The following is a 71,278-nucleotide window of genomic DNA, read 5'->3' as shown; positions in this document are numbered from 1 at the left end:
GCATTTGGGCCATAATCTTCTCAACAAATAATGGTTACATACAGATGCGCACTGGTCAAGGCATTTTGACATAGAGAGACCAAGAAATATTTTTTGAAGGGGATCGCAGGCCAGGAAAGAATTCGATCTGGATCCGAACCAGAATTTAAAAAAAAAAATACCACGACGCCTCTGCTAGATTTGCGGAAATTCAATAATAATCTGTTTCCAGACGACAAGCGCTCATAAAAAACTCTGACACCGGTTCTGGCCATTTCGTGGCATACTGGCATGATCTTCTCTCGGGCAGCTGTGTACTTGTCTGTGGTCTCCTCTGCACGATCAGCACCACGTGGAGCTGGAGTGCAGCTTGGATGGTTAATAATTTACGTCTCATGGCAGCAGATATTGTTCCGTGCTACCTATGAATGCCTAACCCATCAGAATCCTCTCACCGGAGAAATGTTCTGCTTCTGATCTCTGGTAGGTTTGTCTGACGAAACCATTAAACCAAGGCCCATGTTTGGAACTCAGGAATTCCTTTGGGGTTCATATCGAGATACGGAGAAGAAAGTGATTAGTTAATTTCTTGCTCGCGGAAAAAAGAAGTAACTAGTCGAGTTCTTCCTGGCGAAAAAGAAAGGGAAGTAATCAGTCGATTTCTGAACTATCACATCTCGATCTCATACAAGTGAATGGGGAGGATTCAGAAGTAAATTAGGACACTAAAACTCGTTAACTTGGAAAACTTTATAACATAAAACTATATTTATTTCTATAAAAGCACTTAGATTTATCTGTGTCTGTTTAAAAGGGTTTGTAATCTATAGTCACTCCTAACAAATTACTCTAAAAAGATAAATACGCAAAGGTAACTTGTAAGTATGTAAATGTGAAAATGTAAAAAAAGTAGATAGTACAAACTTGATATAAAGAATTTTTATTATATGGTATTGATAGCATAAACGTCAACCCTAATACACATTGAAGCAGCCACCTAGCCTATTGCTCTCAATCGGCACCCGCTCACGACCTTGAACCACCTAGACCTTAAATAGGTTGAGCCACCAAGTCACGGAGGCGAGACTCACCACAAGTCTCTATTCCAATCACTTGCCACTGTCTTCAATTCACAGTTTGAGCCACTAAGCCAAAAGTCTCAGTGTCCCTGTACAAGTTTCTTGCAGCTGCTCCACACAAAGCCAAATGGTCAACAAACTTGAGCCATAAAGGCTCACGGTGCTGATGTAGAGATCGGTGATAATCTTTGTGTTCATGTACAAGTTTCTTGCTGCTGCTCCACACAAAGCCTTAGCTCTGATACTAATTGTATGGATCGGTGACGTCCTAAAAGAGGGGTGAATCAGGACACTTAGAAATTATTCGACTCCAAAAACTACACAAGATAAACATATATCAAATAATATCTAAAAGTGCTCTAAGTTTATCTAGTGTGTCTACTCTACCGATTAAAAGAACTTGCAACATATCTAGGAAGGTAAATTACAAGTATGTAAATATGAAAACATAAATAAGATAGAGAGAGTAAACTTAGCACAAGAATTTTTATTCGTGGTTTCCATGATATGAATATCACCCCTAGTTCAAATTGGAGCTCCGCTAAAAATATGCTCTCGGTTGTCAAGACTCTTCTGGTCACGGCTCTTGAGCCACCAACTCGCAAAGACAAGGCTTCAACCTAGATTAGCCACCAAGCCACAAAGGCAAGGTCTCACCACTAGCCTCTCTCCCTGTCACTTGTTACTATCTTCACTTCAGAGCTTGAGCCAACAAGGCAAGGGTCTCCGCATCCGAGTACAAGCATCTGGCCGCCGCTCCACACCAAGTCTGAGGGTCAATAAGCTTGAGCAACTCCGACTCAAGGTGCCAACGAATCACCAAGACTATAAGGCGCCGGCTTACGACCTGGTACAAGCTAGGATCACTCATTGATCCACTCTCTATGCATCAATCACCTAACAACACTCTCTAGGCCTATAAATACTAATCACTCACTAATCTTATGCTTAATTTCCTTGGATGATCACTTTAAGCATTTTTGTGGCTCGGGTGTCTTCTCAAGTGTCTTTGTGTTTCTCTAGACTCTAGCACATTTAAATGGCCGAGTGAGTGGATATTTATAGTCTCAAACCTACCAACTAGTCATTGCCCCAACAGCTCAACTTTATTGTAAGCAACAGATGATCTGATAACAATAGTAATACTAACACTGGATCATTCGGATAGTACAACCTTAGAAACTAGCCGTTGGAACCCCACTCAAAACCTCTGTGAACGCCAAACTATCCGACGTAACCTTCAAATCATCACCGGACTATCTGGTGAGTTACCTTGAGCCAACCGAGTCACTTCATTCTTCTCTGCACAAAAAACTCTAGTGTGATCCTCCAATAATCACGGGACCATCCAGTGAGTTGATCTTCGTGTTTCAACACCTGAAACCTTCTCTGTAAGAAATGCTATAGTGAGTACAACTAGTACGCCGGATCATCAGGTGAGTTCATCTTCCTTTGTCTTCTTCTGGAAATGCTTCGATGTGTACTGCTTCCTTGAGCACTAGATCATCTGGTGAGACTACCCTCACCCTCTGTTAGGAATGCTGTGGTGTATTCACTGGTTCATCACTGGACCTTCCGATGCGTTTAACTTTCTTAAACTCCACTGATAGAAATACACCGGTGTGCACTCAAGCCTAACACGGACTATACAGTGAGGCTAACAACATCTGGACATAATGCTCCGGTGAGTGCAAACTCATCTGCACTTGACCATCTGGTGAGAACAAATCTCCTGAGACTTCTCTAATTCAATCAATTTTTTTCCCAGCTACGATGACTTCTTCATATATTGCATCCATGAGACCTGCTAAAGCATATACTTGACAAACATGTTAGTCCTAATGACTATGTTGTCATTAATCACCAAAATCATACTCATAGTGATGAGCCCATGACTCCTTCGGATACGATCAATACCGCCAATAATCCTCAAATCATACAAGGTCCAATTACAAGAGCACGTGCACGACAATTAGACCACCAGGTGAACTCGTTTCTCGATGTTTATACTTCCTTGGATGGATTCCTACAAAATTCTTGTGATGTTTTATTGCTTAGAAGCGTGGGAGAAGCACCACAACCTTACCCGAACATCACCTCTCGAAGACCAAGTCTACTCGAATTCGAGGCTGAGCTCTAGTTGTGGTCGTGGTCGAAGTTATGGTCATGGTCGAGTTGCAGGACAGCACATCAGTAAAACGGGTATAACTCTCTCATACAAAGTCCGTTTTAGGCAATCTTGGATATTCTGAAAAGCTTACGATGAGCCCTTTCCAATGGACATGAGCTTGACTAAATATTACTTATAGTTTAGTCAGAGTCAAATATATAAAGTATTGCGCCACCATTTTGGACCTAATTGGGTCTCAGGGTTGGAGTCCAGGTTGTGTACACCTCTTTCCATAGCTGCACAACGCTAGATTGACCTCCTCACATCCCCCTATATATAAACAGTAGCCGTCGTAGTTTAGGCTCAGATTTTGCTTAGATTATTATGTTTTATACAGTTTTGCCGCTTGTTCAGTTTGTAGAACCCCAACTCGAGCACTTCATTGGTAATTAGTAATATTCAGATTGCATCTACCTGTTCTTGCTTGTGTTCTCGATTCGCTTAAAAGGAAAAGTCTTCTTGGCGAGGTCAGTCGTGTCTTGGCACGGTTGATAACCACGGAGTAGTGGTGTAGTGGTTGCGAGGGTTCTCGATCTGTTCTGTTCAAAGCCTTTGGATTATCAATATCGAAACTCCACCGATCAACTTATCATATTACCTTCAGAAGATCGGGCAAACGTGCATCACATAGACTAATAGGGTCATTTTCGCTACAATCTCCACATTTTTTGTAATTGATGACAACACTACGAAAGCAAGTGGAAAATAATAATGGTACTAATTGTAGAGAGCACAAAGACTTACCACATTGCTTAGATGCATATTCTTACCGCATTACGTGCTTTCATTGGGAGATTTGTGGTGGTTTACTTTGATGACATCTTGATTTACAGCAACTCATATGAACTACACTTTGATCACTTACGTGCTATTTTTAACGCTTTGAGATGCACGTTTGTTTGGTAACCTCGAAAAGTGCACATTTTGTATGGATCGAGTCTCTTTTTTTTTGGCTATGTTGTTAATCCATAGGACGGCTGGCCTGGCCTCGGGACTCAGGGACCCCCGGTTCCTGATACACCGACAGCTATAAAGAGTTGACCAACTCCTAAGACTGTTACACAAGTGAGAAGCTTTCATAGTCTTGCGTGTTTGGGATTTCAGCATTATTGTTGCTCCATTAAACAAGTTGACAAAGGAAAGAGTAGTTTTAAAATGGGAACCTGCACAAGAACAAGCATTCAAGTTGTTGAAAGAGAAGCTCACTCATGCTCCATTGCTCCAACTCCCTGATTTTGATAAGACCTTTGAACTGGAATGTAATTCTAGTGGGATTAGAATTGGAGGTGTGCTAATTCAAGAAGGTAAACATGTTGCTTATTTCAGCGAGAAATTAAGTGAGCTAAGTCTGAATTATTCCACTTATGATAAAGAATTGTATGCTTTAGTTCATGTGCTTGAAACTTGGCAACATTATATATGGTCTAAAGAATTTGTTATACATTCTGATCATGAATCGCTAAAATATATTAGAAGTCAAGTTAAACTGAATAAAGGACATGCTAAATGGGTAGAATTTATTGAGTCTTTTCCATATGTCATAAAACATAAGAAAGGAAAGGATAATATGATTACTGATGCGTTTTCTAGGCGTTATACCATGTTATCTCAACTTGATCATAAGATTTTTGGTTTAGAGACCATTAAGGACTTGTATATTGCTGATTTAGACTTTAAAGAAGTGATTGAACAATGTAAAGAAGGGAAAATATGGAATAAATATGTGTTGAATGATGGATTGCTCTATCGTGCTAACAAGCTATGTATTCCAGCTAGCTCCGTTCATCTTTTGTTGTTGCAGGAGGCGCATGGAGGAGGATTGATGGTACATTTTAGAGCAAAGAAGACTGAATGGGTGCTGACCACTCATTTCTTTTGGCCAAATATGAGATATGATGTCGAGCGCTACATGTCATGTTGCACCTCGTGCAATAAAGCTAAATCTCGCTTAAATCCACATAATCTTTACATGCCTATTTCTATTCCTAGTGCACCTTGGAAGGATATTCGACTACATGGAGTGCTTAATACTATCGTCTCGGATCATGACACAAAGTTTTTGAGTCACTTTTGGAGATCACTTTGGAATAAATTGGGGATAAAGCTGTTGTTTTCTACTACATATCATCCCCAAACCGATGGTCAAACAGAGGTTGTATTTGAACCAGGTGATTTAGTTTTGTTGCATTTGAGGAAGGATAGGTTTCCAGAACTAAGAAAGTCAAAATTGATGTCTAGAGCTGATGGACCATTTAAGATAATTGAGAAAATCTATAACAATGCATACAAATTGGATCTACCTGTATATTTTGGGGTTAGTCCTACATTTAACATTTCAGATCTGAAGCTCTACTTGGGAGAAGAAGAGCTTGAGTTGAGGACAACTACAAATCAAGAGGGGGTGGATGATGAGCCCATGGCTCCTTCGGATACGATTAATATCGCTAATAATCCTCAAATCATACAAAGTCCAATTACAAAGCACATGCACGACAATTTGACCACTAGGTGAACTCATTTCTCGATGTTCATACTTTCTTGGATGGATTCCTACTAAATTCTTGTGATGTTTTATTGCTTATGAACGTGGGAGAAGCGCCACAACCTTACCCGGACGTCACCCCTCAAATGCCAAGTCTACTTGGACTCGATGTTGAGCTCTAGTCGTGGTCGTGGTCGAAGTCGTGGTCATGGTTGAGTCGCAGGATATCACGTTAGTAAAACGGGAATAACTCTCTCATACGAAGTCCGTTTTAGGCAATCTTGAACATTCTGGTAAGCTTGCGACGAGCCCTTTCCAATGAATATGAGCTCAACCAAATATTGCTTATAGTTTATTCAGAGTCAAAGAAATAAGATGTTACACCAGCATTTTGGACCTAGTTGGGTCTTGTAATCGTGTCGGGGTAGGAGTCCAGCTTTGCATCTACCTGTTCTTGCTTGTGTTCTCGATTCGCTTGCAGGAAAAGCCTTCTTGGTAAGGACAACCGCGTCTTGGAACGGTTGATAACCACGAAGTAGTGGTGTAGTGGTTGCGACGGTTCTCGATTAGTTCTGTTCGGTGCCTTTGGATCATCAATGTCGAAACTCCACCAATCGACTTATCATATTACCTTCAGAAGATCAGGCAAACGCGCATCACATAGCCTAATAGGATCATTTTCGCTACAATCTCCATATTTTTGGTGATTGATGACAACACTACCAAAGCAAGTGGCAAATAATAAATGATAGTAATTGTAGAGAGCACAAAGACTTACCACATTGCTTAGATGCATGTTCTTACCACTTTATCCCTATTTTGTTGTGGCTTTCTTTCTCTATTTCCACTATCTCCCTTGATCGACCCATACAAAAGCTTCTCCATTGCATGCTTTTCATACCAAACGTAGATGTGTCCCCTTTGTTAACCTTGGTATCTTGCTTGTTCTCCACTAGGAATGCCTCTTGCTAGTCATCAAATTTCTCCCTTTTTATCAATAATATCAAAAAGGGCTACAAACACATATTGAACACGAGAAAGGAGAGCTTCATAGATCATGATCCAATGAAACGATACTAATTGAAAAGATATACCAATTGTAAGGATATGATGCATTGATATCAATTGAAAAAGATAAATAAAGATCATAATTCATGAAATTCATATGATATATTCTAAACTCCCCATATATGTGTGCATACATATAATGAGACCTACTTGTGAATACTACTTGTAAGAATATAGCAATATATGCACAACTAGATATAAGTAGAGGTAGGAAGTTTAAACTATATTATGCATGAAGATAGTTTAAATGTAGAAACAGATTGACAATGATACCAATTGAAGCCTTTAAGCATTGCATAACTCTAGGGACTTGTTTATCACTACATGAGACTACAAAAATATTACTTGTGAGAGATATGCACTTGTGTGAGGATCGGTGACGGCCTAAGAGAGGATGAATTATGACACTTAAAAATCTAAACCAAATTGGCTCCAAAAACTTCACAAGATAAACTTATCTCAATTTTTATCTAAATATGCTCTAGGTTTATCTAATGTGTCTACTCTACTGCTCAAGAGGGTTGTTACCAACTCTAGCAAGGTAAATTGCAAGAATGTAAATGCGAAAACGTAAATAAGGTAGAGAGACAAACTCAGCACAAGAGATTTTTATCTCGTGGTATCGATGACATGAATGTCACCCCTAGTCTATATTGGAACTCCACCAAGGATCTGCTCTCGGTCATGACTCTTGAGTCACCAAGCCATCAAGGCAAGATCTCAAGCCGGATGAGCCATCAAGCTACTAAGGTAAGGTCTCACCACTGACCTATCTTTCGGTCACTTACAGCCATGATCACTTCGGAGCTTGAGCCACCAAGGCAAGAGAATCCGTGTCCCTGTACATGTCTCTTTCCGCCACTCCACACCAAGTTGGAGGGTCAACAAGCTTGAGCAATTCTGGCTCAAGTTGTCAATGAGTCACCAAGACTACAAGATACCGACGTACCACTTGGTACAAGCTCAGATCACTCTATGATCCGTTCTTCAAGCTGCAGCACCTAGCTATAACACAATCTAGACCTATAAGCACTAAACAACCTCTAATCTTGTGCTTAATTACCTTGGATTATCACTTTAAGTACTTTGGTGGCTTGGATGTCTTCTCAAGTGTCTATAGTCCTCTCTAGATTCCAGCAGCATGCCACACCTTCAAATGACCGAGTGGAGGGGTATTTATCACCTCAAACTCATGCACTAGGCATTTTCCAAATGATTCAAAAAAACTATTAGCATTGGATGATTAAGTAAGAACAGTAGTACTAACATCGGATCATCCGGTGAGTAAAAGCTCAGAAACTAGCCATTGTAACTCCACTCAATGCCTCTGTGAACACCGGATACTCCGGTGAGATCTTAAACTCCATCACTAGACCTTCTGGTGGGTTAACTTGAGCCAGACCGTGCCCCTTCTTTTCTGCAAGAAATGCTCCTGTACATTGATCTTCAAAGCACCGGACCTTCCGGTGGGTTGTCCTTCATTCTTCAACACTTACAGTCACCTCTACAAGAAATGCTCTGGTGTTATAATCCGGTGTGTACAAACCAAGTATCAAACCATCCGATGGATTGATCTTTAGTCTTCCGCACTTACATTCTTTTCTGCAGGAAATATTCCAGTGTTACCCAGTGAAGATCATCGGACTATCTGATGAGATCCTTAGCCTTCTCCCCCTTTGTCAAAAATATTCCGGTGGCCTCATGTTTTATTCACAGGACTATCCGGTGAGGCTATCAGCCTCTGGACACAATGCTCCGGTGAGTGCAAACTCTTCTGCATCAGACCATCTGGTGAGACAAATTTTTCTGAGACTTTTCCAATTCAATAAAACTTTGTCTCGGCTATGGTGGCTTCTTGATGTATTGCTTCTATGAAACCTACTAACATATATTCTTGACAAACATATTAGTCTCAATGGCTATGTTGTTATTAATCACCAAAATCACAATCTTGATTTTAATAGGATAATTTTCGCTACAATCTCCCCCTTGGTGATTGATGACAACACAACTAAAACAAGTGGCAAATAATAAATGATATCAATTATAAATAGCACAAAGTCTTACCATATTATTTGGATGTACATTCTTACCATTTAGTCCCCCTATTATTGTGGCTCCCTTTTTCTCCATTGCCACTATCTCCCTTGATCGACCCATGCAAGAACTTCTCCCTCTTTGTCAACCTAGGTGCCTCATGTTACTTTTTCTATCTTCTTCTTCTCCCCCTTTGTCAACTTCGGCGCTCCTAAATATCTTGTATCTTGCTTCTTTCTCTGGTCATCAAACTTCTCCCCCTTTGTCAACAATCTCAAAAAGGGCTACAAACACATGTTGAGCTCGAGAAAAAGCGTTAGAGCACATGAAAGAGAGCTTCATAAATCATGATCTAATGAAATAATATCAATTAAGAAGATATACCAATTGTAAGGATCTGAAGCATTGACATCAATTGAAAAAGACAAACAAGGAATTGATGAAACTCACATAATATTATTTAAACTCCCCTATATGTGTGCATATATATGATGAGAAAGAAACATATGCACAACTAGACAATATGAGAGGTAGGAAGTTTACACCATATTATACATGGAAGTAGCTTAAATGAACAAATGAATTGATAATGATACCAATTGAAGCATTTAAGCATTGCATACCTCCGGGAAAGTGCTAATTTCTCCATGAGACTACAAAAGATACGTCTAGCAACACATGTTAGTCTCAAAATCACAACCTATAAGATATGCTCCCCCTAAATATGTGCATACAAATGTTGAATACTTGTGAGATTTATGCACTTGTTATTGATAACAATAAGGATTTATCCTATAGATTGGATCATAACACATGAAAGATACCAATCGTAAAACTAGTAAATCAAGTATGTTGCTCATAAGAAAAGAGAGAAACACAAGCAACATACCATATGAAAACCTACACTAGGCATTGCAATAAATTAAAATATGCACATGTAATCCTAGACAAGGCAAATAAGCTACAACAATTGAAAGATTTTGCATGTAGCTCTATATGTTTATCATGATCTTCATCAAAGCTTCCAATCTTATATACTTGACTTCTTTGCTTGAACATTCACTTTATTTTGTGAGCTAAGTCTCCAAACCCCCATAGCCGCCTCGGGCTTCAAATCTTCTTTGGAACCTAAATCAATTGGGCCCCTTCATGTTGGTGATGACTTCCTTTGGCACCCAAATGGGTTGGTTCCACCCTCGGTCCTTTCTCCTAACCATATGTGCAACCACATTACTATTTTCCTTCTTTTTGAGCTTGTAGTGGTTGCTCATGATCTTGTTCTTATAGTTGGGCTTAGTATAGATGTTAGAGGTCTTATTAGAGAGGTTGATGATCTTCTTCTTCTCCTTGATCTTCATCTTGACTTGCTTACATTGGAAGGATTTATGACCTTTTTGATGACATTTGAAGCATGCCACGATAGACCCCTCCATAAGCTTCTTCACCATGGTAGTATAGTTATCTTGAGGAGTTTAGACATAATTCTTGCCCTTTAATCTTGACAAGTCCTTGAGATTTTCCACTTCTTGCTTAATCATCACAAGTTTCTATAACAACATTCTTAACACATATATCATTGCAAAGGAGTGAGCTAGACAGATCAATTAAATCATCGCAAGAACTGCAAGCATCTACCTTAGGATTGAATTTAAATAGATAGATTGCTCTAAATGGGCCTAAGATTGAGATTCAATGCACTCAAATTTTGCCTTAAGCTCTTCATGCTCTTGTTTAGCAAATTAAATTTGCTCATAATTAGAAACAAAGGTAGCGTGAAGGTCATTAGTAGCATTGAATTTCTTAAGTTCTTTAGATTGTTTCTTAAGGACCATTTGCTGCTCATTGATCAAATGAAGGAGTTCATTATAGGAGGGAGAATCCTCATCGGATTCATCATCATTTATATCTCTATCTAAACCTTTGGCCATAAGGAACTTGTGTGATGACTTGCACGATAACGACTTTCGTGATGATGACCTTGAGGAAGAACTTCTCTTGGAGGAGTGAGTGGCGAAGCTCACATCACTTGAGCTTGAATCTTCATCTTCACTCACCTGTCTTCCCATTCTTGCAAATACTTTGGCTCTTCCCCTTGTCTCCCTCTTGCACTTGGTTTTTTTCTCCTTCTTGATGTGATCAATAGTTTTGATCAAGTCTTTCATGGAGATTCGATGATCAATCTTGGTATTGATCTTCTTCACTTGAGAGATGAGTTTGGAGACTTCGGGGTCCATTTCTTCATCACTTGATGTGCTTTGCTCATCATCTTCATTGCTCTCCTCATCTTCATCTTCATCTCTATCATCTTCGCTCGAGCTTGACTCTTACTCTTTCCTCCTCATCTTTGCCTTCATGTGCAGGCATGATGCTTTCTTGCTTGTGAGAGCAAAGTTTTTGGTGTCGAATGAGGAAGAGGCTTCCATCCTCATGTTCATGGACATCTCATGGGTGGTGATCTTCCCAAGCACTTGACTTAGAGTCATCTTCTTGATGTCATTATTATCGTATATGATGGAGACTATCAACTTATACTTCGGAAGATGAACTTGAAGTATTCTTCTCATCACTTAATCATCGTCAATTTACGTCAACCTAACCCATTGATCTCATTGACAAGAACATTCAAATATGAGTACATGTCATTAGCACTTTCATGGGCAAATGGTTTCATTCTATTGAGCTTAGTAACAAGCATATGATATTTCTCATTGTGCACATTCTTTGTGTCTTCATGTATTTCAATGAGACCAGTCCAAATATCATATGCTTTGGTGAGAGAATAAACACGATTAAATACATCGATATTTAAAGATGATAAAAGGATACTCTTCTCCAATGTACCTAATTGCCTCTCCTTGTTGGTAATGCAAGGTATCATCCCTTCCTCAGTGACCCTCCAAACATTTAAACCTTTAGCTTACAAATAACAAGTCATTAGAATTTTTCAACGAGAGAAAAGTGTACCGTCAAAATGTGGAGCGCTATGGGTATCCATCCTAACCCCGTATGTCATAACTCTAGCCGATTAAACCTATCAAGAGCACGAGGCTCTGATACTAATTGTGAGGATCGGTGACGTCCTAACAGGGGGTGAATAGGACACTTTAAAATTTAAAATTGGCTCTAAAAACTTTACAAGATAAATCTATCTCAATTTATATCTAAATATGCTCTAGGTTTATCTAGTGTGTCTACTCTACCGCTCAAGAGGATTGCTACCTACTCTAGCAAGTTAAATTGTAATAATATAAATATGAAAATATAAATAAGGTAGAGAGAAAAATCGATACAACAAATTTTTATCTTGTATCGATGGCATGAATGCCATCTCTAGTCCACGTTAGAGCTCCACCAAGGATATACTCCCGATTGGCACTCGATCATGACTCTTGAGCCATCAAGTCACCAAGATAAGGCCTCAAGACGGATGAGACATCAAGCCACCAAGACAAGGTCTCACCACTAGCATCTCTTCCGGTCACTTGGCATCATGATTACTTCGGAGCTTGAGCCACCAAGACAGGGGTCTCCGCGTCCCTGTACACATATCTTGTCGCTGCTCCACACCAAGTCAAAGGGTCAACAAGCTTGAGCAACTCTGGCTCAAGTTGTCGGCGAGTCACCAAGACTCCAAGGCACCGGTGTACCACTTGGTATAAGCTAAGATCACTTCTTGATCCCTTCTTCAAGCTGCAGCACCTAGCTACAAGTCACTCTAGGCCTATAAGCATTAAACCCTCTCTAATCTTGTGCTCAATCGCCTTGGATGATCACTTTAAGCACTTTGGTGCCCTGGATGTCTTCTGAAGTGTCTATAGTCTTCTCTAGACTCCAACAGCATGCCACACCTTCAAATGACTGAGTGGAGGGGTATTTATAGCCTCAAACTCGTGCACTAACTATTTTTCCAACCGCTTAGAAAATTTGTTAACACCGGATGATACGGTGAGAATAGTAGTACTAACACCAGATCATTAAATGAGTACAACCACAGAAACTAGCTGTTGAAACTCCACTCAATGCCTCTGTGAACACCAGATACTCTAGCGAGATCTTCAACTCCATCACTGGGCATTCCAGTGGGTTAACTTGAGCCAAATCATACCACTTCTTCTCTGCAAGAAATGCTCCGATGCATTGATCTTTAGAGCATTGGACCTTCCAATGGATTGTTCTTCATTCTTCAACACTTGCAGTCGCATCTGCAAGAAATGCTCGGGTGTGGCAATCCGGTGTGCACAACCCAAGCACCGGACCATCCGGTGGGTTGATCTTTAGTCTTCTGCACTTGCATTCTTCTCTACAGGAAATACTCTGGTGTTACCTAGTGTAGATCATCGGACTATCCGGTGAGGTCCTCAGCCTTCTCCCCTTTGTCAGAAACACTCAGGTGGTCTCATGTCCTATTCACTAGACTATCCGATGAGGTATCAGCCTCTAGACACAATGCTGCGGTAAGTGCAAACTCCTCTACACCGGACCATCCGGGGAGGCAAATCTTCCTAGGACTTTGTCAATTCAATCAAACGTTGTCCTGGCTGCGGTGGATTCTTGATGTATTGCATCCATGAGACATACTAATATATATTCTTGACAAACATGTTAGTTCCAATGACTATGTTGTCATTAATCACTAAAATCATAATCATGGCCTAATAGGGTTATTTTCGCTACAACTTGTTGTTGATAACAATGGGAAGGGTATCCTATAGATTGGTTCATAGCATATAAAGAATACCAATTGTAAAACTATTGTCATGTAAAGAACCTACAACTAATAAACCTTGTAGATTGCTCATAAAAAAAGAGAAACACAAACAACCTACTATATGAAAAGAACCTACACTACGTATTGTAATAAATTAAATTGAGAGCATACAACTCTAGACAAGACAAGTGAATTCATCAATTTAGAGGATTTAACATCTAGTGCCTTTGCCTTTTTACCTTTTAGATGAAAATTTGAGTATATGATGATTATGATCTTTATTAATGTGTCCAAACTTGTACACTTAGCTTCTTTGTTTGGATCCTTACTTCATCTTGTGAGCTAAGTCTCTAAATCTTCATGGTCGCCTCGGGCTTCAAGTCTTATTGGGAACCCAAACCGATTGAGACCCATTTATATTGGTGATGACTTCATTGGGCACCCAAATGGGTTAGTATCACCCTCGGTCCTTTCTCCTAACTATATATGCAACCACCTTATCACTTTTTTTTTGAGCTTGTAGTGGTTGCTTTTGGTCTTGTTCTTATAGTTGGTCTTGGTGTAGGTGTTGGAGGTCTTGTTGGAGAGGTTCATGATCTTCTTCTTCTCCTTGATCTCTCTTTTGACTTACTTGTATTGAAAGAACTTGTTGCCTTCTTGATGGCACTTGAAGCATGTTCCAGTGGACCTCTTTGCAAGCTTCTTCACTATGGTAGCATGGTTATCTTGAGGAGATTGAACATTGTTCTTGCCCTTTAATCTTATTAAGTCTTTTTTGAGCTTATCTATTTCTTACTTGAGCTCATCATTCTCTTGTTCAATGAGTTCATTAGATGATTCTACAACAATATTTTTAATACATGTCTCATTGCAAAGGGGTGAGCTAGATAAATCATTTAAATCATCACAAGAAGTGGAAGCATCTACCTTATGATTAAAATTAACGAGAGAGATATATTACTTCAAATAGATCTTAGTTTGAGATTTAATGCACTTAAAATTAGCTTTAAGCTCTTCATGCTCTTGTTTAGTAAATTAAATTTACTTAATAATTATTCATAATTAGAAATAAATGTAGCATGAATGTTATTGAGGGTATTGACATGCCAAGGGTCATACTTGTACCTTTATAAAGTTAACTAGTGTCGACACGATATGATATAATAGGCCCATCATGCATAGTAAACATGACACGATATAGCACAAGGCATCCAGCCGGGCCAGCTCCCAAGTCCCAGCACTAAACATAAATTGATGAAAATGGCTCTTTTTAGAATACGGTGTGAATTTTCATCATAATATCATTTTCACCTGGAATTTGCCATATAACAAAGGAAAAATATCCTTGTTTTGAATATTCTTCATCACAACGAAATATTCAAGTTATGAATTAGCTATTATTCGTGTTTCAACTTCTCCACATGGGTTCCACAAAAAAAAAAGAACTTGTCCACATGGGAAAGCCCGGAAGTGATTCCTGACCGCAGGATCGAGTTGAGAAGCAGCCGCCGCTTTTTTTTCTAAATCCATTTCGAGAAAGAACTACCGGTCCTTTAACTTTTCCGGGAATCCTCGCCGTCTGCTACATGGGATGCTTGGTGTCAATTCTCCATTTAGTTCTCCAATCCTCGCCGTCTGTCTTGAAAACGAAAGCTCACATCGCCATCCTGTGGTTGGTGGTCTTCAGTTCTCCATTTACCCCCCTTTTTATACAACGTTACATGTCATTTTCCAATAATGCTGAGATGATTGAGCTTTCCTAGTTCTGGAAATAACGATTAAGGAATGAGACAGAACTTGGACTGCTTATCTGATCTGACCAACGGATTTTCAGATCGCTCTGTACATCAGATCGACAGCATGGTCCTGATCCAGTCCTTTTGTCCTGCTGCTGCAGGGGCATGAAATGCTCCATGGACGTGCACATGGCGTGCAGCTTCGTTGGTTACACTGCTCTTGGCAGATTTGCTCCCTTGCCCCTGCTATCTTTGAACTAGCAAGCATAACCACAGTCCTCTCGCCCGAAAATGCTGCCCTACTGATGCCAAGTATTCATAAGAAATGCGAGATCTAGATTCAACTTTTTCTTGTTTTGTCCCTAATGATGATCATCACACCATGACCAGCCTTTTGTGTCCACACTCAACGGTAGTACCAGGGGCATTTTCGTCATATTCTTTTTGAGGATAATAATTACAGTATCGACGTACGTGCGCGTTCATGGAGTAGAGAGAGATTTCGATCTGGATACCTGTCGGAGTAAACAAATACGCTACTACCCCTCAACCTGTGCCGTAGAAACTGGAGTATTTATGCTCAACTGTCAGACTGCCTCTGGGAAATTTTTACTTGTTTGCCCTTTTTGAAAGCGAATTTGGCAAATGAACCCTCCAGAGAACATGGTCCAGAAATAGACCTTTCGTACGGCATCACGATTTTTGACCTGTTAGACCATTCTTTCACGCCACTGACTTGGCATCATGCATTTAACACGTAGGATATATGCTGTAAGTCTTATTTGACGTGTCATCCCACGACGTTGGGTGCTTTGGCACCATAGTTTAATGTCACGGTGGTACCACCTTTGACATATAGTAACTCCTACGTCTAATATTACGGTACAATACACAGCAACATCTATAATAGAGCCCTATGCCATGCCTTCAATTTCTGTGTGACGCATGGACCAAACAGCACAACACTTGGCAGCGCGCGACATCCGAGCTAGAGTGGATGGACCGGATAGTTGAGCCGGATGCATACGTGGCCATACAAAGAAATTCTACAGAAACTTTTACAGAAAAATCTCTATAAGATTCTGATCTATATCATTTTTTTATAATCTAACTATTGATATGTTTGACTAAAATAAAGAAGAGGATACATAACATGCATAAGAAAAAATCTTTCTATAAAATCTGATCCTATAAAATTTTCTTCCTATAACCATAACCAGTGGTGTGAGTGACAGTACAGTCAAATCCTACGAGAGAGCAATCCGACCGTGACCTTCTCTACTGCGAATACTCCTGCCCTGCAAATATGTGTAGCCGGGAGCAGCAGCTGTGCACAAATACACAATTACGCCATGGCCATGGATAGGATGTTTGTCTATACGTGGTTAGGTGTAAATCACGGTCGATGACATGGATACTATTTCTTTTGAACAACCCTCTGCCTTCTCACTTCAGTTTCAGAAACTACCACCATCCAATCATACGAATTGAAACAAATGTTACTCCGCGAGAGGCGTATAACCTGCCATCATCCACATGTGTTTTATTTCTTTTCTTTTTGAAATTGGAATGGGATGATCAGACGTCCTACGGGGGATTGATGGATTTAAGTCCTTAATCTGTCGGGTTGGAGCATGAAACAACATGGATTTCTTAAAAGAGGAATTTTACGGTGATCCAAAATTAATACAAGCCATCTATTTTAGAGTCCAACGATCCAGATTAATCATAATACTGCTCATTTCTCACAGGTAGTATAGGTAGTATATGCGAGTAGTATGGTAGTATAAAAGTTATCTTGGAGAGAAAAATACGTGGCATGAAAGTAATTAATTGCAGTTATATATCTCTAAATAGAGTAATATTTCATTACCGTTTTAACATTTTAATCTGCATTCGGCATGAGAGTTCATTTGCTACCCATCGGCTAGGATTAGCGATCCGACGTTTACGGCGTAGATCTTTTTATTAGCAAAAATATGGTGGATAATTTTAACAAAATTACCACAATTACCAAAATATCTAATTACGTGAATTATCGGGTTAGATTTATACCATCTCCTACCTCTAGGTAGTATGTACTACCGTAAAAGAATGATATCACTCATGACATCAATGTAGAGGTATTTTGGTGAGACGGTTGGATTATCATATGTGCAGGACGGATTTAGCTTAAAAATTAAATAAGGCATACTAGTGACAGTGTCTTTGTAACTTTAGAAAAAAAGATAAATCTACTTAAATTCACTAAAAAATAAGATTATAAGAGAAAGCATGTGCCATCACTGGCTACATGTTGGCCGCCCATGCCGATGTATAAGCAACTACACTAGTAGTTGATCATAATTTAGCCCTATTTGCACTTGCAGTGGTTCCAAGGGCTAGTCTGTTTGACACAGTTTCAGTTCTGGATCTCCGTTGAATTTAAAGTTTGTATGATAAAATATAGTAGTTTAAGTTTTTATTTTAAATTTAAAATGAAAATTAAATGGCTCAACTAAATATTATTAATCTATTTACGGTTTCAGATACAAGATTTCTTAAAGCAAAGAGTTTTAAAAAATCTTAGATTTAAAACTATGTCAAACGGGACCTAAGTAAACTACACGATCCACAGATGCTGAACCGCCATGTACCTGCGTAGCAGAGTTTTTATTCGTGGGAAATAGCAAGGTGATAAAATAATTGCACAGCTTCTGCCGCTTCCTTTGCTTGATAGGTGCTCTCATGATCAAAACAACGCTACCGCAAGAAGGCAACTGCAGGAAAGGATCGGAGCACTCGGCAAAGGAGGCGGGCATCAGGTTGCAGGACGGCGTCCTTATTGTGAGCAGAGCGCCCATGCAGCCATGTCTGCACTCTCCGATCTCTGACCCCTCTCGCCTGCCCGTTCGCGCCCATCATGCATGTATCCTGGAATGCCTAATCACTGGACAGCGTAGGCTTGAATTTCCTTCAATCTCGTCATCCAAATGGTCAGATAATGCCGCGTGATAAACGGTATTAGTTCGTAGTAACAGCTTCAGCATACCTTTACACATTCGTGCTCTCGCAGATGCAGGCAAGTAGATTATTTGTGTGCACTGACTGTAGTCGAACTTTGCATTGGCCCTGGCTAACACGTACGACAGGAAAAGGCTGCTGATTGTGAATGACTACTGATCTATGGATGTGATGCCTATGGCTATGGAGCATAACCTAGAAACATCTACCAAGCCTTTTGACAAGATTGGAGATTTGTTCCCTTAAAAAAAAAGAATTACCACTGCATGGTTACCTTCAAGTTGTAGACGCTTCTTGCATGTGGAGACGAGCTTTGCCAGCTTCAGGTTGCGAGAACTTGATCGGATCTAGATTGCAACAACACGTGATCCATTTCTAGACAATATTTTCTGGAAGATCTATTTGTAAAATATGTTAAAAAGAGCCAAAAAGTAAAAAGTCTACATCTGGAGACAGGCCAACGTACAAAAACTCAGCATACTGGTCCATCCAAATTTGCAGGGCGCTGTCCGCCTCATCTGGACCGTCCATCCGCTCGACTCGACGGCACGAGAATTGGGCCTTTTTTTTTTCCTTCAAGGATATTTTAAAAATAAAAAGAATTACGTCGAGTAATGCAATGCCATGCCAGACAGAAAAAGAAGCTCACGCGCTCACATGGACCTGCGTGCCCTTGTCATCACGTTGACAGATCTTGGCGGGTACTGTGCTGCTGTCCTGGCGATGTGAGCAGTCAACCACAGCAGCGGGTGCTTGGTTGCAAATCTGAACTCTGCCATCGATTTTCTTTTTCCTTGTAAAAAGAAGGTCAAATATTGGAAGAGAAAAATGAGCATGCTAGAGGATAAAGCCAAAACCGTTCAAAGATGACAAATGTTTCGCTGCCCTCGGGAAATAGTACCAAAAAAGGCGTTTGTTTCTTTTACGAGGGCCCAAGCGTACCACTCTGCCCGAGTCTCCACATTCTATATATATCTATCTTAGAAAATAGTATATATATATATTATAAAGATGTATATATTTCAATTATAATAGATAAACTATGAATTAAATTAGAATATGTACTATTTTTAAGACATATATATTATTTTTAAGGTGTACATAATTCTTTCTAAATACGAAGAGTATATACACTAGGGAGTATAAAAAATAATATTATATAAAAACATGAGCTATTAAATTTCTCGTCATGAAATGGCAATGTTCATATTATTTGCTTCATTTTGCATTTATTTTCGAGAACCTGCAGTAGAACTACACCTGAGTATGTATTACGGAGAGCGACTCATCAAATAGTATAGAAGCTTTATTACAGTTATGGCGACACGGGAGACTACCAGCTACATAAAACCTGAACAGTACAATTACATAAGAATTAGCAGTCATTGATCTAAGACAACAACAAGGGAGTGTTGGGGAAAATCCACCTTCTGTAATTTTCATATTCGATTTGACATGAATAATGACAGTTGATTTATGATATTAGTTGTTTTGTGGACGTGCAGGCTGCATGCATGTCTTTCAGGAATAACTATGTGAACTGCAACCATGTCATGCATGTGTTGCTGTTTGATATTTGGGTGGAATTTTTCATTAAAAAATAATATATGTTTGGTCAAAAGAATACTAGTATATTTTAGGGGTTGATATGGTAGACTGTTTTGTTAGTTAAAAACATTACCATTATCACGGAGTTTAATTTGAAGGTGGAAAGTATCGAGTTAGATACTACAACCCCCCCCCCCCCCCCCACCCCCGGAGAACCACATGCGCCAAGTGCGATAATTTAATGTATGCTCGTAGTAAGTAATCTTCACAAGGGTGAATGCATTTTACTCGAAAAAAAAAAGCTTAATTGCACTTTTCAAAGTGGGGTCCTCTCACCTCGCGATACAATATTTCTCCAGTAGTGTAGAAATAAGTAAAATTGTTTTTTAACATCCATTTAAGAAAAACAAAATAAACAGCAACACACTCTAAAACCCTGAAGAAGAGACACTGAAGACACGAAAACACCAGGCCCTAGTGATAATAAGAAAACAAAAGCCTCGCCAAATTCATCTCGAGTTTTAGTTGCCATGGATATCAAAATTCCACCGTGGCATATTATTTTTACCAATTATAATATTCTCTTGTACGTGCAATAATTTGATACACATATTCAAATTACACAATGAGATTTTCTGGTGTGCAATTTTCCCACATAAAAAACTACAGGTCGTGCTCGTGCATGTTCTGCAATTCTTTTATCATTTGTTCTTCTGCCAACTTTAACGGACTGCTTTAGAAAAGTGCGATTGTCTAGTGGCCAAAATGCAAAAACCACCCTCTCTAAATTTAGCACCGAGTTCGTCGCCCTTCTTCACAGTTCACACGTTCCTTTCTCTCTCTCCCTCCCCCTCCATTGTCATAGGTTCCATCCAGTTGCTGCAAGTTTCTTCCTCTCTGAGCCATCGTAGCCGCCATTTCATCATTTTTTCCCGTCGTGTGCACGCAAATCTTCCAAGAAAACCACCCGGAACCCAAAAAAGTTACGACCATTGCACGTTTCGCCGATCCGAAACCGCAAGAAAACGCCTAATTCCGTGGTTCCCGAGGCTCCCGCACCAAGGAAAAGTTGGATCTTGCTTGGATTCTTTTACTCTTTGAGAGTAGCAGAGCGGCGCGGTGGTACAAATGGGGAGGAGGTGGCACGCAGTCGCCGCGCTTGGCGCCGCGTACGCGGCCACCGTTGCCGTCGCCGTCGCCACCGACAGGGGGTTCTCGCTGTCGCTTGCCGGAGCCGCCGTGGCGCCTGAGGAGGAGATGAGTATGCTGCAGAAGGTCGCCAAATTGATGTGGAAGAATGATGGCAACTCATACCATCACGTTTGGCCGGTAATGAAAAATTACAAACAAATTTCGAGCATTTGTTTGCCAGAGTTCAGTTGTCTGTTTAGTAGTTTGCTTCTGAAAAAGTTTGCTGATTTGGAAGATTGGCTACTGTACTTGATATTTTTTTCACCGGGATATGTTTGATAGGGAGTGTCAGAACTCTGCTGCTCTCGATTTATCATGGAATTCAATTTGAGTCATGCATGATGGAACTGAACTATACTATTTAATTTCTGATGACTTACTGCACTGCTGTGATACGAATTGTACTTCTCAATAGGTTTTTTAGTGTGTATGAGACATGTTGTGTTGATTTGGTCAATTATGTGGATGTTTTCTGCAGGAAATGGAATTTGGATGGCAAATTGTGCTGGGGTCGCTGATCGGATTCTTCGGCGCAGCATTCGGGAGCGTTGGTGGTGTTGGCGGCGGCGGGATCTTTGTGCCGATGCTGACACTGATCATTGGGTTTGATCCAAAGTCGTCGACTGCGATATCCAAGTGTGAGGGTCTAACTCCTGTTGATTCTTCCTCTTGTATGCATGCTCTGAAAGCAACAGTTCGTGCTGTCCATAATTGATTTCCTAAGCCTATTTTGTATGGTGTGCTTTAGTGATTGATTTACGTGTGCAGTGGTTTGCATCTTCTTGTGGTATCTTGCCTGTCCTGTTGCTATTGTAGTATACTACTCCTCAAAAGTGAGCCTGTTAGGATAAACGCTGCTGAGAGGATAGCTGGTCGGTGTGGGCTGCTAGGGAAGGGATTAGATTATAGATCAGGGAGACTTAGATTAATTCTTATTTGCTTGTTTACAAGGATGTGCCGGCTGCCCTATTATATAGAGAGGGGAAATTACAATCCTAATTCAACTCTAACTCCTAACTTATCTCCTACCAAACTTATCTCTTAGTAGTTCTAATTTAATCTGACTCTTAACTTATCTCCTCCTACCATACTTATCCCTAAGCAAATCAATTTGAATCCTAACATACCAATAGATATACTAACTAATCTATCCTAACCTCCCTGATCTCGGGCCACCGTTACTGTTCATGCACGCGGTTACTGTTCCCACACATAAGAGAGCCTTTGGCCAATTAGGGTAATTCAATATCCCAAAAGTAGTTAGCTGATGCTACTCTCTTCAATTGGTTCTTTGTGCCAAGCAGGTTCTTGAGGTGGGTCTAGTCATAGATCATGTGCATACGGATTACATCTTTTTGCCTTTCTTGGAATTAGTACTTAATTGTTAGCAAAGTCAAGACCTACTCCTATCAACTAAAAAGATTTAAAGATAAAAGGGTAGGTTGCACAAAAATAATGCGCAAATCTAGAATATGAATGCAAGGTAAACAAGGATCCTCCTTTACGTTCTACATGTAGTCTTAAAATATACATGCAATGTGTGCCCATATGCATAATGATGCACCTTCTTCTTGGATATTATCTTTTAACTTGCATAATAATTCTCTGATATGCTCTACTATTGTCAGGTGTACATCCATGCTATTTTGGAGCTCCTTTTTTGTTTAAACCTAATTATCTATCTATTCTTTGTGGATGATTGACATCGTTTTCAGTACAATTCAAAGAAAAGTTCTTACTGACTTGCCATGTATCTGTAAATAGCAACATTATTGGTTTGTTTGATTACTTCTGTTGAGATGTTGCACTCTTTGGAACAGGCATGATCATGGGAGCATCTGTTTCAACTGTCTACTATAATCTCAAGCTGAAACATCCGACTTTGGATATGCCGGTGATCGATTATGACTTAGCCGTGCTCATCCAGCCTATGCTAATGCTTGGGATCAGCATTGGTGTTATTTTCAATGTTCTATTTCCCGACTGGCTGGTCACAGTTCTCCTGATAGTCCTTTTCCTAGGTACTTTTTGTACAAATTCCCAACACCGCAACAATCGCTCATCTAATTGCCCATGAATGACCTTAGTTTGCACCCTGAAATTGAATATTAGGCACATCAACTAAAGCCTTTCTGAAGGGCGTTGAGACATGGAAGAAAGAGACAATAATCCAAAGGGTAATCTTTTGTAATTTCCTGGTCATCTTTCCGAACAGTGAAGCTTTCTCTTTCCTTATTTTGTTTGGTCTCATGTTCTACTAATGAGACTACTTTCTTTTCTTCCAGGAGGCTGCAAAACGGTTGGAGCAAACAAGTAAGAAAGCAAGAAAAGTAATTGTGCTCATCTGTCACAAAATGCAGAAAGCTCTTCCTTACTTTTTTCATCCTTTCAGGTGAGGAAGCAGAGTATGCACCACTCCCTACTGGACCAGGTGCGGCAGCTGACGCAAAAATCCCTTCAGATGAGGCGGTAAACATCTAATGATCATATGCATATTCAGCTGCATTCTTTTGAAATGATAGTCATAAGAATTAAGCTAGAAAATTTCCGATATTTCAGACATCAGTTATGAAGAACATTCACTGGAAGGAGTTTGGTCTTCTCTCATTTGTGTGGGTGGCGTTCCTTGTGCTTCAGGTCACAAAGGTGGGGATTTCAACGCAAAATTACAATTTAAAATATAGATTGTAAACTATCAATGTCAGTCTCATCTAATATTCAGTGGGATCTTGTGTAAATTTGTATTGTTGCTGATATTTTCTGGCTTCTTTTACCCTCTTCAACAGTAACATTTTAACGCCGATATTGTTTTGTTTTCATATTTGCAGAACTACACTGCTACTTGCTCCCCATGGTACTGGGTCTTGAACCTTCTCCAGGTACTGCATATTAGAATTTAAAAGATGGATGGTGTATGTTTACAATATTTGCCACACACCATGTACAAGCATAACATGATTAAATCTTTCTGCTGGTTGATGTAGGTCCCAGTGTCAGTAGGAGTGACAATGTACGAAGGGCTTGGGCTGATGAGTGGCAAGAGGGTGTTATCATCTAAAGGCAGTGAACAAACTACCTTGAAACTTCATCAGGTATTCATATACGGCCTATTCGGCATCACTGCAGGACTTGTCGGTGGTCTGCTAGGTCTTGGAGGTGGCTTCATTATGGGGCCACTATTCTTGGAGCTCGGCATCCCTCCCCAGGTACATTCGTTGCCAATTTTTTTTTTAATGTATGCTCAAGTTATGCATTGACACTGAAACACCTCCATGACTGAATCTATGGTAGGTTTCAAGTGCTACAGCCACCTTTGCGATGATGTTCTCATCTTCCATGTCGGTTGTTGAATACTACCTCTTGAACCGGTTTCCGGTGCCTTACGGTATGAGCTGTTTCTTTCAAGTTTTTTCCCTTCTTACAGTAACAGACATATATTGACTCAATTTTTTTTGCCTTTTTTCAGCTGTTTATTTCATCATTGTGGCGTTCATTGCTGCTATCATCGGCCAGCACGTGGTGAGGAAGTTGATCAATTGGTTAGGGCGGGCATCACTTATCATCTTCATATTGGCCTTCATGATCTTCGTCAGCGCAATTTCTCTCGGTACCAACTTCTACACCCTCGAGCAATTGACCAAATCCCACTGTCTGAACAATGTTACTGAAACCATCATCTTTTCAATTTGCAGGTGGAGTGGGCATCTCAAACATGATTCACAAGATTGAGCGACATGAGTACATGGGGTTCGAGGACCTTTGCAAGTACGATGCATAGGAAGCAGGCAACACTGAAGATGTAATGTGATGGGTGGTTCTCCGCAAGCTAAAGTGGAATTTGATTCAAGAATCAAAGGGTTCGATGATTCGATTTTTGGTGCATGCAACTGAAGAGATTCTAGTCGTGCGACAGCGTGGAAGCGAGGCTAGCTGCACGGATTGGAATCGGATGCATTTTGGAGCATGTGTTTCAGTTGTTTCTGATTTCCAGTTTAATTCGATTCAGTGCGTATTGCTATCACTTTGTACGGATTTTCCTAACAAATGCAGAGCTGGTTTTCTGCCAGCGCAGAATGTCGTCCTACTAGCTAGATATGCATCCGGTTAGCAGAAACATTTCATCACACCTTATCAAATAACGAACCGTGGAGTCATGTCGCGTTAGAAACTAAACATCCGAAAGATGAGATGTTTTCTACAAATACAATCTGAAAATTTCAGTATAACAGAGAACCTAGCTCGGTGGGCAGTCTCCTTGTCCACCCTTAAATGTGGGTACCTCAAAGCTGCGCCTAGCGCAGTTGACTAGAGCGCGTTATTACACCCGCGTTCGAGCTCTCCTACTGGTTCTTCCTAATTTCACAGTCGGAGTTTCTCTTAGTGTAAATTCCCTTAGATTTCTAGCCAGCGTCGTTTTTCTAGTTAGGCAGGGTTCGATACCCTCGTTTTCGGAGCAACGTCAAAGGGGCGTCTCCCCGTGGTAGAGTTCCTCTTTAAAATTTCAGTACAACATTGCCCCCATTTCTCTACGCTTGAAGGTGTCACCCAGCCAAGTAAAATCCTGTTAATATTCACACTTTATGCACCGAAGATCATGTGGGCACAATGCCCTGATCCGATAAGATTGGAAGGAGATGTGATGCTCACCTTCTGTGGGCATCACTAGCAAAGCAGAAGATTCTTGTTTCCACCTGGTGAGCCCAACAGGATGGCTTTCCATATTAAACTTCGACACCCTCAAAGAATTCGTCAGTCACCACCCTGCAAATTCACACCACCCAGAACCCAGGTGGCTCTCCGGTCTCGCCGGCGAGATGACCGACGGTCGCCGGCCGGACGGGAGCTACGGGCTGGAGTACGGCCCCTTGCCTCCTGAGCATGAGTACGCCTTGCACCGGCACCTGCCGTCCAGGGGGAGGGCCCCTTGGCCTCTGCATTATCATGGAGTAACAACTCTGTTTCTCCCTTCTTAGAGAGATATCATTTCATATGCAGTAACTGATTTTGTCTTCGTGTCAAGTTTTCCTTCCTTCCAATCAATTTGAAGTAGCAGATAGAAATCAATGGATATTGATGAAATATTCTTTTCACCATTTATTGTATGCATGTTAAGAGGCATGCTTATGAATCTTGATCCAGGATTACCCTGGGAGGCTATTGGATCAAAGATTGAGAAGAGAACCATTTGGATTTCCCAGGTACAGTTTTTCACAAGACCGTTCTGTCTCTCTTTTCCGTTTGAGCTTCATCCTCTAAGTTTTTGACAAAGGGACGCCATGAATCCATGACAGTTGACATTATTGTCACCGTTAGCATATGATAAGTGATGTTGTGCTCAGGCACCCTCTGCAACCATATGTACCGTTCCGAATCCACCATGTCAATGGAGGCGGTGGTGGTGTCGCGACAGTAAACCCGAGAAGGCGGCGAGAAAGCCCTGGATTAAGTAATGAAGAGTTCAGGAAGGCCATAGATCAGCTCAGCAAGCAGGAATACAGACCATCAAACCCTCAGAAGAAGAGAGGAGGCAGAGGCACCCTCCAGACCAGGAGTGCAAGAGCTGAGGCACCAGCAGCAGTCACAGAAGAGGAGAAATCATGCACCATATGCCTGGAGACATTCCTGCCTGGAGAGCAGGTGCTGGTCACACCCTGCAACCACATGTTCCACCAGGGGTGCATCACGCCCTGGGTGAAGTGGCACGGCAACTGCCCCTTGTGCCGGTTTGCACTCTGCGAGAGGAGGAACACTGTCGCCGGTGACATCAACAGCAGCAATGGTGAAGATGGTAGGGTAGATCTGGATGTGATGGCGAGGGCCATGGAGGAGTCCTTGAGTCGGGTAAGACTATCCGACCTCATGTCATACCACTAGGGTAGTGTTTGGTTTGTGGGACGGGACGAAGTGGATGCATCTCGTTTTTGAGCTGTTTGGATAGAGAGTAGTGTGATGAAATAATTCAAAATCAGAAAATATTCTTCAAAGATTCAGGATTGAGCCGTTCTAAAAAATAATAGAACACAGCCATCCCACTTCGAACGTGACACTGACAATAGACTCAAGGTACTAAAATGAACTCGTTCCATCCTACCCACCAAACAAGCATTTATATATAAATGAAATTATCTCATCCTCAAATATATAAATAGAATCATCCCATCCTAGCTCGCTCTCCATCCAAACACTACCTAGATGAATTGACATCAGGTCATGAACATGAACATGTAACATGTCATACTGTTGCGTTATATTTCGTTTCACAAAAATCCAGCATCATCAGACATTTTGTAACAAATTAATAATGCAAAGCTAGTGTCAGATATTTCTATCATGATTTCCTGTTTGTCACGCTTTGACTTCGCATCGTCAGACCATATCATGGTTGCCAACACTACAAGACCAGCTTCATTCATCATTGGCAACAGAATTCACTGAATGAGATGTGACATTCTTCTGAAATGTATACCATACTTGTATAGTTATATCACATGGAACGATATAAGCAGCATTCTAACTCACTCCAAAGATTTCTAAGCAGACTCATGTTTACAGTAGGATAAATAGAGGGAAGGCTACAAAAAGTTTATCTAAACACTGAAAGAAGTGGAAAAGAACACTGTGTGCTTCTAATAATAGAAAAGCTGTAAGCTGAAAGTTACCGAAGCATGCTTGAGATCTTTTACATCAAGCGTGCTCCAATTACCAGGGCACTCAAGTAGGGGACTGATTCAGCATCTTAAGTCATTTACAGTTTGTTACATCAGTAGGTCTTTCTACAGCTGGCTGGCTGCCCTTCAGCTGTCTCGGATCAGGTTGGTTGGTTCACTCAAAACATACTTGGGCAGTTCATACTTAGCACCTGGAATGTTAAAGAAACATATTAAAACCTGAACATATGTGGAAGAAGTAAGAGAAAAGCAAAGAATCAGATTAAAGAATCGCACCCATTTCATCATAGCAAAGAGTCAGATCAACATTAGAAACAATTATGCCTGCACTTTCCACAATAGCTTGCGCAAGAGATACTTCAGATTCTGATGCAGCTCGAAGCGCATCCCAAATTTCTGTAGACGGCTTCAAATGATTAGTGCAAGGACTACATACAAGTACAACTAGAAATCTAAACTATTACGCATCCAAGCAGAAAAAGAGAAGCTGAATTTAGTTCTAATATGAAGCAAAAAAAGATACAAAGACACATGTGTTGTATTTGTGTCGAATATTATTATACTACCACAGGTTACGCTAGGACTTGGAGTTGTATTAACGGTATAGGGTAGAGTCGGTGTTGGATTCTTGTAACCTAGTCTCCTCATAAATATAAGAGGAGGGTTGTTGTTGTAACCATAATGACAGGCTTGCAGGGCGAAGGCGGCAGTTCTACCATGACCCCGGAGCGACTGATGTTGCAACTGTGAGCGACCGTAGTCATACCCCGGGGATGTAGGCTTCGGCTAAACCTCGCCAACAAACATTGTGCCTTCAATGTCGTTTGTGATCTCATGTGCATTGTCTTGGTAGATTAATCGCTTCCGTGCGGGCTAATTCTCTAACAACATGAACAAAGCCAGAGATGAGAAGTACCTTTCCGACCACCATAGTGAGGAGCCGTGTCCCAAAACTCATCACGCATCTGCTTGAGCTGGGCTACTGTTATCGGTTGGGGGTGCTTCCAGGGCTTGGGCTTCCTGATTTTCTTAGTAACATCTGCATATTAGAATATAAAACTTACAAATAAGATGACCAGTGAAGCTTGTACTATCTTCAAAGGTAATCGCAATCATCATAAATCTGTAAAATGTGATGTGAATGAAACTGAACAAGGTTCTGTGTGCGAAAAGCATGTATATAAGAAAGGATATGCATATACATACAATGTGAGTAAACAAGTCGGTGCTTTCCTTGCGCATATTTGATAAAAAAAACTAAGCTACAGATTTATCTTTCCTAGTTCTTATCATTGCTCTTTATGTCAATCAACTACTTCGTTGCTACATGGTTAACACAAATATACGCATCAGCTAGGGCATGTAGCAAATTTATCCTTCCTACCATTGTTCTTGGTGTCAATTAACTACTTTTAGTGATTACACAACCTTGCCAGCTGATTATCCAGGAATCAAGAGGGAAACTGGTACATGGGTGACAATCAGGCGTTAACGGAATGCTTGAACAATGTTCCTAAGTAAACTAGAACAATATGATTTACCAGATAATAAGATCCTGTGCTTAGCTAAATCTATAGAAGTGCAACTCTATTCAATGTAATCAATTTAGAAAACTCCATGTATACTACTAAACTTTAAATAGCCAATGTCCAAAAATTTAATACAAATATCTGCATTGTTGTAAGAACAACTGCCTTATAGCACGAAAGTTAAACACACACACAACACACACGGCTGTTAAGAAACACAGAAAGAGTGTCATTAAGTGCTATATATATATATACACACTGTTAAGATACATGCATAGCTGTTAAGAAACACACACACAACACACACAGATGAGATATGTGTCGCTGTTAAGAAACACACACACAACACACACAGATGAGATATGTGTCGCTGTTAAGAAATACATAGCTGTGCATGTGACCAAATTAAGCGTAGAAGATTGACCATGGATTACTCAAGGATAAGCCTATTTATTGTCCATGCTTAATTTGGGCTGCTTACTATTACATTCAATGGCAAACATTATATTGTCATCCTTAACAATATTGGAGGACCCAGATGTAAGTACTACACGATGGCAAGTTGCCCACATATCTCATCACAGTGCAGGAGGCCTTTCAGCTCACACAACTGTGATTCCAAAAAAACAAGGACAACTCATCAGGACGTTCTAATGGCTGTTCATTGATTCACGGATCATGCTCTCCTACCTTCACCAGACAGCGCATCCGGCATGTCTTGGCAGAAAGCACCATCCGCGCACTATTCAGAAATCAGAAGAGAGAAAACAAACCGCAGGCCCAATTTACTCTCCTGTTCTCAATCACATTCCATAGAAGTGTCCAAATAGATATTTCAGCAGGTACACCTGATATTGCAATTACAAAAGTGGCACAACCCCATCCTCACCTAATCTCAAGAAAACCGTCCTAGCAAACTCACCAGTCTACAGGGAATTCCAAACACAAAGAATTCCATTCATTCCGCAGTTCCAAGGCATCGCATTGTTACAATTCCCATCGATCACTGACCAAGAAACCAATACCTCAACTGAATCGGCCATTTTAGCAGCGTACCTGACCCTTACCGATCCAATACGGCCAATAATAGGTTCCCACGACAGTACCACTCTAATCCCTCCCAAGACTTCACAAAAGCAAAAAGATCTAAGACCTCAACTTGATAACCTAACTCAGTCGGAACCAAGAACTCAAGACTCTCGCCGACCACAGCTGGACTCAAGAACCCATCCCCACCGCACGATCACGCGCAATTCACCCCCCGGCGACCCCTACCTGGCATTGAGCCGCCGGAAACCCTCCCAAGATCGCGACTTTGCAAGAGACCGAGAAATCCCGAAACCCAAGAACCCAAATTCCCCCAGAAAACCCCGACTCTAACCGCACAAGGAGTGGGGATCGGGATCGGGGACTCTTACCGGCTCCGGCGTCCTTCGTGGCCGGGGTGGATCCCACGCAGCCCATGGGATGGGAGGGGGTCGCCGCAGCTCGGCGGCGATGCCAGTGGAGGTGTCTCGGTTGGGGGAGGCGGCTTCCAACGTAAGGAACTGGATTATTGGAAAGCGCCCTCGCATAATTATTATTATTTGAATTACTTGTTCTGTTAAGCCTAACTCGTAGTGATTAGCTGACGTGGCAGGATTATCTGAGTCATTTGAGTGTCAAACTCCTTTTAAAGACACAAATTTTTTCTTATGAGATACAATATTAAAATCTTATTTTTTTTAAAGATAACTGGCAGGAAATCTACTAATTTTATATTAATAGAGAGAAGAAAATTCATAACAACAGACTAAACAGGATAATTAGAGCAACAAAAGAAAAGACCAAGGTTCTTGGCTCCCGCAATGCACCATGCTAGCCACCTCCTTGATTTTCACCACCAAAACGATCGTTGAATTCTCATAATATTAAAAAATTCTCTTATTCCATTCGTTCCATAGCCCCCATATTATTATAATGACGAGGGATTGAAGAGCCCTATGCGACACCCCTGCATAGAGCCAATAGCTCTTCATCAATAGTTAACAGTATCGAAAGCATCTTAGGTCGAAGTGCCGATAGAAGTCCCGGTGCACCAACTGAAGATGGCCTACCAAACTCGCTTGGAGAATCTACGGTGAGCGAAAATGTGGATCGTCGACTCATCTGTGACTCTGCATAAAGGACAAATCCTCTGATTCGGCCATCCCTTCTTAATAAGTCTGTTCGCTGTCTAAATCCGATTCTGGAATGCAAGCCACGAGAAGAACTTGCCCTTCGGTGGTGCCCAGACCTTTCAGATCAGTTGCTCTATATTAGAGGACGTCGATTCTAAGAATAATTGCGCTTGGTAGGCGGAGGCCGCTGTGTATAAAAATCTTATTTGAATTAGTAAAGATTCTCACAACAAACTAAATTCTACAGCATAGATATCACGAACTGGCCATAACTTGGTGTAAATGGTTCAACATTGGCGTTTAGCTTAAGTAGTAGGATAAGATGAATATCTAAGGGCTCTGTTTGAAACGTTGGAATTTTTCCGATTCGTAATAGTCTATCAAGGATGACGAAAAATTGTAAGAAATAGCTCAATTTTCTCATGAATATGAAATTTTTTGCCATCCAATTGGACTGAAACATCTGAGTTATCGTCGTTTGCCGAGCATCCCTTGTGACTTCGGCTCGGATGCTCTATATGATTTGAGCCCAGTGAAAGCGTGCAATACATCTACGACTCATTTTCATTAAACGCGAGCATCTGTTACTTTCAAGTGCCATCAAATTGGGGTTTATATACTCATCAAATTTATGTTCAAACATTCTTCGCTGTGGTTTAGGTTTCGACGAGTAGTTTGAAACTCCTATTTACTAACCACTCAGTTGCTACATTCATGTAATCTTGGAAATTCTTCCAAGATCCTTCTATTCTGTTATCTCTAAGTTAATATATTTTTTTAGTACTGCTTCAAAAAAAAAAACTAAAGTTTACATGAAAGTAGTACTCCCTCCACTAATTCAAGACACAAAACTTACTCGTTTGTTGCACAACATAAGGCGTGTATGTGAGTTTATCGATGTATTTCATTTTTTCTAATTTAGCACATCTTCTCTGTCAAGCATTTATAAGTATTAAGCATTATCTCTAATATTTTCTAGGTATCTAGAGATGTTATGGTCATTCTCTCCTTATTTTTGTTCAAAAATATTCTCTCCTCTGTTCCTTGGTTTTATACATCTTTTATCCAATAATACTTGTGCGAGGACGCTCAAAATACACCTTACAAATTAGTTGATTTTGCGATGGCATCTTCAATAACAAATATTTCAATGCCAAAAAAGCAAAAACCATGTGTACACATTGGCACATATTATCATCCTCCAAAGTGCATCAAGATTCCAGAATCCAGACGTGTATATATATCAGAAGATTGTTGTAGTCGACACAACAGAGATCAACCCTTAGAATGCAGGAGCTACATTAAAATTGTGTGGCTTTACACTTTCCTCGCTCAACCCCATATAGTTCACTTGAAATTTCTTTATTTAATCCTGGCAGAAAAAAAAACATTGTTTAAGACAAACTTAGCAAAAAGAGGCCCAAAGTGATCTGGGGCTAAGGCAAAGCTAAGGCAAAGCCCAACTTTTAAAGGAAGCCATTCAAATATTTGCAAATATATACGCATGTTTTGAAAAATTGCAAATCTAAAATCTTCATCTGTCGTCCTTCCAACGGACATCAGGTGTTGTAACCGTACTGCCAACGGTTGGCAGATCCATAGTGGCATCCATGTCGAACCCTAGCTACTATCGTCCGTTAGAAAGACGTGTCGGGTGAAGAGACATGTAGCATGTCGCCCTTCTAACAAGCGACAGGTGGTTGTATTTAAAAGACGTGTCGGCCCTCCCATCAAGCACTATGCTCAATTGAGTTGTTTGCCAATAGCAAAACAGAAGAGGAGAGGAGATGAAAGCAGTGAAGCCCTGCTGGAATCCATTTTTGATGAAGGTAAAGAGTTTTAACTTAGTTATTTGTTTTCCAACCTAGTTAGGTTAATCATCAGATCTAGTTTTTTATATTGGTTAGGTAATAGATCTAGTATTTTTTAAGAACCCTAGCAGATTGCTATAATATGTTCTATTTTTTAGATCTAGCACATATACTTATTGTTGGTTGAAATAATAGTATAGTTTTGTGTCGCTTGTAGGTAGGTATGTCGGATAAATGGTAGTTCAAGATTTTTTACGGGGAAAGGGACATTATTTATTGTCTGCAAGGGGTAGAATTGTTAGGTTTTGACTTAGTGGAGAATGGAGAAGACTTGTGGGATTGCACGGCTGGTTAATACAGGGTTTCATAAATAGATCCTGAGCAACAAGAACTAACTGTTAGCATTGTAGTTGACTGTGGAACTAAATGATGTGTTCCAACTTATAGATACTTCGGTTTGGAGGACATACCTAGAGCGAGGAACGGAGAGAGGTGAAAGTGCATCTAGCCCTTATATGTGGTTTTAGTAATTAATGACAATACCTATGGACTAACAATGGTGTTGAGTTTGTTAGTAAGTTGTTCCATAAGCAATGCATTGAGAGATATGCATGAGCTATAAGTGAATGGGGGATTGAAAATACATCAAGATAAATGAGCTCTAGGTTATTTCATAGGAGATGCATAAGTGATGAATCATGGATTTACTGAGAAATACCATGAAAAAAAAAGAAATACATCGTTGTCAATGAGGTTTTAGTGATGCTCATAAGGAGAAGGAAAATCTCAATAAAATTGGCAATAAACTTGAATACTAAGTTACTTGTGGAGATCAAGTAACTAAAGGTATGACATTATCAACAGAGTTTTATGAACTAACCCGTGTGCTATGTGCTTAAGAATGAGTGGGGTTAGGTTCTATATGAAGATTGACAATATGCACGAAGTCTAATAAGTTATGTGTGGAAATCTAGTAACTTAAGATACAAAAGTTGTCAATTAGATTTTATGGACTAACCTATGTGTTTTGTGCTTGAGAGTGAGTTAGGGTTAGGATCCGTATGAAGGCATAAGTTGAATTGAAATAATATATGCCAAGAGTAAAGAACAAGAATGGACTTCATATTTGATAAAGTTAATTCCTTGAAGATGTCGAATACAAAGTGGTTTTCTATGGCAAGACGGTGAAGTGCAAGCAAGACACGACTGCGATGGACCATCAGGTGGTGAAGGGCAAGCAAATGGCTTGGCACCGAAGGACTAAGGTGGCGATGAAGAGCAAGTGAAGGTTTTGCGCCAATGGACCGTGTGAGGCCATAGGAAGCTATGAGTAATTCGCATCAACTATATGAAGAATCAAGAAAAAATAGAGTGAAGAATATATGAAAGTTGGCAACCCTTAAGGTTTGATGAAAGAAGCGGTACTTGAATGTTATTCAAAGGCTCAAAGTGGTTTAAATGAGTTTTATCTTTGAATTTAAGTATAGATATGCCGCACTATTAAGAGGGATGTAATGTAGAGCTAATTGTTATTTCTTAGTGCTCAAGAGTTTTTAACCAACCCAAATGAGAGTTCCTTTTAGAAATACCAGGGTGGAAAGTGTGGAAGTGCCTGAATTGAGTTTCAGAGTGTTTCTAATTTGATCCAATGTGTTTGAGGTCATGAATTTCATTAGGATGTGTAGCCCTCTGAATAAGCTTTTCATAGAGTCTAAAATTGTCGAAATCGGACTTCGGGATCAAAAGTTATCGCCGTTTTTCGAAGGTCAGCTATGCTGAATCCGGATATTCCGGGTTAACCCGGATTATCCGGGTTGTCTGGAGTCTCCGGGTGAGGTTCCGGGGAGAGGTCTCGGTTTGGGCCTCTTTAATTGACCCAGATACTCCGGGTGAGGTTCCGACTCTGGGTGCTCTATTTTGCCTTCTTTAGCTTACCCGGATACTCCGGGTTGACCCGGAGACTCCGGGTCAGTAAAAAAATATTGTAACAGCTAGTTTTTGGGGCTAGGTATTTATACTCCCTCACCCCCATACTTTAGGGCTGCTGCAAAGGCACGAAAGAAAAACTTTTTAGAGCCAAAAGAACTCCTTTCCACTCCATTTTAGCGAGAGATTTGAGAAAAAAAAAAGCGAGTTGGGTTGTGAGATTGGAAGATTGAGTGCAAGTGAGCTAAATCTAATCTTGAGCACTTGAGTTCATCGGCAAGAAGTTTGTGAAGCATTTGTTACTCTTGGAGGTGAAGCCTCCTAGCCGGCTAGGTGTTGCCCGGCGAGCTCCCGTGCGTGTGGTGAGCCGCAGGAAAGTTTGTGAAGGTCGATCTCGTCTCCACAAGGGAAGAGATAAAGCTAGTGGATCGATGAAAGTGGTTAAAAGAGACACAGCTCGTTGGAGCTTCCTCAACAGAGACGTAGGATTTATGGTGGTGAATCCGAACTTCGGGAAACAAACATTGTGTCTCCTCTTTTGTTTCCTCGTTCTTGTGTTCTTGCTCAATATTTATACATATTGCTCGATCTATTTGCTCGTGTGAATTTGATTGTAGGTTCTCCATGGATCTACTTAGAATCATCACTTGGAACACATGATTTCATTTGGTTTAATCTAGAACTCTTTATCCGCTGTTTAATTTCAGTTTTCGTGCTAGTTTCTGTACAGACCCCGGAGATTCCGGATTTACTCAGAGATTCCGAAACTGTACAACTCGGAGTATTCGGATCAACCCAGATACTCTGGTGAACAGTATTTTCATGATTTTTCAATTAATGTTTTCTTGCATATCTTTTGCTAGAATTGAATAATTTTTGTCACCTTAGGGTTGTAACTTTCACACTTATTTAGGTTGATTGTGCACTAGTTGAGCCTAGCATATTTAGGTTTTTTGCTTGCAAAAAATCCGTTAGTTTATATTCCGTTGCAAGTTTAGACCAACGGTAAAGGGGGACGAATTTTTAGAAAAATGTCTATTCACTCCCCTTTATGCGACATCATTGTCCTGTCAATTAGTATCAGATCCAAGTCTCTCTTTTCGGGCTTTACCGCCTAGAGAGTAAAGATGTAGACTAGTGGATTTATGCATGTAGAGACACTCCTATTAGATGGTTCTAATTATTTTGATTGGATTACTCGCATACTTGATATTTTAGGGACCATGGGTCCTTATATAGAGCGAGTTGTAGATATACGTATTTCTCCTCCTAGTGACATTTTACTATCACCCGAAGAGAAAGAGAAATGCATACATCTCAATGCTCAAGCTACTAATATCTTATTTAATGCTATGAGCATAGATGTTGTTGAATCGATCTTGCCGTTTGAAGACGTTCATCTTATTTAGGCAACTCTTAAAGAAAGATATGATAAGCCCAAATGTGATGAAGAAGAACTTCTTCCGGAGACGTTATTTAAGGATTGCTCTACTTCATCATCACGCCATGAAGAGCATCAAATGAATGTCTCATTTGTCCAAGAGGATATCACTCCGTCATCCACTTCACCAATATTTAACAACGAGTAAGGAAATTAAATGGTGAGTGTGATAAGTGAGTATCCAATGTCTCTTTTGGACTTTAACAACACTTGCAATGAGCTTTCTATTTCTAGTAGTATTGTTAACCCTTGCATATCATCTAGTGCAAGAATGCCCATTTATCATGATGATATAGTTAATTGTCCGCATTGTAATGAATCTATTTCCATTAATACTTGTGAGACTAACATTTTAAAGGAAATAGAAGTCTATGGGAGAAAAAGGCTATATGGATGTCAGTGGATGAACACCGCAAGCGGGGATCCTGAGGGACTCCCTTTGAGATTCGGCAGGGGGGGCTGATTATGGATCTACCTCGTACACGGATTTAATGCGAATATATGAGATCTAGGCAGGACGGATGATCGTCGGCTAGTAGGAGTAAATGCACAAGAGATTTAGACAGGTTCAGGCTGCACGGAGTGTAATACCCTACTCCTGTGTGTCTGATGTGCTATTAATGCTCTTGGAATGCCTTTTCTCTGGATCTCTATGTTACAAGATTTTTTGTTCTATCTATCAAGCCTCGAGCTTCGGTCTTCAAATGCCGATCTCTCTGAGCTTGTTCAATCTTCTGAGCCTCTACTTGGCTTGACTTCTATCAGCCTGTCTTTCAACGAAGTGCTCCCCCCTTTTATCCTACCGGGGGGAGGCTCGGCGTGCCCAAATGGGGGCACAAGTTCCCGTAAACCATAAATGGAAAGCAACCATTATTGGTCTACAGTTTGATGTTACAAGGGTTGAAAACGCGCCCTTCGGTCGGTCCCGTCGCTCATTACGCCCCAACTTTAGCAGGTGCAGGGGGGCCCATCGGCCAGCCGCTGAATATCCCCTCATGCCTGTTCGGTCAGAGCGGATCTGACACAGTCTGACGCGGCAGGGTGGCAGGCGATATGCCTCGAGCCCAGCGACGATATCTTCATGCCATTTCCTTTATGAGCCCTGCAGGGTGACATGCGATGGGACCCGTCGCATTAAATGTCCCCACGTGGGACCCGTCGCATTAAATGGCCCCACGTCTTCCTGCCAGGCGATGGCAGGGACTGACGTACTCAGTACGGCAGGCTTGGGGGGGAGTGGTTGGATGTGACCAGCCACGCTCCCTCTTAAATGCAGCATCGGGCCTCCCACCGATTGACACCTCACCGTGGAGCTCTTGTGGGGTCCACCGGTAAGGGGCTTCTCAGGTCCTCGGGGAACTCTGGGTACTCGGGGACCAACTGTTCATGGCCCCGAGCACCCCCTCCCGGACTTTGCTCTTCTCGGGTTCTCGGGGAACTCCGGGTACTCGGGGGCCAACTGTTCATGGCCCCGAGCACCCCCTCCCAGACTTGGCTCTTCTCGAGTCCTCGGGGAACTCTGGGTACTCGGGGGCCAACTGTTCATGGCCCTGAGCACCCCCTCCTGGACTTGGCTCTTCTCGGGTCCTCGGGGGAACTCCGGGTACTCGGGGGACAACTGTTCATGGCCCCGAGCACCCCTCCCGGAACTGTCTTTTTCTCGGCCCTCGGGGAAATGGTCCTTGAGGGATGACGCCACATGGCATTGTGCTGTCCTGGCCTCGGGACTCGGGAACCCCTAGTTCCCATATCATCGACAGTGGAGAAGCTACAACAAATAATAACAAGAAAGTTTCATCTAGGAGAAGATCAATGATAAGTCAAGCTTGCTACATTTATCACCAACACAGATATTATAGTATGGATTGTCCTCAACTTGGAAGTGAAGCATCTACTTCTCTAAGGTATTCATCCCCTCACATCGATTCTCCATTATGCCTTATGGTAAAATGTAAAAGGAAATCGGTAAATGAGATAAATAATGTTAATGCTAGCACTAGTGCTAGTGATAGTGATGAGCTTGGGTTTGATCTTTTGAGCAAAAAGGATATGCATAAAATGATCAAATTCATGCATATAATACAAGGCCATGAGGAAAGCCTAGAGAGGCAAGAGGAATTCCTCATTGAGAAAATAAAAGAGCTTAATGCCTTAAATGTGAAATATGAAGAACTTCAAAAATCCCATAATTCTTTATCTAATCACTATGGGGATCTTAACGTTAAGCATATTTCTTTACTTGATAAATTAGATGCTATGCCTCTAGTGGATTTAGAAAAATCATATCTTAATTGTAATATTTTATCTAAGGATAAATCCACTATTTCTTCTATTGATAATGCTTGTGTTACTAACTCTAATTCTTATGTAGCATCTTTGGAGAAAGAAAATATTGAGCTAAAGGCTCAAATTGAAGAGCTCACAAGCAAGCATGTAGTTTTGCAAGAAAATCATGATGAGCTTGTGTGCTCTCATGAAAATCTTGTGGACTCACATGTCATGCTAGAAATAGCTCAAGAGGTTGTGGTAACAACGGTAAAATCCTACCGACCTTACATGCACAAATGCACATGCTCACCAGTTCATATTGAATTGCCCTGTGCTAACCCTTGTTGCTCTCAAGCAAATATTTCCCCGAGCACTACATGCGACTTGGATCATGTAGGTAAAAATGAGAAGCACAAGGATCATGGATTTGAAGTAAAATCCAAAAATGCTTAGATCAAGGGGCAAGAACAAAAGAAGAACAAGACTCTCATCATTTGCTTCAAGTGCAAGAAGGAGGATCACCATGTGAGAGATTGCTCCTTGAAGAAAGAAGAGAAGGACATGAGCAAGAGCCAAGATAAGAAGATGGCTCATATCAAGTGCTTCAGGTACTCAAGAATGGGACACTATGCCTTTATGTGTTTCAACAAGGTTGATGAAAAGACCACACTTCCAAAGAAAAAACAAGAAGAAACAAGAGAAAGTGCTATAGATGCAATGAGAATGCGACATGAAATTACATCATGCCCCTACATGAAGAATGAAGGTTTTATGTCATCAAGGAAGAGGCTCACGGCAAGGAAGCAAGCAAGAAGCAATATGAGAAGGCATCTTGCAAGGACATGCATCGCATTTGCTATACTTGCCGGGCCAAGGGACATATTGATAAGAATTGTCCTATTGGTAATATTTCTAAGCCTAACTCTTCAATTAACTATGATTTATCGCTTATAAAGGCTAAAAGTGGAACTTGTGCTACTAAGGTAATTAGTTCATCATTTGCTAGCACAAAGGCTATTTGGGTGCCTAAGTCTCTCGTGACTAACCTTAAAAGACCCAACATAGTTTGGGTACCACAAAGTGTCTAATTTGCTAAATAGGTACTTGGAGATGCATTGAAGACTTGGCTCACTTGAGAAGAATTTTCTTGCACATTTCATATCAAGTCTCCTTTCAAGCTATATTTCTCACCTTTTGTAGAAAGGGTGCCAAGTATGAAGATTATTAATTTATTTCAATCTTCAATGACATCTCAGTAACAAGTATCTAACTTGAGCTATCTAGCTACTTAGCTTAGCATAGGTGCAAATGCTGACAATTTTTTTTGTGAGCACTTGAAGGTGGCTAAGTAAAATTTGAGCAAAATTTATACTTGGTATAATATGATGCTTTTAATGGCTCTCTAGTAGAGCAAGATTTTGTTAATAATATAGGTGATGGATACTTGGTGATAGCTATGAAAAATGAACTCAATCACATCACAATAAATAAAGTGTGAAGAATCAAGCCCAAGTCAAATAAAGACACACTTTATTCAAATACAAGAGCTTATACCCAATAAAGCTTCTCATATAATAGATTGCCAAGCAAATTCACATCTTGTGGTAATCTATATTATCTCATGATTCTTGAATGAACTAAGTGCATGTTACAAGTAATTTAAGTACTTGGATGCACATATATATGGGGAGCTCATCCTATGTTGTGTTTTGAGACTAATCTTTCTTCAAGTAAAATTTGTGTCTAGTCTCTTGGCAAAATAGAGGGGGTTGAAGACTTGACTATTTGTTTGAAGAATTATCTAATTAATTAAAGAGCCAATTTTTATGAAATTATATTTATTAATATTCAATGCCACTCTATTAAGGTAACTCTCTGTCACAATGTCTTTAAATTCATAATTTACATTCTTGTGATAGATTCTTTGTTCTACACATTTTCTGGAATGCTCCAGAACCCGGATGTTTCGAGTCAGGCCGGAACGTCCAAGTGTTGCAGAACCCAGAGTATCCGGATTAGTCCGGAATATCCGAGTTTAACAGGAACCAGAAGCTCCAAGTTGTATCCGAAAGTTCTGGATTCTGGAAGTTTCTAGCTCTTTGCATGTGTAGGTTATGTATCTATGCTTGTTTTAGAGTTTATGCTTATCCTAGCATGTATAGACTTTATTACAATCTTATCATGTCTATTTTATATATCCATACATGTCTTGATTGCTTGCTAAGTGCTTTATGAATTTATTTCTAGTGTATCTAGCTTTTCCTGCCAACTAGTGTGTGTAAGTCATATAACTAGTATGTGTAGGATGCATTGCACTTTCATAGGTTGATTGTGGTTTTGAGCCTTATTTGAGCTTATTCGTCTCATTGAATTTTCTTTGGCTCTTTTGGAGATATTAGTGGATTATCACATTATGTGGGAGTATTATACTTTGTGCATTATAAACACCCATAAATTATGAATATTTGAGCAATACCACTTAGAATTGATATCATTACTTATCTAGTATTTATGCGGTATGTCAAACTCATATAAAGCTCAATTTTGCAAGAATCCGTAATTAATCCATATTTGGTTCCAAATTGAAACATGAGATTCTTGGTGATTCTTTAGTGATCTTTTAATCTCAAGATTTTAATTTGAATTATTTCTTATTCAGATAAAATCAACTATGGTATTTATGTGTTTACTTATAGTAGTTGACTTTGTAAAGAATGTGTTTGAAGTATAATGTTTAATTTCTAAAATTTTTCTTCTCATGCTTCTTGAAAGAAAGTTGATCCATGCTTTATTGTAGTTACCGACTTGTGAAATCTCCATATACCATTGTTTTGTTACAATTGTTAGTAATACAAGTGGTAATCCTTGTTGATCATATTTGTTTCAACTTTTGCTTCCAAGTGATTTCTTTCTTTTCAAAAGACCTCATTTAACTCATATGATTAGGAATATTGGTTTCTTCAAGGAAACTTTCCTTTTTGGAGTTTTTAGAAGCTTGCTATCTCAATGCTTATATCATGTTAAATATACTTGCTTGAGATAAGTTTTTGAGCATGTTTGGAACTTCTTCATGTCTCTATATGCTCAATCTTCACTTAGTTCATTTGTTGAATTTTGTGAATAATTATTTGTTGATCTTTTGGTATTAGATGTAATTTGGACATTATTATTGATATTTTATCATTCATTTGGTATCTTCAAGTCTTATATGCTATTTTTGTCCAAATTATATCTTATTGGATCTTAAAAGTGACAAGCATGCTTGTTTGACTTAAATGTCAAAATCTATAGCATGTTTGCTTTATTTGATCCTACATTTAGAGTAAGCCTCTCTCAAGTGTTTTTATTGTCTAAAAGGTGCATAGAGCTTTCATTTGATTTCAATTGGTATATATCTTCATTCGGTATATATTTTTAATTGGTATCTATCTATTAGTATGAACTTGAATTGTTATCATTTCCATACCAATATGCACATATCTATGAGAGAGCGTGCTCTATGAGGATGAGTTCACTAACCTTTTCGGACCTAATGAGTTTGAGGACCAAATTGTACTTGAATAAGTTTAGGTACAATGAAGATGCATTGGATGCTTGGATTAATCATAATGAAGGTCCTTTCAAGTAGAATATTATTTTAATTAAAATTCATGAAGATGATCTTTATCTTTCAATTAGTATCTATAAAAAAGATCATCTCCTTTAACTTCAATTGAAATCAAAAGGAATGATCATATCAAAATAATGCTAAGTAAGGATGAACAAGCTACCAAGATCAAGTAATTTGTTCTTAATTCATGCATTTAATTTTAAAGATTCAATCTTGTGTAGATTGCATCATAACATGAAAATAACTTGCAAAAATGTGTTTTTCTTGCAAGTGTTTAAAAATCTCTTTATTGCAAATATGAGCAATTTAAAGTAGTGTATTTTTATGGGAACTCTATAATCATATTTATGATTCATCCAATCCCAAATATGCAAAAGATTTCATATCAAATGCTTGAGTTGCTCCTATATGTAATATTGATAAAAATTGCAAAATCTTTTGCTTGAGGTTTGTAGTCCATTTTAATTGCTTTGTCGAACATATAAGGTTATGAGATGTTGGCACTTTGTGATAAACGCGAAATTCGTTATAATGTCAACTATTTTTCTATGTTCATTTTTTAGCCTAATTCATTGCATCTGTGCTTTGGATATTTATTTCGGACTCATGCTTGATTTGCCTTCAATTGAATTTGTTTCAATTGATATCTATTTCAATTAGAATTGATATCTCTTTTAAATAGAATGCTTTGTATTTTTAATTGGTATTCTTTTTTAAATCTAATTTCGCATCTCTTTGAACCCCCTTTGATCTATTGTATAGCTTACTCTCCTCATATAGTTCATAATTGGATAAGTGTATTTGGTTTAACTCAAATTATGAGAAATACACATATCATGAGGAGTTTATACTATACATGGTCTTGCACTATCTTTCAATGATTTCTTTTGTGGGATAGAGCGTGCTTTGGAGAAAATTTCTCTTTTAGCAAGTCCTCCATAATTCTTACCAATTTGACGTTAATTAGGGGAGAATTCGATTCCATGATTCCATTTTGGCATTGATGTTAATTGGGGGAGAATTTGGACTAGATGTTATATTTTGTAAGAGGGCTTTGCTTGTGGGGGAGAATTATTTGCTCATGGAGGAGAATTTCTAATCTCTTATGTTTGTAATGTGGATGTCAATTGGGGGAGTTTCAAAAGCAAATCCATGAAACCTTATTGTTGAACAAGTTTTGCTTTGCATGAACATATTCATTTTTCATCTTGATGTATACTTAGTCATGCTTGCTTCATATGTATAAAAGAAACTCCGTCCAAAATTTGAGATAAACAATATATACAATGATATTTAAGATTCATTCACACATGTATAGATTATGGGGGAGTTTGCTTTATACACATTTAGTTCTACTAACATCAAAACTTTTGTGGTGTTTGATGCTAGTAAAACTAGTTTTGGTAATCTCAAATATCTTTATGATGTTTGATATTTCTAAAACCTGTTCTTTATATACATTCACCTTCGGATTATATGTATACTTAGAACTTTAATTTTTTAAAATATAATCATCTAGTGAGATTATCATTAATTACCAAAATAGGAGAGGTTGAAAGTGCATCTAGCCCTTATGTGTGGTTTTGGTAATTAATGATAATAACTATGGACTAAAATGGTGTTGAGTTTGTTAGTAAGTTGTTCCATAGGCAATGCATTGAGAGATATGCATGAGCTATAAGTGAATGGGGGATTGAAAATGCATTGTTGTCAATGAGCTCTTAGTGATGCTCATAAGAAGAAGGAAAAGCTCAACAAAATTGGCAATAAACTTGAAGACTAAGTTACTTATGGATATCAAGTAACTAAAGGTATGACATTGTCAATAGAGTTTTATGGACTAACCCGTGTGCTATGTGCTTAAGAATGAGTGGAGTTAGGTTCTATATGAAGATTGATAATATGTATGAAGGCTAATAAGTTACGTGTAGAGATTAAGTAACTTAAGGTACAAAAGTTGTCAATTAGATTTTATGGACTAACCCACGTGTTTTGTGCTTGAGAGTGAGTTGGAGTTAGAATCCATATGAAGGCATATATTGAATTGAAATCATCTATGCCAAGAGTAAAGAACAAGAATGGACTTCATATTTGATAAAGTTAATTCTTTGAAGATGTAGAATATAAAATGGTTTTCTATGGCAAGACGGTGAAAGGCAAGCAAGACACAGCTGCAATGGACCATCCAGTGGTGAAGGGCAAGCAAATGGCTTGGCACCGAAGGACCAAGGTGATGGTGAAGAACAAGCGAAGGCTTTGCGCCAATAGACCATATGAGGCCATAGGAAGCTATGAGTGATTCGCATCAATCATATGAAGAATCAAGAAAAGATGGAGTGAAGAATATATGAAAGTTGGTAACCCTCAAGGTTTGAATGAAAGAAGCGGTACTTGAAAGTTATTCAAAGGGTCAAAGTGGTTTAAACGAGTTTTATCTTTGTATTTGAGTAGAGGTATACCGCACTATTAAGAGTGATGCAATGTAGAGCTAATTATCGTTTCTCAGTGCTCAAGAGTTTCTAACCGAACCCAAGTGAGAGTTCCTTTTAGAAATCCCGGTGTGGAAAGTTTGGAAGTGTCTGAATTGGGTTTCGGAGTGTTCCTAATTTCATCAAATGTGTTTGAGGTCATGAATTCAGTTGGGATGTATAGCCCTTTGAATAAGCTTTCTATAGAGTCCAAAATTGTCGAAATCGGACTTTGGGATCAAAAGTTATCGCTGTTTTTCGAAGGTCAGCTGTGCTAAATTCGGATATTCCGGGTTAACCTGGATTCTCCGGGTTGTCCGGAGTCTCCGGGTGAGGTTCCGGGGAGAGGTCTCGGTTTGGGCCTTTTTAGTTGACCCAGATACTCCGGGTTCCGGATACTCCAGGTGAGGTTCCGAGTCTGGGTGCTCGGTTTTACCTTTTTTAGCTTACCTGGATACTCTGGGTTGACTCGGAGACTCCGGGTCAGTACAAAAAATATTGTAACGGCTAGTTTTTAGGGGTTAGGTATTTATACCACCTCGCCCCCATACTTTAGGTCTGCTGCAAGGGCACAAAAGAAAAACTTTTTAGAGCCAAAAAACTCCTTCCCACTCCATTTTAGTGAGAGATTTGGGTTGTGAGATTGAAAGATTGAGTGCAAGTGAGCTAAATCCAATCTTGAGCACTTGAGTTTATCGGCAAGAAGTTTGTGAAGCATTTGTTACTCTTGGAGGTGAAGCCTCCTATCCGGCTAGGTGTTGCTCGGCGAGCTCCCGTGCGTGTGGTGAGCCGCGAGAAAGTTTTTGAAGGTTGATCTTGCCTCCGCAAGGGAAGAGATAAAGCTAGTGGATCGAGGAAAGCGGTTGAAAGAGACTCGGCTTGTTGGAGCTTCCTCAATGGAGACGTATGATTCATGGTGGTGAATCCGAACTTTCGGAAACAAACATTGTGTCTCCTCTTTGTTTTCTCGTTCTTGTGTTCTTGCTTAATATTTATACATATTGCTCGTTCTATTTGCTCGTGTGAATTTGATTGTAGGTTCTCCATAGATTTACTTGGAATCATCACTTAGAACACATGACTTTATTTGGTTTGAGCTAGAATTATTTACCCGCTGTTTAATTTCAGTTTTCGGGCTAGTTTCTGTACAGACCCCAGAGATTCTGGATTTACTCTGAAATTCCGGAACTGTACAACTCGGAGTATACATATCAATCCGGATCCTACTGTGAACAGTATTTTCAGGATTTTTCAATTAATGTTTTCTTGCATATCTTTTGCTAGAATTGAATAATTTTGTCACCTTAGGATTGTAACTTTCACACTTATTTAGGGTGATTGTGCACTAGTTGAGCCTAGCATATTTAGGTTTTTCTTTTATGAAAAATCCGTCAGTTTATATTCTGCTGCAAGTTTAGGCCAATGGTTAAAGGGGACGAATTTTTGGAAAAACGCCCATTCACTTCTTCTAGGTGACATCATTGTCTTTTCAAGAGCCTAGCCACCTATATTGCTTGTGCAATGGAGGTACCAGGAGGGAGTTGGGGAGTTGCATGATGGAGTTGTATGGAGGAGGGTGACAAGGTGAAAGCACCGGATATTGAGCAGTCTTCAGCCAATCCAATGGAACAAACTGATGAGGCATGCGAGAGGGAGCTAATTCCTGGTTTAATTGAACAAGTGGACCGGGAGGATCGGGACAACGAGGAACCTCCTGAGAATAACATCTCGGACGATGTTCCTGTCCCTAGGGACTGGAACAATCCAAAATTTACAAACTAGTGGTTAGTGAAGGCTATCCTGTGTCGTGAGAGTACAATGAGAACGATATGACCTAGGGGGCTAAGTACCCTAGCAGCCAGGCTCTCAAGGATCATGCAGTTCAATGGGCTACATCTTTTTAAAAACAATTTAGGGTCATCAAGGTCCAGCAAGGAGTAGATTTGAAGTGCTGAATGAGGGTTTCCTATGGTGGGTGCACGTCTTCAAAGGGAAGTGAGTTGAATATTAGGAGGTCTTGATAGTGAAGGAACACACTTGTCAGCTGGATGAACTAGAGACACAACACAAGAACCTGTCATCAAATTTTGTTGTCAATGCCATGTATGCTTAGATTGTGAATAATCTGAACTATGAACCCAGATCCATAATATGGATAATTAAGGAGAGGTGCTGGTATACCGTTAACTACGATAAGACTTTCAAGGAGAAGAGAAAAATAATTGATGTGAGAAACCATTCAAATAATATTTTAATTAATCATTAAGTCAATCATTTATATAACTATGACTATAATGATTAATCAGAATATCATCCCGATAGTCTCGACACATGTTTTGTGCTCAAGATCGGAACACATTCCTTTCCAACATATAACATCACAACAAAGCTTAAGAAAGAGCGAGTAATTAACATTATATTACAAGTTCTTAAGCATTTAACCATTTACAACAATTTAAACAAAAGGTTAGATCAACTACGTAGAGGAAACAAAACTATAGAAAATAAAAGAAGAGTGGAGCCACATGCCCTTAGACTCCACCCCAAAAGCTTCGCCACTCGAGAGTACTTGCCTACTCATGTCCGCCACCAACATCGGCGGGCGTGAAGTAGCCAAAAACGAGCTCCTCCTCACCAAAAGTACCTGAAAGAGCAGCATGAGTAAGAAAATACTCGCAAGACTTAATCCATATATGATACATATAGATAACCCAACTCCAAGAATTATGCATTGAGCCATTAGCAAGGAGAAGATCACAAGGTCAAGTAAATTCATATGCGTAAGCCACCTAGAGACGTATGTGTGAGGACCTATACTTAACCAAACAAACCTTTCCAAACCTGTAAACCACATGAACGTAAATGTAAATGGAACCATCTCATGTAATCAATGACCATCGATAACCATGCCCAACAAAACCATACCAACCATCCCACATTCGTGACTCTACGACCAATGCAAATGGACAGGAGCATGCTCATGACCGAGAGCGCGATAATTCGAATTATTTTTACACTCTGCATGGTGTATAATTTTACCCACATGACACGAGTACCATACGACTTGGGTGATCACACAGGCCCACCTAAGGGGGTACCTATGTCAACCTTTATCATACCCGGAACCACCCGCTTGCAATGCCCCTATGGCACCAGGGTTACCGTGAGCCTGTCTCGGACTCCTCCAGCTCCCTACCCTCGCTTCTCCTTTTCTTTTTCTCTTACACGTCATAGGGCCACAAGGTAAGTGTCTACACGGCGTATGATATTCGGCTTACCTTACCACTAGATCAGTATGTGGTTAGTACAGAAAGTGCTAGAGCCAACTGCACTGACAGACGGTACTTAAACGATGCAAGTGGTCTATGGTGATCAGGCTCCTCTCTTGAACTACCTCGTGGAACTCCTCCAAGGTAGAAGACACCCCTAGCACCACCCACATCTCGCCTCAACCTCACTACTCATCCAACCATCAATATCATAATCAATATTTGTGAACAATAAGTAAGTCCTAATCTCGTGAACAACGGATAAACCATTGCTCGACTTCTACCGAGGATCTATGCATTTCTAAGCATTTTGAATGATTCTTAAGTTAGACATCGACAATGTTATCAAGACTACAAGGCTATGGATAATCAATAATTCAAGGTAGAGGTAATGCATCAACATAGGTTCTACCCATAGACGTCCAGCAATGACTCACTATACATGCAAACTTGCATAAAGCATAACGTATCAATTTAGACTCCACAATTCAATCAAATGGCGCAATATGCTTTAGATATTTGCCTTGCTGCTCTAGGATTTGCTTGATACTTCCCGCACAACACTCGCAAAACTCTGGGAGGTTGGCGTCGCCTTCACTCACTTGGATCGGCGGCTTGATGCACTCTAAAAGAATCACAGATGCAATGCATAAATAAACAACAACGAAAAAGTATGCATAAGATGTGTGGTCAAGTAATAGTAGAGCGTCGAGGTTCGAAAACATTTGCAAAAGATCACTGAAAGATTAGGGTTTTGAAGTTTGAAACCTCGGATAAGCTAACCTAAGTCCATCTAGCTTTCAGAGGCTGGCGGTCAAACCGACATTGAGCTGGCGGTCAGACCACCGGCGTGCAGAAGGTTTTAACCTCTAGCAGTCAGATCGATGTTGTGTTGACGATCAGACCGCCAACCAACAGTCATGCTGGCTCTCGTGGCAGTCTGACCTCCGTATAGGGTTTTCAACTCAAATTCCTCAGCCCTAATTGGCGGTCAGACCAGCCCTATTGGTGGTCAGACTGCCAGACCTTACCGGCAGCACCTTTGCAGTGTCGCCCACGAGGACTTCAGTGAAACCTTCGACGATGAAGGGTACCAAACTGCTCTATGGGATTAGTAGAGCGCATCTAAAGTGATTTGGATAATATTCACCAAGCTAAACTCAAAATACCCTACGGATTGGATCTAGGCTAGGTTGAACTTGGGTCTAAACGACACGAGGGTCGAATCGAGCTTGGAAACAACGGGGGAAATGGTAGGGGATGCCTCACCTTAGTGTACGACAGCTTACTAGCGGATCAATCCACTCAGGAGAAGCTCCGATTTGGAGATCGGGCTCCGGGGTGGCATGCGCTTGAGGTTGGATGAGCGTGCCTTCGGCGAGGGAGAAGAGGGGAGGAGCTCAGGGAAGTCCTCCGGAAGATTGGGAAGATCCCCACCGTCGATCTCTGGTCATCGTGGATGTCGAGGTGGAGCTCTCCTTCTCTCTCTAAGGTAGAATGGGGAAGAGAGTGAGGGAGTGAGTGTGAGAGAGAGCAAGAGAGAGTGATCGATTCACTTAAGTCAAACCTCTGCGCTCTGGCAGTCAAACCACCAATGCTCCCGGTTAGACCATGGTAAGTCTACACGGCTAGCTCACGTGGTTGCACATATGGGGGTCAGGCCGCGGGTAAGCCCAATCAGACTGCGAGGGCGATTTTTACTGATTTTTTAAGTGTCCCATTATCTTCACTCTCCATATTTTTCTAAGCATTTAGTTCTTCTTCAAAGTGCTCTAAACTATCTCTAAAGTATTTAAAACACATTTCAACTCAACTTGATAAATAAATACGTATAATTACATGCGATGATGATCATATATGCTTAATTATGTAATTAACACTTTGAAACATAACAATTGAGATAAGATTCGGGACATACGCAACATCGTACGATAACCTCCCATGTTTACTTCATAACATTGCTTAGAGGAATTCGTGACTTACTATGACGTACGAAGCATAATACAATAACCTTCAACGGTTTATATGAACTTAAATTTGCAATTTCTTAAAATGGCCATATATATTTACAAATATTTGACTTAAAAAATATATACAAAATCTCGGAAAATATCTCCATTTTACCGGACAGGCATTTCTCTCTGTACGTGAATTTGATCACATGTTCGATTCTTCGCTCAAACGTATAGACAAATAGGCGATGCTTAAGTTCGGCTCTAGTCCGTTTCAACTTTCAATGATTGTGTTGAAAACCTCTGGGCACCAAATAATGTAAACTCATGGGACCCACAGTGTCAAACAAATAATCAATGCAATTCAGAACGAGTCAAAAATTGTGTTCTTGAAAAAATAAGTCAAAACTCAACAGGGCTGATCTGAATTATGGACCTTTCTCTAAATAACAGTTTATTAATTTCATCGGACATGTTTGGTTTCATTTCAATTGCTTTTTAAAAAAAAAAAATAGGTCCCATTTTAATTGACGGTAACGTCCAAAATGAAGCAAACACATATGTTTCAGAAAACCACTACTTTATATTTTATATGTCCCCATCCTTTACAAAACATATTTTATGAAGTTATGCATTAACCATTAGACTCTTTTTTGAAAAAAAATTGCTAATAAGGTTGGAATTATATTAAACTTGGAAGAAAGACATCCCAAAATACAAATACAACCTGTTCCTCCTCCTCATCTCCGACACCTCGCCCTGCCGTAGTCGAGCGAAGCAGATTGTGGAAATTAGATTCTTTGAATAGTTGCTGGTTCAATATGATAGTAGTCAGAGGTATCTAGCTAGTTGATTAGGCCACTGTACTGAAGGGTGGTCATTGTATGAAAGGTACACTTTTCATACCTAACAGCTGCCTAATCTAACATGGTCTGCGTGATTAAACAAAGCCCTGTCGTTTGACTATTGACCATTCAAATGTTCGACCCAAGGACTGTGGTCCTACAGTGAAGAGTTTAGGGCATCTCCAGCAGCATTGGCTGATGACTAATATTATTACCGAGTACACATTTAGGATATTTTAGAACGCGGGATTCTTTAAACAAAATAATAGTAAAATGCAGTACCTAGGACCTCGAATCTTATGACATAAAAGAAACATAGGAAAAAGTATGAATGACCATTTGGATGAAATGTAAGAAAAACACATAAATCAAAAAAGAGAAATAGGCACAAAGGAATTTTCCCAAGAGGTTCGAGCTTTGTTAGAAATTCTCCAAAATTCTTATGGAACAAGTCATTTTATATGAATTTCATTGGAATTTTAGAGGTTCAATCATTTATTCCAAAAGGCTCATACAAATTTTTTCCTAGGATTCAAATCCTATGAAATTCCTCCATTTTCCTTTTGTTCTGAAGGAACCCTTAAGACCAAGGGATTAGTTCCTTATAGCCTTTTCAAAGTTGAGCTCACCAAATTACGATATGATCCTCACTGGTAAGCAATGTTTAGCGCGGTCCCCATCAACTCCACCAATTCTTTAGCTACAACACTAGTAAAGTTGTGTACTTTGAAGGGGAGTTTTTTAGCCTCAACACTGAGTATAAGCTATAGTATCTAAATGTACATACAAATACATATCACGCTCTACACACACCCTAGTTTAAAGGGGAGTTGCTCTAGAACTTGTGAAGCACTTGAATGCAAACACCGACCTGTGTTATTCCTCTAATCCAAACAGTCGTTAATTGGACCTATGCCCGCAGACCGGTGTTATTTTCTAGTTTAAACTTTGGTGCTACTAAGTTATGCATAAACCATAGATTATGAACCGTTTATTATTGCGAAAACATTTGTTGAAAGAGAAAGAGAGAAAGCAACAGCTAACCACAAGAGGAAACCATTTGAATCATTAGAACAAACTAAACGCAGTAGATGCCCAGCACTGCACCCGTAAAAAGATCAAGCAAAGAGTAAAACCTCACCTGCTCTCCGACGACGACATTGTCTCGTTCCCATCGCAGACAGACAAGAGGCCAGAGATTCTTACGCGTTTCTGTCCTTTTTTTATTTTATTTTTCTACCGCTAGGAAACTGGAATTGACTCGGGTCACGCCAGCGCTGGCTGCACTGGCATCCGGAGGCGCAAGGCGAGGCTGCAGTGCACTCGCGAGGCATGCAGCAGTGAGTGATGCTGCACAGCAGCACACATGCCGCCCAATGATACTGGACAAGACTCCAAAAGTAGAGACGCCTTTATGAGAGAGATATAGAAATCTCTTTCTTTGCCTAGAGAGCAGCCAAGTCACTCACTCCTCTCCAGTCGTCTCCACTTAGGAGAGAGAGAGAGAGAGGGAGAGAGAGATGGCATGGACGGCGCCGCCAGGTGGCTGGAGGCTGCTGCTGTTCTCGGTGTTCTTCCTCGGCTTGCTCGTTGCTGAGATCGTCCATAGCGCAGAGGCTGAAGCAGCTGCTCGACTCGTTCCGATGGAAGGTAAGCTTTGTTCTTGCTCACAAGCTGTACTGCATTGTGCGTTCTTTGCGATGTTGCCGTAACCAGAAGCTCTCTTGTTCCCCCCTTCCTCCTCAACTCAAATGCTGTTCCCATCAGCTGCTGAAACCATGCGTCTGCAATCTCCTTTTGCAGTGCGTGTTCTTCGCCGGATCGCGGCCAAGCTCGGCGTGTCGCATTGGGACTTTGCCGGCGGTCTATGCGGCCCCGGCAGCGTGGAGTGTGACTGCTCCTTCTCCAACCGCACCGTCTGCCATGTTGTTCACATGTATACGTCATTTCTAGACACTAACTGACATTTGTATCCAAGATAGTGGTGTCTGTAGGCAACACAGGACATACCAGAGCAGATCATATTGGCACAGTTTGTGTTCTAACATATTGTCCTTTTGGGGCTGACTGGAATGGATTGTCTTTGCAGATTCCTCAAGGGGCAGAACTTCACGGGCGAGCTCCCACCGGAGTTTGCCGACTTTCCCTATCTTCTCCAGCTGTAAGAACTGAACAACCTGCGCCATAAAACTTAGGCTGTTAAGAGAGTAATAGCATCAAGATCCATACATATTTCTCATAGCGGAAATAAAACATAGTCCATATTTCCATGTTGCAGAGATCTAAGCAGGAGCTTGCTCCATGGTGGAGTGCCTGAACAGTGGGCCCGGATGAAGTTACAAGGACTGTGAGTAGCCTTACCATTTGCTTGCCTCATTGTTCTCTTGACTGGTAAAATAAAATCTAGCATGTGGAGCTATTCTGGGGTCCCAGGAAAAGATGCCACTGGATAGTGTTTTCCTGCAATTTGTGAAGCCACAGTCATTGTCTCATCTATGGAGCAGGGCCTAGAGTGTCGGCCAGCAGAGCATCTAAGATAGCAAAAATTAGACTACTCTCAAGCACATTTTTCTATCCTGTGATAGATTAGGTGGGCATTTGTCCTATATCAAAAGCTAGACACGAATACTAGTCATCCTTTGTGCACTTATACCTACTTTTCGGCAGTTCTGAACTTCAGATATTGTTGGATTCAACATAAGAAGATCAATTTGCTCTATAAGCAACAATGCAGTATTCATCCCTCCCTGTTTTGTTAATACAACAGTAAATTCTTATTCATATAACTGTGCAGTATATAATATCCATGACAATGCCCTTAATGCACTACAAATGAATGTGATTTTCTGATGATAAGCATAAAATGTACTTGTTTTGGTCATGTTCGATCTGAATCAAATTTCTTTTTTTCCCTTTTTGGATTGGGTTTTTCAGTCCAAAGTGACTATCTGCTTGGATGAGGGAAAACATGTGGCAAAATCTGGAACAATATTAGAATTATACATCTTCTTAGAACAACTATTGCTAACTAAGAAAAATGAATTGCATTGTGCACAATAAGATTGCAGTGATACAGAAAATATAAAATTCATACTTCATAATTGCCTGTTGGTTGCGATGCTTGTGAATCAGAATGTAGTTGCACACAAGTATCATACTAATCTTCACTTGTGAGGCTTGGAGGTCACGGGGAGAATATCATTCTGGAAGCAAGTGTACATCATACACTGTAATTATTAGCAATAATATAACAGAATAATATGCAATTCATATTGTAGAACATAATTACACATCATGTTGTTGATCTGTTGATGCCCAAGTCATGCAGGTCACTGATGGGAAACAGATTGTCAGGACCTTTTCCCATGGCTCTTACAAAGATCACAACCCTAACTAACCTGTAAGTAAGAAATCTGGTGAAAACAATTTCTTTTAACTACTTTATGAGTTTACTTTTCCAATTATAACTGGCAAATTAATCTGCCTTTCGGCAGGAGCATCGAAGGGAACGACTTCCATGGGCCAATCCCTCCTGAAATTGGACATCTCACTCAAATGGAGAAGCTGTGAGTATCTTTGTTTATACTGCATTAAGACAAGGCATAATTACTGGTAGAGTTTGGAAATGTAGTTTCCGATGATTTACATACTGATCCTGAAACTCAGAATATTATCAACCAATGAGTTCACTGGACCCCTTCCAGCTGCTCTTTCCTTGTTGACTAATTTAACTGACTTGTAAGGATACCTTCATCTTTCCTTTTCTTTCCCATCTCTGTTTCACTTTGCAGAGTCTTCCGGTAATGTTTAACTATTGACACTGGTAACAGGAGGATTTCTGGCAACAATTTGTCCGGAAGACTGACTGACTTTTGGGGAAAATTGGCAAAGCTTGAAAAATTGTGAGTCAGTGAATTTGAGATAAAATACATCACTTATCTACAGAAATATCACAGATCGACAATTATCTTCTATAATTAATGTAACTCCTCTTGGTGCAGGCAAATCGAAGGATCTTTGTTCGAAGGGCCTATTCCCTCGAGCCTATCCGAATTGACAAACCTTTCCGATCTGTATGCCAGCACAAAATTTTGAAATTGTCACAATTCTATACACATAATGATATTCACTTACTGTGGGTATGTTTTCACTACCTCACAAAAAGAGGAACAAATTTTCACTAGATCCTCGTTGTGTTTCTGTGTTAAACAGGAGGATTAGTGATCTGAGAGGTACTGGATCAGCTTTCCCGGATTTAAGTGGCATGCAATTCATGAAAACAATGTAAGCTTGTGGTTTGCTGAAGTTTTTAAGCTTGTTGCATGCAAGATTTCATATGGTACAAAATTATTCGATTGTAGGGTACTAAGGAACTGTTCCATCAATGGAAGCATCCCATCTTACATTTGGACATTGACAAGTCTTAAGCATCTGTAAGTTCATCGTAGCAATTTTCTTGATCTGGTGATTGCAATCAAAATACTTTGCATGAGTTTCATTCTTACATTCTTAGCAATACTGAAATCTTAGGGTCCTTTTCTCTTCTGCCTCGTGTGAATTCCATATGGATCAACACAGCATATTTGTAATGACTACACATATGAAAGATCAACTAACTTACAAAATATGGAAGTGCTAAATGTTTTTATTATTCACATTTTTTTATCATCAACATTGTATACGCAGGGATCTGAGCTTTAATAAACTGAGCGGAGAAATACCAGCTTTTACTAACATGGGAAGCGTAGATTACATGTAAGTTGTGGCGTTTTGCATAAATTGAACTAAACATGACATTTCATTGTGCTACTCTCTTGAATGAGCCTCAACCAAAATTGTCCTGCAGATATCTAACTGGAAATTCACTCACTGGAAACATACCTGGATGGTTATTGAGAAGAAACAGCATTGCGTAAGTTATTGTCTACTGCATACACTTTGAGGCAGCAACATTGCATCATTCTTGCATACTGATACCTACAGATATCCATGAAATATGTAGCATATCTTTCCCCTTCAGGAATTTTAAAGCTATTATAAAAGTTAAGAATGTACGGCTTTAACTTTGCCAAGACATTACTGTGTTAATGCAATGTCGAACTGCTGATATTCATTAATACATGATTGTAGAAAATAGCTTTCGATCAGTTGAGTTTTCTTTCAATGTCCACTCTTGTTGAACTATGGTGGCTGCATAGGGAAATTGCTTGATACCCATATGTACATGAAGCTAAGAATTTCGATAATATAACTGTTATTATTGAACCTACAAGTTAAACTTTCACTTAGTATAATCAAGTATAACAGAAAGAGATCAAATGCAGGGACATATCTTTTAATAACTTCACGATGGGGAGTTCAGGTCCTAGCCAATGCCTTCAAGGGAGCGTGTAAGAAACCTTTAGCATGATACCCAGTCTTCTTGCCCTTCAGAATACTTACGGAAATACATAACTCGTTGTCTATGAATCCTTCAATTGCAGCAATCTGGTGGAGAGCTATTCACGGGAAATGAATAGTTTGTAAGAGTCTTTAGCTTGCTGTTTCAAGGCATTAAAAAACTTTATACCAATGGACCTGTCTAGGCATAATAAAATGTTCAAACTCTGGGTACTTTTACCTTCTGTGCAGAAATACTGTTCAGCCGTGCTTGAAGAGGAATTTCCCATGTGTTGCTTCCAATAGACAATGTAAGTTGATTCCTAGTGTTGCTTCACAGTTAGTTCTAAAGTATTGGTACATCATAATGCATTCTTGTAGAGAAACAAAGAACAGATGGCTCGTTGATATGCATTTCTCATGAATTCAGATAATTGTGATAAACAAGGGTAGCTTCAATAAGACAATAACGAACTTTGGATAAGTTACAAATTTGACATTGCTTGCTAGATTAAACGAACAAAGTGGTAAACTCGAAATAAACACAGCCATCAAAATCACTAACTGGTAATTTGTTACTACTTCCTACACAAAGGTGCATTAGTATTTAAGTACATAAAGCTCACCTCTGTAGCTAGTTTTCTTCTTGTTTAAGCACTGAAGCTGCATGTACATTCGTCCACACATTTTCGCAGATCGGTCTTCCTTGCATATCAATTGTGGTGACAAAGAAGCAACCATTAATGGAATTAAATATGAAGCTGACATGACACCAAAAGGTGCTTCAGAGCTGTATGTAAGCCCAGGCTCGAACTGGGCATTCAGCAGCACTGGGAACTTCATGGACAACAACATCGCTGATGACAACTACATAGCATCAAGTGAATCAAAATTGACCATGCCCAACTCAGAGTTGTATGCCAAAGCCCGTCTTTCTCCTCTTTCGCTCACATATTACGGGCTTTGTATGTTCAGTGGGAGCTACACGGTTAAGCTCCACTTTGCTGAAATTGTTTTCACAAATGACAGCACATACTGTAGCCTTGGCAAAAGAAGATTCAATGTGTTCCTACAGGTAGAACTAGATTTTAATTGTCTCCTTTCTAATCAAACATTTGCCTTTGTCAACTGTGATAGTAACAACTCTTTAATCTCAGGGAAGAATGGTGTTAGAGGATTTTGATATCGCACAATCGTCTGGTGCGGCTGGAAAGCCAGTTATCAAGACTTTTCAAACATATGTCATAAATCATACGCTAGAGATTCAATTCTACTGGGCAGGAAGAGGGACAACAGGCATTCCATATAGAGGATATTACGGCCCTCTCATATCTGCAATATCAGTAACTCCAAGTGTGTCCTTTTGACTCTTGAATTTGTCAGTTTTACATATTTTCTTCCACTAATTACTATGAGCAAGGACACGATATTGACCATCATGCACAATGTCCTTGGCTGCACATATTATAGTTTTGAAAGAAAACCATTATTTTCCTTACTGATCTGGTAATTTTGGTTTATGATTGATCATGTTCAGATTTCCAGCTTCCGTTGGCTGTTGAACCTCCCAAAACTGGCAGTAGCAAGAAGACTTTAGCGGCGTCTATATCTGAAGCTTTAGTGATTGGAATCCCTATTCTGGCAATAGTCACTGCTCTGATTGTCGGCATTTATTGGATTAAGCAGCGGAGAAAAAGTTTAATGCATAAAGGTGCTATAATAACTTTCTAATTCAACTCATTTCAAATTTTATACTATGTAACAAACTGGTAACTATCTTTCACTTTTTAGTTAACTCCGCATGCTAGAGCACACGTGCTGCTCAGTGGCACTAGGAATAGCAAGCTAATTATCATGAATCCAAAATAAAAGGAAATTTCATAGTATACACTTTTTCCTGGAAGTCAAAACAGTTAAGTCAGAATAGTAAAGCTTTTGCATATTTATGTGGGAACAAAGAAATCATCCCTGTCTATTTTATATACATGTTAATGACCACATAAAACCTTTTTTACAGATCTCAGAGCCCTTGACCTGCAAATCGGCTCCTTTACCTTGCGACAAATCAAAGTGGCTACTAGGAACTTCGATGCCGCTAACAAGATTGGTGAAGGTGGTTTTGGTTCAGTTTACAAGGTTGGTCAGCATTGCTTCCCACACATAAATTATGCAGAGGCTAATACTGCTAAAGTACAACTCTTATAGTGGAACATCGCCTTTGCTGACTCGACAGGGTTTATTGTTCGATGGCACTATCATTGCTGTGAAGCAGTTATCATCAAGGTCTAGACAAGGGAACCGGGAATTCGTGAATGAGATAGGCATGATATCTGCACTCCAGCATCCTAACCTTGTCAAACTTTATGGTTGCTGTACAGAAGGAAACCAGCTGTTGGTAGTCTATGAGTATATGGAAAACAATTGCCTTGCGCGTGCTCTTTTTGGTAATCTTACTTTCCATGTTTCTTGGTTCGCCACTTAAACTTATGGTGCATGTTATGACTCATGAACAATTTCTATGAACTGTTACTACTGGGGGTCCAGTTGAACAATATAAACTGAGATTGGAGTGGACAACAAGACGTAAGATTTGCCTTGGGATAGCAAGAGGTTTAGCATATCTACATGAGGAGTCTGCGATAAGGATCGTGCACAGAGATATCAAGGCCAGTAATATACTGCTTGACAAAGATTTGAATGCCAAGATCTCAGATTTTGGGTTAGCAAAGCTTAATGAAGATGATCACACACACATAAGCACCAAAGTAGCTGGAACTATGTAAGTGTTTTCAATTCCATACCCTTGTGTTCCTCGAAATATAGAATTCCATCCACACATCCCATTGACATACAAGGCTACAGCTAAGAAGATTTAGAAGGAAGGCAGTTAGAAGCAATGGTAATAATGAACATTGCAACATTTACCTAAGGCAAAAACACTGAAAACCCAGAGAAATATAAAGTTATCAGACAAGAGTCAGAAAGCCACATGCATATTGGGGGTGTCATTGCTGTATATAAACATAAATAAGAAAAGATGCGACTAGCAGCAGATTAACATTTTCCTTGAATTGAGACTTAAAAGTTATTAATCAGTCCCTGTTTGAACAAATATTGATTACTTTTCTGCACGCTTCTAAGTCCATTGGACCGCACAACTCACAGCTGACTTGATCAATCTGCATTCATGCAGCGGATACATGGCTCCAGAGTATGCTATGCGTGGTTATTTAACAGATAAAGCTGATGTTTACAGTTTTGGGGTTGTTGCTTTGGAAATCGTCAGTGGAAAAAGCAACACAAACTACAGGCCAAAGGAAGATTTTGTTTATCTTCTTGATTGGGTAACTCCTAAATCTGTAACTTTGTAAACAGTAATTTGGACCATGTTTGCCTGTATTATTGGGACATAAATCGATTTCACTTAATATTTAGATGTTTAATGAGAGTGATACCGGGCGCACATTTAAGATAACCTTATTGTTTAGACATTAGCATTAGGTCAATCCTGCGACTAAGCCTTGTGTCTTTACCGACCAAACTTCCTCCTGGACATACACGAATGTCCGCATATAGATTCTTTACGTTACAGTTTTTACATTTTTGGTCCTTACAAAAGAAATAGATTCTTACAATCCCGCAGCAATTGATATGACTTTTACCTCTAGGGTAACAAAATAATGAATTTTCATGTAAACAAAGGAAACTGGAGTATATTGAATCAAAATGCCAAACTCTACCAGTTTTTGTTTTATTCACATGTACATACCTTGATATTGTAAGCTAATTGCATCTCTTAAATATGTTCCAGGCTTGCGTTCTACACGAGAGAGGAACTCTCTTGGAACTGGTAGATCCAGATCTAGGATCCAATTACTCAACAGAAGAGGCACTCCTCATGCTGAATGTTGCCCTGCTATGCACCACTACGGCACCTACACTCAGACCAAAGATGTCCAAAGTTGTTAGCCTGCTTGAGGGCCACACCCCCCTTCAGCCATTGCTGTCTGACCTCAGCCTTGCTGCAAATAACCTGGGCTTAAGTTGTGTACGCAGGAACTTCTGGCAAAACCCAAGTGAGAGCCAGAGCCTGACATCACAAGCTTCGTGCAACAACACTAATGAATTATCAGCTCCAGATATTGATGGTAGCCTGAGACCTTTGGTGAGTTAAATGTAATAGATGTGCTCCATGAACTAAGTGTACATGTAAGAACTACTAGGGATAGGCCAGTATGCCTGTATCAACAGTGAAGTGTAAATACCAAGTAGCATACTAATATCTAATCCTGGTAAGCCGTAAGCATTTGCATACTTTCTGCTTCCGTGTCTATGAGCCTATCAAATACAAGATGAGTACTCCTTATGGTCTCTGAACTCTGATCTTGTTTTTGCGTTTGTTTCCAATAGGAGAAATTACAAATTTGTCATCTAATATATCATCTGGTAGCATAAATTCAATATCAGTCATTACATAAAGAAGTGCTGATACCAGTTTTTAAGTACTAAAGAACTCATCTCACCTCAAAATCATACCAGATCAATGAGCATCATCACAAAAGTACTGATATTTCACTATTAAGATGCCTTCTTTAGCAGATTATCTGGCAAAACAACGTTTAAGGTTGGAGCATCTGAGGAGATCTCAAGAGTGTCCCCATGCTGAATTGAATACAGTACATGTGAACCATCAATATACACAGCACCTTCTTGGTTGTACCAAACGACAAGCATGTGCTGCTCTTGCTTAACTAAACCATGCAGCAGCGGTTTGTCAGCATCCGTTGAAGAAATGGGCTCCCTTATCATATACTGAAGCTCATGGCTTGATATTGGCATCATGAATCCTCCAGCTGATAGCATGGCAGCAGTTGATCCAGCAGCTGTTGAGACCCTCAGACCGCTTGATCTACAATTAATTAAATGCGAGCTCTCTCCTGTGCTGCTTCTTTTCCTGAGATGGTAATCCTAATCAGAATTGATCGCATTTGAAACTAAATTCAATTTACTAGGAAGCTGAGAAAAAAATACCTAAATGAGAAACGCGACACACTTGCTGGACAGGGGTGTGACACCAATATATCATTCAGAGCATAAGTTGGTAGCTGAATTCCATTTAGTTTGACTGATATCCTTGACAGCTCCAAAGGGCGCCTGCTGCCATCAAGGGTTGCATCAAGTATCTGGGAAGTTGAAGAGAAATGTGAACATTAAGAAATTCATAAATAGCATGAAATTCCAGTACAATAAGTTTAGTACCTAATTTTTTTTTAAAAAAAAAAGGGAACACTTTACAAGAGAAAATAACCTGTTCAAAGTTCCCTGCAGTAGCTGCACAAAGATACCCAGTGCTTCTCCTTGCATCAAATTCATCAGTGAACTCATCCACCTGCATAGTAGCTATAGAACTGTAACTACACCTAATCAGGAATAAATATAAGCATCACTCTGCTCGGAAGCACTCAACCAATAAATAATATACTGGCAATGGTCAAATGTCTTATGTGGTTTTTTTTAAGCTATCATTCTAGTGGGTCATAAGAACCAACAACTGACCTCTTTCGGACAAGTAGGATCCGAATTAACACCTAGAATAGGAACTGAGCCATCCAAAAAGTGACTGGCTCGTAGAAGAGTGCCATCACCACCAACAGCGATCACAAGATCCACATCACGTATTGGCTGAGACAAATGATTTCGCTGCACAGAAGTCCAGTCAAGGGACTTGCGCTGCAGGACACTCTTGCAAAGATTAATCGTGTCCTTGTGAACCCTGCACCTATCATCCAGATAATTTAAGATCTGCAAGGACAATGTAAGGTGTGGAAAGGTAAGTGCCAAAAAAATCCCTTAATCTGTATCAGAAAGCATCCACAGCAATGCAATAAATCAGGAAAAAAAACTGCAGTGGAATTACAGGCTAGAACATATAGATAGTTGAAAGATAGAACGTAAGACCAGGAGTATGTGAATCTTTATCTAACTAGGAACTATGCATGCACACACATATTTCAGACTCTTGACATCAAACAAGACCAGAACAGGTAGATGTTATTCGCTACCGCAATGCTCTGATTAAACAATGCAACCATGCAACAAGTTACCAATAGAATGCCATCACACGTCATTGTGAGAACCAGGGCCGGCCCTGGAGGGGGGCAAGCGGGGCGGACGCCCCGGGCCTCCAAAATCCAGGGCCCCCCTCCCATATCATGCATCAATGGTGCATGACTTTGGCCTTTGGTTATGATTAATTACTTTTACCAGCTGAGAAGGCTTTTGAAGTTAATTACTTTTTTGTTATGGTTGATATGGCAAACACTTTATTGAAAAATAGATTTGAAGAACTCCAAGCATTCAAAAGAATATTTGGGTTTTTACTGAGCTCGACAACCCTAAAGTCATTGGATGATATTGGACTGAAAGATTATTGCGCTAAATTTGCAAATACTTTCTCTCTAGATGGTTCATATGATGTTGAGTTAAATGATCTAATGTCTACGTTAAGGGTTATGCAATTGACTTTGCCAGATAGGCTAATGTGTTCTATAGAGATTTTTAAGATGTTAAAGAAATAGATTGTTATCCTAATGTTTCTATTGCTTATCAAATCTTATTTATTGTGCATGTAGCTGTGGCGTCAGCTGAAAGAAGCTTTTCAAAGTTGAAATTATTGCTATTTGTGGTCTGCAATATCTCAAAAAAGATTAAATAGTTTGACAACTTTATGCATTGAGAAGAAATTGCCAAACGAGATTGATGTTGATACCATCATCAATGACTTCACATCTAGAAATGTTAAAAGAAATTATTTAAAATGATCTCTAGAAAGTGTTTGAGTGAGCGTTGTTTTAAGTGTTTACCGGAAACAATTTTTTTAATGTATCAAATATTGCCTTTGTAATTTATATATTAATTATTTTTTTGATGTTTCAATTTAAGGGGGTCTCGTTTTTAGTTTCGTCCCGGGTCACCAAAATCTTAGAACCGGCCCCTGTGACTGTGAGAACTAGTATGGCACTGGCTATGGTCAGCACCAATTTTCAGTTAGCATTGGCGCTGCTAATCGATGCACGAACCCAAAAAAAAAAGTAAGAGGCCGCAGTTCACACAGTCATTTCAACAAACACCTAAACTCCACTATTTGTACAAGCATTTTGTCCCGTTCGAACCAAACGGATCAAACGCGCGCCCGCACAATGGACACCAGCGCGATCGCGGTTCTTGAAACCAAGAAACGTATATCCTAGCGTCATTTTCACGATCCAAGCGCGAAGAACAGAACTCCACCACCATTTGGACGGGAGCCCCCTGGCACCCCAGTCCAGCTCCGATAGCCATGGCCAACGGCCCAATCAATATGTGTGTGTGTGTGTGTGTGTGTGAGAGAGAGAGAGAGGGGGGGGGGAGTGCGACCTTGGGGTTGGCGTCGCGCGGTTGCGGCGGCGGCGAGGAGGTGGGGGAGGAAGCTGAGGCCGAGGCTCCGGCGTACGGGCGGGGAGGGTAGACGTCGAAGGGCTTGAGGAAGAGGAGTACGCGGCGGCGCGCCATCAGAGCCGAGGCCTACGGCGAGTCGCGACGGCGGAGCCTCTCTTTGCCTTTCTCGTCACTTCCTTGCGCGGCGGCGGCACTGGCGTCCGCTTCCAGCCAGCGTCGACAACCAAAATACGTCTTCGGAGGCACGCATACGGTGAGAAGCTGGATACAGCCTGTCACGCTGGTTGCTTTTCAGAAACGCCCTTCACGAACTTTACCCATCCCATCTTGCCCTTCACGTGCGTTAAAAGACCAAAAATTCTATCGTCGATATCCACCCTATAAGCGCCCGTTTATAATAATAGTTATCTGTTCGTATGTTATAACGGATGCTAAAAAATTATACGAGATAATATATTTGATCAGGTAAAATATATTCAAAATAATAATATTACTGCTATAAATACTTTAGATTCTAAAATACTATAAGATAAAAGGAATGTGATATGACTATTAATACTTTATAGTGAGATGTATTGATAGATATATGTATATAATTGCAAATAAAAAGATATTTCATAAATTATGATCATTAATTTCAATTCTGGGATAAGAATGTTGTTGCCGCAGGATGGAAGAAGAGTGTGTATGCAAAAAAAAAAAAAAAAAAAAAAAAAATTCAAGGGTGTGTATGCATGTAATGTGAGATCTAATATAGGTATTATTAGCTTGTAACTGTCAGACATAAGTAAAAATTTATGAGCATGTAAATATAGAGATAAACTGTGAGGAAATTTTCAAATAATATTTTAATTAATCACCAGGAAGATCATTACCTATAATCACAACCTAGATGATTAACCAGAATATCATCTCGGTAGTGCCTTTGGCCGAAATCTTTGACCACGGAGTCCGGCACCTGCTACTCTAGTGCTTCAAGGGGACCAACCCCCGCTTGGTGCAGCAGGGTTAGCTAAAGCGCAACGGTCACACGGGCGCTGGACCTCGCATAGACATCCGCGTCTCTAACCATGACCTTCGCAGCAGACCGAAGCCAGAAGAGCGGCATAACCGACGCCTCCGAGTCGGAGGGTAGTGGTGGGCACCAAGCCCCAAGGCCACTCAAAGCATCAGAAGTAATCCGGGCCACCTCCGGCGCAAGTACAATTAACTGCTGGCACTCCGAACGCAGTGCTTCGTCTGATGCCTGGGCCTCCTCCAGCTTCTCGCTGCACATTACCCACCGCCGCCCGAAGGGTGTCAACGTCGCCTTCGACGGACACATGGGCTGTGTTGGCTGCATCGACGAACTCCTTCGCCTCCCGAAGGTCTTCAGCAGCCTTCCGCACCTCAGCTTCCGTACGCTCACAAAGCGCCATCTCCTCCTGAAGACGACCCTTCGAAGACTTCGCCCGCTTTAGGGCCTCCTCCAAGGCCTGGCGAAGGCCTTCAACCTCGCCACCAGCCGCGGCAAAGGCCTGGCACCCCCCACCTCTCAGTGCCCTTATCAAAATTACTTGCTATGAGGCACAACATAAGAAGTAAAAGGACAAAATGAGCTACTCTAAACCAAACACCAGACCCAGCAAATCGTAACCAATACTACTGACCTGAAGGGCCGCTGCTACCAACCGCGCCTCCAGTTCCTCCAAAGGATGCTGGGCCAACGATCGCTCGACCTCTCCACTTTGGAGAAGAGAGGAGGCCGCAGCGAAGGCCCTTGACGCCTCCAAAGGATGCTGGGCTAGAGGCTTCATGACCTCCTCATCCAGCAGAGGCCGAGCGACAGCTCTGGAGGGAATCTTCCCCTCCCTGACCATCCGGTCGAGCTCCTCGTCATCGATGACAGACACCCCCAGCGCGGTGGTTTGCTCGGTGTGACTTTTGCTAGCACGCCGGAGCTCCACCCCTGGCGGCGGCCCCATCAACGATGGGAAAACTGGCGCCACCTGAGGGTCCCCCACCACGGCTGCTCCAGCGATCTCACTCGTCGCCCGAGTTCCAGCCCCACCCGAGGTACTCGAGCTAGCCATACAAACCACAGAAGGACGGCAAAAGGCGCTGGATTACAAGAAAGAGGAAGAGCAGGGATCAATGGATGACTTGCGCAAAGCAAAAGACGCTGAAGACAAAAGGCAGATGAGAGCGAGGAGCTGGCGAAAGGGTCACTCTGGGTAATCCCTCTCCTTCTAAAAATAAGGAGCAACTTTCCCCCTAGGCCGTGGGCGCATACCCAGTCCTTTCGCCTGCCAGGCCAGATCATGGGAGAGCGGAACTGCCCCCCATGACCCCCCAACGACAAGACGCCATGCGTCCCACATCCGCCTGACAGGGTGAGATCATGCCTTTCCCCAGGGCGCATTCAATGCCCCCTGTCACCGACGTCATCCAGCGTATCGTTCTGATCACTCGGGTGAAACCTTCAAAGATAAGCCAAGCAATACTTGGGACCACGAGCTATTAACCACAAGCCAAGGACCGCCGGAGGCCCTGCTCTGAAGGAACCGCCGGCCCGATCGCTCCGCTGGCCACCCTAGCGAGGGGCTACTGTTAGGGGTCATTGTTAAGGATCCCCAACGGCCCCTTGGCTTAGCTAGCCCGGCCTCCTGAAGCCTCGGCCTCTCGAATGCTCAGCCTCCCAAAGCCCGGCCCTCGAAACCTCGGCCTCCCGAAGGCTTAGCCTCCCAAAGCCCGGCCTCTCGAAGCCTGGCCCCCTGAAACCTCGGTCTCCCAAAGCCCCGACCTTCCGAAATCCTACCTCCTCAAGACTTCACCCCCCGGAGCCATGCTTCCTGAGGCCCCCGTCTCCAGTTGTTGGGGGCGGCTTTCTAGAGGCTACAGGGTGAGTCATCAGACCTCACGAAAGATCTATCAAAAGGAAAGCACAAGTCATACTTTGCCTATAACAAAGTGACTGGCATTAAATGCCTAGGCTGGTGGACGCTGCTCTGACACCCCGGCGTAATGGAGGCTATCCTTACACCTCTAACAGTGCAGCGTCGGGCCGCAGTTGGCGACCGGCTCACCCCTCAGGGTGCAGGCACCGCGATGGTTACTACGGTAGATATTTATCTCCCATGTAGGGTAGAAAGTAGTTATCCGGGATAAGGCCCAGTAATTCGGTCAGATCCCAGATATTTGTACATTGTGATAACTCGTACACCAAGCTATGCACGGTCCTATAAATAGGAGCCATGGTCGCCTGGGCGAGAGGGGACTGGACGGCAAAAAGACACAGAGATGAAGAAACACCAAGTTACGCTGTGATACTCCCCCCAGATCGATCCATTATTTCTACCATCAATACATTTGTGGTGTGCTTTCCTCTTAAACTTCATCTCCAAGCTTGAGTCTCCTCCTTAAAAGAAACTCTGCTAGGGCAAGACGAACTCTTGCTCCAACAACAAGCATAACTTATTTTTGCAGGGTTCATATAATTCTAAAAAGAGGCAGTACCTCAATTAACTCAGTCATAGATAGCCTCTCAACTTCTTCACCACCGAAAAAGTCTGGGCGAAGTAATTCAGCTGTGGAAATGATGATGGTCAGCAACAAATAAGAAACTAAACGAACTGCCAAAGAAGTCGTGGGGATCCAGAAGTATGAGCTAACCAAAGCAGAAGAAGCCATGATCTTCCTCACACATACCACCAAGATCATACCATCAGGGATCTGCTTGTCAAATCGGACTCTAATTTTTGAGGATCCATTATCTTCAAAATACGAAGATTCACAGTCTAAGAAAGCATTGTTGTACAACATGCCTACAGACATGCATTTCAAATTGAGTAAGTATTAGGCACACGAGCATATATTGACGATATATGCACAAACTGCATCTTATCCGTCGGATCAATCTAGGAAGCCCAAGCCACAGATGATCCCACTAGGCTCAGCTTTGCCACGTCTGACTCAGTAAAATGGAAAGGTGCATAAATGGGATTGGAGAAATCCCATCTCCAACTTGTACCGCCCAAATTGGATCCAGGTTTGTGCATATGTTCACTAATATAAGCCTGTGCATCTGATACTTCATACCACTTATGTCAGAATAAATCTTGTGAGTTTATAACAACCACCATTAAGGTGTTTTTACTCCTTGTTAAGGTCATTAGGGCCATAGTATGATACCCGTGCGTTCAGTATGTTTATCAGTAATCAATCATCTTCTGGAAGATCATCCTCTGTATATTCGAAAGGGGAAAAAAAGGAAAGTTTAGTATGCTTATCAGCAATCAACCATCGCAAGCAGGATGAACCATCCTCATCTCACATCATAGATTATGGCAACATCCCAAGTCCACAATGATAGAAGACTAATCACTTACTTCGTTAGCACAACAGGCACAGTAAACGCCAAATACTTCATTCCGCAGCCAATAGCCCACATGCACTGGCAAAATGATGATCTATAGTCGATTAAAGCTAAAATAGTCATCCGTATAGCTTAAAGATGAGTTTGCCCTATTACTATATGAAAAATAGTACCAATCAAAATGTTGTAGTCGCATCTAAGACCCAATGACTGGCAGAGCAACCACACAAACTCTAGCGAGCGAAACACAAAGGCACGAACCTATCAGTGGATTTGCTGGCAAGGGTGGCGCGTCGAGGTGCTCCAGTTGCAATGGTTGCAAGTCGTGCGAGGTCTCCGACCGTGAAGGGGCACATCGAGTTGAGGCGGCAGCTTAAGGAACACGGAGTGAAGATTATCCGGGAGAGCCACCACCCCCTGGGATGCCACCGCCACCACGGCAGCTTGGACAGCGGCAGGGCGCGTGTAGGGCGAGGCGGCAGCGATACGGGAGGAAGGGTAGTGGTAGATCTTACTGTTGGCACCAGATGCCCTCCTCCCTTGGGAGCGTCTCCGTTGGGCCACTCAGACCGTTCTCCGCCCGTGACTCATCGGCTGCGACGAAGGTGGGCGAGGAGTTCGGGGTGAGGAGCTGCAGCTTGCTGTGGTCTGTGGTAGGGCAGCGGGGTCATGTCAGACCGTTTGGTTTCGGGGTTAGGACTGTGGAGGTAGAATCAGTGTTGGATTGGCGAGTGGTTGGATTTTGAGCAGGAGCGCCTCAGCTTTGAGTGTGTGATCGAGTGCGCCGATGAGGCGCTCATACAAGGCAGCACTGGGGCACGTCCCAGCTGCCTGCATGTTGGTGAGGAGGTCGAGGGAGCGGGTGAGGTTAGAGCGGAGGAGGGAGGCAGGGCTGGGGATGATGGAGAGGGAGGTGGCTGATCGAGAGCGGTGGAGAGAGGTGGAGAGGGAGGCGGCAGGGTCGAGAGCACGCGATCAAAGTAAGGAGGCTCTACCGTGATCCGGATTTCGTGGAGAGGAGGTGGCGGCGACGTGAACGGGATCGAGAGGATATAGCGGCGGGACCACAAGTTAGGTGGGTGATTGGGCGGACGAAGGGTGGGGCAAAGCAAAGATGACAATACATGGATTATTGCTTTTTTTTTTAAGTAGCAGAGATGTGTATTGTTGGATCGGCTTTAAGATTCGTGTTGCAGCTTTATTGTTTGGTTGAACTAACGAGAGTGGATTTCACTCCCTATGAATTAAAAGTAAAGGGCATCCCAAGTTTTCAACCACAAGCATAGCACAGCAAGGATGGGCGACCACGTGGTTTCACATTTTTCATATTTGTACCACCTGTATAATTGTATTTGTTCCGAGATTCATGCTGAAGCTTTCTCAGTTGAACTCGAGATGTTTAGAGAGGCCATTCCGTTTTTAATAATGGGATAAAAATATTCCAGCCGCTATATCCAGAGATGTACGAAGCCAATGCTTATTACATCGTTATTGCTATGTTGTAGACTCCATCTACCGTATAGCCAAAAATCACCAGCTACAAAAAAAAAGATTTAACAAATAGATAATGTTCATCATGAAACATTTATTCTATTGCTAAACCTCCACCCACGCCTGGAAAATATGTCCATAATAATGGTCTCCAAAAGGCGGAATGCGAAGCGCATTATGCCCGGCTCTTCCTCCTTTTGCAAGAGTGCCCAAAATCTTATCCAATACGAGGCTCTGAAAATAACCTGCATAGAAGAGTTAATAGTTGTTTTATCAAACACTATATCATTCCGACTGAGACAAATTACCCAATAGATAGCACTTGCCCCAATCAAAATTTGTTTTTTGACATTTAAACCTATTCAATTTAGCCATGGTCCAAACATGTTAGAGATACTAAGGGGAGGTTGTAATCCAAATGTGATTTGTATTACTCTCAATATAAACTTAGCAAAACTCCTGTCGAAGAAAATATATTGAATAGTTTGATTATTACAACAGAAACAACACTATTCATTACCTTTCCAGTTTCTTTTAACTAAGTTATCTATTGTAAGAACCACACCTTTGCGCAGGAACCACATCAACATCTTTTAAGGGGAGTTTTAATTTTTCACATATATCGATTATGATCTTATGATATCTAAATCCATCACAACCCTACACATTGATTGGATTGAAAATTGCCTAGTGACTAGCTGAATTTATCAGGCTGGTCATTGAGCGGAATGAAAGCAATCCTTGCCACAAGATTATGCCAGGCATCCACCTTATTTTCTGATTGGGCTGGCAACGCCTGATCACCCTGCGGAGCCAGGCCACCCACGGCTAGACTAGAGGAATCAGACACAACCATAGATGTGTACCTCTTGACTGATGATCAGTCTGTACAGTGTTGCCAAGCTCCATCTCATGTGCACCCTCCCCACCATATTCCATATCCTCTTCTGAATTCACATCCTCAATAGGTACAAAATCATTACCTTCCGCCATCACCATGTAGCTGATGTCTTCCAAAGTTTTGTCAACCACCAAAACATGATTTCATTTGCCTTATGATGGTAGAAATCCAAAGACATGATTTCATTTCTTATGACGGTAGAAATCCTCCTCCTTGGTTGTCAACCCTTCAATGGACCATCCCTCCAAAGCCACTGTCTATGTGCATATTCCGTTACAGAGATGGATTACTGCCTTTCGTCCCCTTTGCTTGTTCAAAATTTTTCGCCGCTTTGCCTCCCTGCCATACATTTCATCATCATCTTGAGTTTTCTTTCCATCATCATCCTTTTGTGTGTCATCCACCTCCATGTTCTCATTGTTGCCTACATGAGCCCCTTGTTCCGCAAAGAGATGTACATCAAAATATCTATCTTTGATCAAACTAGGATCAAAACCGCCACATGAATTCTATCATATTCATTTTTTTTAGAAAGGATGGCAGGATATTTTCTGATTTTATTAGACAAGGAGGGAAATAAAAGAGTTCAAGAGGACAAGAAGAGGAGCACAAGGGCAACCCCAAAAGACAGACACCCATGCCCGAAGTGGCACGCAAGCTACATGAAAGAAACAACTAGCTAGGACCGAATAAACAACAATGACCAACTGACGCTAGCAAGAAGACACAGGGAACAAGGTGCACAAATCGCACTTAATGGAACAACATC

At 40.8% G+C, this 71,278-nt stretch overlaps 5 protein-coding genes across 5 annotated transcripts; 3 read left to right on the top strand and 2 right to left on the bottom strand.

Moving 5' to 3' along the window:
- The first annotated feature begins 20,616 nt into the window (after positions 1–20,616).
- Positions 20,617–25,067, top strand: LOC133901281 (sulfite exporter TauE/SafE family protein 3-like). Its single transcript, XM_062342590.1, has 12 exons — positions 20,617–21,139; positions 21,480–21,639; positions 22,822–23,022; positions 23,114–23,178; positions 23,287–23,314; positions 23,394–23,470; positions 23,561–23,647; positions 23,830–23,880; positions 23,986–24,207; positions 24,293–24,386; positions 24,468–24,608; positions 24,694–25,067. The coding sequence occupies exons 1-12, from the start codon at positions 20,939–20,941 to the stop codon at positions 24,777–24,779; spliced, it is 1,413 nt and encodes a 470-aa protein (XP_062198574.1). The 5' UTR covers positions 20,617–20,938; the 3' UTR covers positions 24,780–25,067.
- A 301-nt stretch (positions 25,068–25,368) lies between these two features.
- LOC133901282 (E3 ubiquitin-protein ligase RDUF1-like) lies at positions 25,369–27,248 on the top strand. The gene is made up of 3 exons (XM_062342591.1): positions 25,369–25,947; positions 26,141–26,199; positions 26,341–27,248. Exons 1-3 carry the CDS (start codon positions 25,816–25,818, stop codon positions 26,873–26,875), a joined length of 726 nt encoding a protein of 241 aa, XP_062198575.1. The 5' UTR covers positions 25,369–25,815; the 3' UTR covers positions 26,876–27,248.
- A 168-nt stretch (positions 27,249–27,416) lies between these two features.
- On the bottom strand, positions 27,417–30,775 carry LOC133901283 (uncharacterized). Its single transcript, XM_062342592.1, has 4 exons — positions 30,617–30,775; positions 28,586–28,708; positions 27,946–28,065; positions 27,417–27,860 (listed from the first exon to the last, which is right to left on the bottom strand). Exons 1-4 carry the CDS (start codon positions 30,660–30,662, stop codon positions 27,796–27,798), a joined length of 354 nt encoding a protein of 117 aa, XP_062198576.1. The 5' UTR covers positions 30,663–30,775; the 3' UTR covers positions 27,417–27,795.
- A 21,689-nt stretch (positions 30,776–52,464) lies between these two features.
- LOC133902407 (probable LRR receptor-like serine/threonine-protein kinase At1g07650) lies at positions 52,465–60,632 on the top strand. Its single transcript, XM_062343990.1, has 24 exons — positions 52,465–52,597; positions 52,751–52,883; positions 53,037–53,108; positions 53,226–53,294; positions 54,276–54,347; positions 54,442–54,513; positions 54,614–54,685; positions 54,778–54,849; positions 54,949–55,020; positions 55,160–55,231; positions 55,309–55,380; positions 55,634–55,702; positions 55,794–55,859; positions 56,272–56,337; positions 56,431–56,469; positions 56,579–56,637; positions 57,022–57,401; positions 57,484–57,679; positions 57,864–58,037; positions 58,344–58,462; positions 58,560–58,770; positions 58,871–59,105; positions 59,520–59,670; positions 60,138–60,632. The coding sequence occupies exons 1-24, from the start codon at positions 52,468–52,470 to the stop codon at positions 60,498–60,500; spliced, it is 3,036 nt and encodes a 1,011-aa protein (XP_062199974.1). The 5' UTR covers positions 52,465–52,467; the 3' UTR covers positions 60,501–60,632.
- Positions 60,633–60,870: 238 nt separating this feature from the next.
- On the bottom strand, positions 60,871–64,028 carry LOC133902408 (probable NADH kinase). The gene is made up of 5 exons (XM_062343991.1): positions 63,743–64,028; positions 61,883–62,128; positions 61,635–61,715; positions 61,358–61,509; positions 60,871–61,280 (listed from the first exon to the last, which is right to left on the bottom strand). The coding sequence occupies exons 1-5, from the start codon at positions 63,875–63,877 to the stop codon at positions 60,905–60,907; spliced, it is 990 nt and encodes a 329-aa protein (XP_062199975.1). The 5' UTR covers positions 63,878–64,028; the 3' UTR covers positions 60,871–60,904.
- Between the last annotated feature and the right edge of the window lie 7,250 nt (positions 64,029–71,278).

The sequence above is a fragment of the Phragmites australis genome, chromosome 20, assembly GCF_958298935.1.
Source record: "Phragmites australis chromosome 20, lpPhrAust1.1, whole genome shotgun sequence".
Taxonomy (NCBI): Eukaryota; Viridiplantae; Streptophyta; class Magnoliopsida; order Poales; family Poaceae; genus Phragmites; species Phragmites australis.
The sequence above is the reverse complement of the archived record's forward strand: the minus strand, read 5'-3'. Positions and strand labels throughout refer to the sequence as shown.

What these genes read in the sequence shown, in the direction of transcription:
- LOC133901283 (XM_062342592.1), bottom strand. Translation starts at nt 30,662, where the DNA reads ATGGGCTGCGTGGGATCCACCCCGGCCACGAAGGACGCCGGAGCCG. An exon ending in CACGAAGGACGCCGGAGCCG is followed by an intron (nt 28,709 to 30,616) that starts GTAAGAGTCCCC and finishes TCTAATATGCAG; the next exon opens with ATGTTACTAAGAAAATCAGG. An exon ending in TCTTTGCTATGATGAAATGG is followed by an intron (nt 27,861 to 27,945) that starts GTGCGATTCTTT and finishes TTAACATTCCAG; the next exon opens with GTGCTAAGTATGAACTGCCC.
- LOC133902407 (XM_062343990.1), top strand. Translation starts at nt 52,468, where the DNA reads ATGGCATGGACGGCGCCGCCAGGTGGCTGGAGGCTGCTGCTGTTCTCG. An exon ending in CGGATGAAGTTACAAGGACT is followed by an intron (nt 53,295 to 54,275) that starts GTGAGTAGCCTT and finishes CAAGTCATGCAG; the next exon opens with GTCACTGATGGGAAACAGAT. An exon ending in CCTTGCGCGTGCTCTTTTTG is followed by an intron (nt 58,771 to 58,870) that starts GTAATCTTACTT and finishes CTGGGGGTCCAG; the next exon opens with TTGAACAATATAAACTGAGA.
- LOC133901281 (XM_062342590.1), top strand. Translation starts at nt 20,939, where the DNA reads ATGGGGAGGAGGTGGCACGCAGTCGCCGCGCTTGGCGCCGCGTACGCG. An exon ending in AAGAGACAATAATCCAAAGG is followed by an intron (nt 23,179 to 23,286) that starts GTAATCTTTTGT and finishes CTTTTCTTCCAG; the next exon opens with GAGGCTGCAAAACGGTTGGA. An exon ending in TTGTGCTTCAGGTCACAAAG is followed by an intron (nt 23,648 to 23,829) that starts GTGGGGATTTCA and finishes TCATATTTGCAG; the next exon opens with AACTACACTGCTACTTGCTC.
- LOC133901282 (XM_062342591.1), top strand. Translation starts at nt 25,816, where the DNA reads ATGACCGACGGTCGCCGGCCGGACGGGAGCTACGGGCTGGAGTACGGC. An exon ending in GGCCTCTGCATTATCATGGA is followed by an intron (nt 25,948 to 26,140) that starts GTAACAACTCTG and finishes ATCTTGATCCAG; the next exon opens with GATTACCCTGGGAGGCTATT. An exon ending in GAACCATTTGGATTTCCCAG is followed by an intron (nt 26,200 to 26,340) that starts GTACAGTTTTTC and finishes TGTTGTGCTCAG; the next exon opens with GCACCCTCTGCAACCATATG.
- LOC133902408 (XM_062343991.1), bottom strand. Translation starts at nt 63,877, where the DNA reads ATGGCGCGCCGCCGCGTACTCCTCTTCCTCAAGCCCTTCGACGTCTAC. An exon ending in ATCCTACTTGTCCGAAAGAG is followed by an intron (nt 61,716 to 61,882) that starts GTCAGTTGTTGG and finishes GCTACTATGCAG; the next exon opens with GTGGATGAGTTCACTGATGA. An exon ending in GTGTCGCGTTTCTCATTTAG is followed by an intron (nt 61,281 to 61,357) that starts GTATTTTTTTCT and finishes TTACCATCTCAG; the next exon opens with GAAAAGAAGCAGCACAGGAG.